The sequence below is a fragment of the Camelina sativa genome, chromosome 6 (genome assembly GCF_000633955.1).
Source record: "Camelina sativa cultivar DH55 chromosome 6, Cs, whole genome shotgun sequence".
Classification (NCBI taxonomy): domain Eukaryota; kingdom Viridiplantae; phylum Streptophyta; class Magnoliopsida; order Brassicales; family Brassicaceae; genus Camelina; species Camelina sativa.
In genome coordinates, this window is record NC_025690.1 from 4,666,201 (window position 1) to 4,732,100 (window position 65,900).

At 37.4% G+C, this 65,900-nt stretch overlaps 6 protein-coding genes, 1 long non-coding RNA gene and 1 pseudogene across 9 annotated transcripts; 3 read left to right on the forward strand and 5 right to left on the reverse strand.

The window, feature by feature from the left end:
• LOC104790402 lies at positions 30,645 to 33,721 on the forward strand. The gene is made up of 13 exons (XM_010516151.2): positions 30,645 to 30,972; positions 31,074 to 31,238; positions 31,346 to 31,450; positions 31,536 to 31,619; positions 31,699 to 31,814; positions 31,895 to 31,996; positions 32,070 to 32,183; positions 32,299 to 32,355; positions 32,453 to 32,519; positions 32,614 to 32,667; positions 32,770 to 32,844; positions 33,195 to 33,230; positions 33,364 to 33,721. Exons 1-13 carry the CDS (start codon positions 30,868 to 30,870, stop codon positions 33,478 to 33,480), a joined length of 1,197 nt encoding a protein of 398 aa, XP_010514453.1. The 5' UTR covers positions 30,645 to 30,867; the 3' UTR covers positions 33,481 to 33,721.
• LOC109133286 lies at positions 33,681 to 35,113 on the reverse strand (annotated as a pseudogene).
• On the reverse strand, positions 35,285 to 36,658 carry LOC104698695 (zinc finger BED domain-containing protein RICESLEEPER 2-like). The gene is made up of 2 exons (XM_010414104.1): positions 35,389 to 36,658; positions 35,285 to 35,304 (listed from the first exon to the last, which is right to left on the reverse strand). The coding sequence occupies exons 1-2, from the start codon at positions 36,656 to 36,658 to the stop codon at positions 35,285 to 35,287; spliced, it is 1,290 nt and encodes a 429-aa protein (XP_010412406.1).
• On the reverse strand, positions 41,660 to 44,012 carry LOC104790404. Its single transcript, XM_010516152.1, has one exon. It carries the CDS (start codon positions 43,950 to 43,952, stop codon positions 41,952 to 41,954), a length of 2,001 nt encoding a protein of 666 aa, XP_010514454.1. The 5' UTR covers positions 43,953 to 44,012; the 3' UTR covers positions 41,660 to 41,951.
• Positions 45,949 to 48,921, reverse strand: LOC104790405. 2 transcript variants are annotated; one of them, XM_010516154.2, is made up of 11 exons: positions 48,610 to 48,921; positions 48,420 to 48,518; positions 48,247 to 48,331; positions 48,073 to 48,142; positions 47,840 to 47,900; positions 47,528 to 47,738; positions 47,350 to 47,446; positions 47,006 to 47,118; positions 46,688 to 46,794; positions 46,450 to 46,560; positions 45,949 to 46,339 (listed from the first exon to the last, which is right to left on the reverse strand). In XM_010516154.2, the coding sequence occupies exons 1-11, from the start codon at positions 48,697 to 48,699 to the stop codon at positions 46,217 to 46,219; spliced, it is 1,167 nt and encodes a 388-aa protein (XP_010514456.1). In that variant the 5' UTR covers positions 48,700 to 48,921; the 3' UTR covers positions 45,949 to 46,216. The 2 variants fall into 2 exon arrangements, with proteins under 2 accessions (XP_010514456.1, XP_019102200.1); XM_019246655.1 differs by having other exon boundaries at positions 48,420 to 48,496; positions 48,610 to 48,691.
• On the forward strand, positions 59,018 to 60,199 carry LOC109133471. 2 transcript variants are annotated; one of them, XR_002038598.1, is made up of 3 exons: positions 59,018 to 59,231; positions 59,475 to 59,723; positions 60,170 to 60,199. It is a non-coding gene; the product is annotated as an uncharacterized LOC109133471 (long non-coding RNA). The 2 variants fall into 2 exon arrangements; XR_002038599.1 differs by having other exon boundaries at positions 60,099 to 60,193.
• On the forward strand, positions 60,203 to 63,608 carry LOC104698698 (splicing factor 1-like; the record flags this gene model as incomplete). The annotated part of the gene is made up of 8 exons (XM_010414107.2): positions 60,203 to 60,307; positions 60,886 to 60,981; positions 61,067 to 61,112; positions 61,191 to 61,273; positions 61,706 to 61,783; positions 61,952 to 62,002; positions 62,131 to 62,265; positions 62,372 to 63,608. Coding segments are annotated over 8 exons (1,710 nt in total), but the record flags the coding sequence as incomplete, so codon positions are not given.
• On the reverse strand, positions 64,037 to 65,426 carry LOC104790406. Its single transcript, XM_010516155.2, has 4 exons — positions 65,072 to 65,426; positions 64,875 to 64,964; positions 64,493 to 64,665; positions 64,037 to 64,394 (listed from the first exon to the last, which is right to left on the reverse strand). Exons 1-4 carry the CDS (start codon positions 65,370 to 65,372, stop codon positions 64,200 to 64,202), a joined length of 759 nt encoding a protein of 252 aa, XP_010514457.1. The 5' UTR covers positions 65,373 to 65,426; the 3' UTR covers positions 64,037 to 64,199.

Consider the following 65,900-nt stretch of genomic DNA (forward strand, 5'->3'; position numbering starts at 1 on the left):
AATAGTTTTATTTTCGGATATACCATAAGTTGAATTTTTAAAAACAAGAAATGATTCAATCTCTAAAATATTCAGTTTTTATTAATATTATTCTTTAAAAATAATATGAATTGAATTAAAAATTTTACTGAGTAACGGATCAAAATTTGAATATTTAAATTCAATTTTATACTTTTTGTTGAATTTTATAATTTTATATAATATAATAAACTTTAAATAATTTATTTTGAAATATTTATAAAATATTGAAACTTGATATTAACATTAGAAACTATAAACACTCTAAATTGGTTTGTTATAGCAATGTCAATAATATGTACTCACTATAATATGAAAGAATTTCAAAAAACAAAGTATATTAAAACAAAAAGTATAACAATATATTAAATTACTTATAATATAATAACTCACTTTTTAAAAACCAAATTCACAAAATTATGTCTTATAATGACATTCAATTCATGAGGTAGATATATACATTGTTGAAATAACTTCACGTACATAACTAATACAATATATTAAAATTTTATTTTAAAATATAAAATATACAAAATTTTGTATAAAATAAAATTTAACCAGTGTTATAGCACATGTACTTATCTAGAACTATTAACAATATAAAACTTACAAAATAAGTGTCCTTTTCAAGTCATCATATTTAGCATATGATTTTATTGCATAATATTTTATTCAAAAAAACTTTTAAAAACAATCACATAAATTTTATTTTATAATAAAAATTACAATATAAATAAAACGAATTTCAACCCGTGCTCTAGCACGGGTCTTAATCTAGTTCATAGACTATTATCATAGTTATAGAAAGTAATTATCATAATTTAATTTACCTGTCTAATTAGAAGAGTGTTATAAACTTTCTTACCCCTTCTGCCATTTGTATATGAATGAAATGTCCAATTTAGATAAACTATGCCTTTAACGGGTCTTGGTTGATTAAAAAGTAAACTAATTCAACTTATTTTGTTCACGAAAGACAATTTGAGTTTTTTCTTTGTTTGAGTTAGCTGTCTATGTTGCCATTTCAAGTAGTAATTGCGGTAAGTGTGAACAAATTATTGATTCCAAAACTGGAGACGTTTTGAAGGTAGCATTCGTTTATGAATAATGATCGAACACTTTCTGATTTACGTGTTTATTGGAATATGAAAATTTTGGTATTGTCGTCTCTAATTAGTAGACATGACTGAAATCCTTGTTCTTTTTTCTTCCTATTCTAATATATGATTGCATTCGCATGCTGCTCTTCTACTATTGTTTTGTAGTTTTTTTTGTTTGTCAAACAACTTAATTTTCCATTCAAGAGATCAAGGGGATTACATACTGTAAGGATTGATCCCAAATAAGACTTAGTACAACAAGATTTGAAACATTAAAAGCATAAGATACTTAGACCAAAAATCCATAACTCGGAGACAAGAATGATAAGGCACATTGCCACAAGCCAGAAGATGGTGAGTCGTAACCTCATCCACGAGCAAGTCAGGGAGATGGTAAATAGTCATAGTCGATTGAAAATCTAATTTTAAAAAGGTATCCAAGACCTCAAGCTCACCAGCATGAGACATATTACTTCTTCTGCAAAAGATAGTAAAAAGGTTAGTATTGGTGAGCTGTTTCGCAGCTGAAAAACCGGAGACCAAAGGAGGGTAGGAACCATAATTTTTTCTCCATAAAGGAGGAAGGTTGCAGCAATAGTTTCCCCATAGATGGGAGATTTGCATACCGGGGACCCTTTAGGTCATGTAGGAGTCGAGTTGTGTAGGCAACATATCATAGACTTGCCGAAGGCATTCCCAATTTTTCAGAAGATTAGAAGGCCAAGTCTGGAACTGAACAGATCTCACTAGATGTATCTGGATAAGGGCGACGAAGATCTGCGGTAGTTTGCAAATGTTGAAGGTAAAATACGATAGATGAACAAACTGGGGTAATCGTTTCTTTCATTGACGGAGCAAGTTCAGAGACGAAAAATCAGAACTATTTAACAGAAATTGTTCTTCAGATGAAAACCGAGAAGATTCAATCAATGGAACTTTGATCCATCGAAGATTAAACTACACTAGTACCATTGTCGACAGAAGCTTAGCGCCTGGTGTATAAATATTGAGAGAGTATCGTAACAATAGGGTTAGTGGGCTCGTAAAAGGGTTTGAAATAACATACCTGGACCTATTTGTAGAAACAAGTGAACCAACTTGCTTATAGATGGGCTTCAAGAGTGTATCAATTTGGCTAAGCCCCTAAGGCCCATAAAAAGATGTCATCAGTAGAACTAGGTCAAATCCTTCTGCTGTTAGCTTCTTCATCGGCTCAGGCGATGATCTCGATCTCTACAACACTAGAGAATAGGGAGCTGTAAGAGACATTTGTGGACACCGGATTGGTAGTTCTTCGACGAGTATTGCAAAGCTTTTAAGATTCGTAGATCTAAAAATGATTAAGAGGCTAGTCTCTGATTTAACATAAAACCAACCTTTAGATGCAAGTTTTGTGGTTATGTTTGAAAGTTTATTGTGTTTAGGTTAATGAGTTTGATTTATAATGGATTAGTTGAGAACGAATTGATTTTGGTATAATTTAATTAATGTGGACTCATAATGTTTGGAATTGTTGTCAAGAACTAAAATGGTGCAACTAAAATTTGTGATTATATTGTGACTTCGTTAAGGATTTTGTGACTGTTCACAATATTAAGTTTAGATTTTTCAAATCTCATTTTAGGTTTAGGAGTTTGATTTAGAATGTATTTGTTGGAAACAAAGTGATTTTGATGTAATTTAATTAATTTAGATTCATAATGTTTGAAATTGTTGTCAAGAAATAGAATGGTGCAACTGAAATTTGTGATTCTATTGTGACTTTGTTAAGGATTTTGTGATTGTTCACATTATTAAGTGTAAGCTTTTTTAAAACTCATTTTTCGTTTAGGAGTTTGCTTTAGAATGGGTTTTTTTGGGAACAAAGTGATTTTGAAGTAACTTAATTAAATTGAATTCATACCGTTTAGAATTGTTGTCAAAACTAAAATGGTGCATATGAAATTTTTTATTCCATTGTGACTTTGTTACGGATTTTGTGATTGTTTACATTACTAATTGTAGGCTTTTTCGAAACTTGTTTTAGGTTTACGAGTTTGATTTAGAATAGATTTGTTGGGTAGAAAAATATTTTATGTAATTTAATTAATATAGATTGATAATGTTTGTAATTGTTGTCAATAACTAAAATGGTGCAACTGAAAGTTGTGATTTTATTCACATTATGAAGTGTACGCTTTTTCAAAGCTCATTTAGGTTTCGGAGTTTGATTTAGAATGAATTTGTTGTGAACAATGTGGTTTGGTGTAATTTCATTAATTTGGATTCAGAATGTTTGAAATTGTTGTCAAAAACTAGATGCTGCAACTAAAATTTGTGATTTTGTTAATGATTTTGTGATTGTGCACATTATTAAGTATAAGTTTTAGGAGTTTAATTTAAAATGGATTTGTTGGGAATCAAGTGGTTTTGGTGTGATTTAATTAATTTATATTCATAATGTTTGAAATTGTTGTCAAAAACTAGAATGCTGCAACTGAAAATTTTGATTATATTGTGACTTTGTTAAAGATTTTTTAATTGTTCACATTATTAAGTTTAATATTTTTCAAATTTAGTTTTAGGTTTAGGAGTTTGATGTAGAATGGATTTGTTGGGAACAAATTGATTTTGATATATTTTAATTAATGTGGATTCATAATCTTTGAAAATTTTGTCAAAAACTAGAACGGTGAAACTAAAATTTATGATTATATTTTGACTTTGTTAAAGATGTTGTGACTGTTCATAATATTAAGTGTAGGTTTTTTCTAATCTCTTTTTAGGTTAAAGAGTTTGATATAGAATGTATTTGTTAGGAACAAAGTGATTTTGGCATAATTTAATTTATTTGGATTCATTATGATTGGAACTGTTTTCAAGGACTAGAACAGTGCAAATGAATTTTTTGATTCTATTATGATTTTGTTGAGGATCTTTACATAATTAATTGTAGGCTTTTTCGAAGCTCATTTGAGGTTGTGGAGTTTGATTTTGAAAAGGTTTGTTGGAAACAAAGTGATTTTGGTGTAACTTAATTAATTTGGATTCATAATATTTGGAATTGTTGTCAACAACTAAAATGGTGCAACTGAAATTTGTGATTTATTGTGACTTTATTAATTATTTTGAGATTATTTACATGATTAATTTTAGGCTGTTTCAAAGCTTGTTTTAGGTTTAAGAGTTTGAAATAGAATGAATTTGTTGGGAACAAAACTATTTGGGTGATTTTATTAATTTGGATTCATAATTTTTAGTATTGTTGACAAGAACTAGAATGGTGCAACCAAATTTTTTTGATTCTATTCTGATTTTGTTAATTATTTTGTGATTTTTCACATTATTAAATTTAGGCTTTAGGAATTTAATTTAAAACAGATTTGTTGGGAACAAAGTTATTTTGGTGTAATTTAATTAATTTTGATTCATAACGTTTAGACTTGTTGTCAAGAACAAAAATGGTGCAGCCAAAATTTGTGATTCTATTGCGATTTTGTTAATGATTTTGTGATTGTTCAAATTATTAAGTGTAGGCTTTTTCAAAAATCATTTTTGGTTTAGGTGTTCGATTTAGAATTAATTTGTTGCGAACAAAGTGATTTTGGTGTAATTTAATTAATTTGGGTTCATAATGTTTGGAATTGTTGTCAAAAACTAGAATGGTGCAACTAAAATTTTTGATTATATTGTGACTTGGTTAAGGATTTTTTAATTGTTCACATTATCTAGTTTAAGCTTTTTCAAAGTTTGTTTTAGGTTTAGGTTTTTCATTTACAATGGATTTGTTGGGAACAAATTGATTTTGATATAATTCAATTAATGTGAATTCATCATGTTTGGAATTGTTGTCAAAAACTAGAATGGTGTAACTGAAATTTTAGATTCTATTGTGACTTTGTTAAATAAATTGTGATTGTTCACATTATTAAGTTTATGCTTTTTCAAAAAAAAATTTAGGTTTAGGAGTTTGATTTATAATGTATTTGTTGGGAATGAATTGATTTTGGAATAATTTAATTATTGTGGATTCATAATGTTTGGAATTGTTGTCAAAAACTAGGAATGGCGCAACTAAAACAAAAGTTGACAGCAAAGATAAAACAAAAGTTGAAAGCTTCCGCTTTAATAGCAGAGGAAAACCAACGTAAGAAAACCCTAGAAGCACAACAAAAAAACCGTAACTTTAACATCAAAATGGGGCGGGAAAAATAAAACAGAGTTTGAAAAAACAAGTTTTATGAGCAGTTTTGAGAGAGAAAGAAGAACCTTGCTAACAAAATCCTTGAATTTCTCAGTTTGCAAGGAGGAAGGAGGAAGGAGGAAGATATAACACCTATTTTTGTTCTTTTCAGACATTCTACGCAATTTATTTTCTAAGAGCTATCTTGGTTTCAAATCTTTTGTTCTAAAATTTTGGGGTATTAAAAGTGATTAAAGTAATCAAAAAGAGCAGAAAATAAATATAACCATTTTGGAAACCTTTAGACGTGTCGACACATGACTGGTTAACAAAAGAAAACTAAATCCGTCGATTGAAGGAGAATTGAGTCTCAAGATTGTGTTTTTTTGAGTGTCTGTTATGGGTTTCATCATCCCCACCGGCGGTGGTCACCATCGGTGAAAATGGTTCATCAAATCCAAGAGTTGAAGCTCAAAATAGGAGAGTTTTCATTCAAGAAGCTCTGATAACAAGGTCTATATTTCTCAATAAGCAAGGTGTTTAATTTAGAATAGATTTGTTAGGAACAAAGTGATTTTTGGTGTAATTTAATTAATATGGATTCATAATTTTTAGGATTGTTCTAAAAAAATATAATGGTACAACTGAAATTTGTAATTGTATTGTGATTTAGTTAAGGATTTTACGATTGTTCACATTATTAGGTGTATGCTTTTTCAAAGCTTATTTTTGGTTTATGAGTTTGATTTACAATAGATTTTTTACGAACAAAGTGATTTTGGTGTAACTTAATTAATTTGCATTAATAATATTTGAAATTGTTATCAAAAACTAGAATGGTGCAACTGAAATTTGTGAATCTATTGTGACTTTGTTATAAATTTTGTCATTGTTTATATTATTATGTGTAAACGTTTTGAAAACTCATTTTAGGTTTAGGAATTTGATTTAGAATGAATTTGTTGAGAACAAAGTGATTTTGGTGTACCTTAATTGATTTGGATTTATAATGTTAGAAATTTTTTGTCAAAAACTAGAATAGTGCAACTCAAATTTTTTCTATTGTGACTTTGTAAAGGATTTTGTGATTGCTCACATTATTATGTTTATGCTTTTTCAAAGTTAGTTTTATGTTTAGGATTTTGATTTTTTTTTTTTTGTGCACCAAGATTTTTATATCAAACTAAGCATCCTCCAAGGAGGGAAATGTTACAAAGGGAGGAGCCAAAGCTAACAAACTCCCTAATGCAAACGCAAGGCCAACGCCAAAATAAAAGCAAACAGATTGATAGAACAAAGTACTCTTAACACTTTGGCAATAACTAAGATCGCAAAATTCTCGATCCTTGATAACAGCAGAGCGGAAAAGTGAGAGGTTACTTTGGACAACACCCAAACCACAAGGGAAGATGTTGCACGAGATTGAAGCTTCCACAGAGGGAAGTAAGACAATCCTAAATTGGGCGGCAGAGACAAAGGTGACAGGGCACCAAACTGATAAGCCGTTGAAAACATCAGAGAAAGAAATCTCTGGAAAGCATCCTTCAAGAACAGAGGCTGGCTGCGCAACACAATAGCAGCAGCTTAGACACCTTGGAAGCAAGGATGACAGGTGAATGCTTTTCTTCAATAACCTGGACAAGGAAGCAAAACAAGGATGAATGATAGAAGTATATTCAATCCAACAGAAGTGGTGGATAGAAGTATATCCAAACCACAAAGATCTTCGACCATAGGCGAATCTTACGCAAACTGGTAACTCCCATAGCAGAAGAAGCACACCCCAAACGGCCTCACAAATAGAAGACAAAGGCAGTCAATCCAGACTCTTTTAGGGGACCATAAACACAAGGAGAAAGCAGCAGCACATATCAAAGAAATATTGGACCAAGCCCACCAAGAATTCAACCGTAGGGATCTCCGCACAAGATCTAGCATAACCGAGAAACCAACACGGCGATGACACGAAAGGGGGGGAGCAAAGGGCGGACCGAAGGACACCACCAGAAGCTGGTACTTTGGTTTGACGAACGAGGCGGAAAAGAGACAGATGGAGAATAAGAAGGGAGGGTGAGCCAGTAACAAAACCGGCCGTGACATCGCCTGACGGAGACTATCAACAGAGTCTGATAGAATGGTTCGCCAAAACAACATTAAAAGAGAACCCGACCAAGATCCGGGAAGAGATACGTCAATACCTGGACAAAAACTAGAGAAGCATCCGGTACACTGAGTGACTCTAGAGGGCCCGGTAAGACAAACTCAGAGAGCGAACAGAGAAGACAGCTCATGGCGGGAGTAGTGCCTGAACAGAAACCAGAAATGCGGTTTAAGAGAGAGCCTGAGACGAGACGAGCTTGGATTTGACGGGAGAAAAGCAGAGCAACGATACAGAGGCAGGGTCCGATGCCAGCAAGCCAGAGCTACACCAGCGCCGGAGAACGGGAGCTCTCTTGACGACTCAAGAATTGCTGGCGGCTAGGGCAAACTGTCTCTCAGATCCCACTCTTTTATTATTGTTATATTGTGACTTATCGTGGGATACTTAATGGGAAAAATGTTGAGTTGTGGTTTCGGTTGTTGCCTTAAATGGCCGAGATATAACTCCGTTACTTTTTCTGTTCACTGATTTAATGTCATGCCTTAAATGGCCGAGTCAACAAAACTTTGCTAATTTATTGAAAGTCAACAAAAACTTAAAGATTTAAATGACATTTTCAAAGTTCGGGATTTTTTTGACATTTTCCCATTAAGTATCCCATACTACTTAATGAAACCAACCCAAACCACAACTCAACATTAAACCAGCAACAATCATTATGCACAGCGGAAACATACCAATAATATAGAAATAATACAACATCAATATTCCTAATCATTCTATCCAACAACCTAACATAACTCTATCCAAGATTCCAACATAAACAATATATCCAACAACACACATACGAGACCCTAGATCACCCTCCTGCTCATCACCATGATTCAACGTCACATACTTGCACACCACAAACAACAATTGAGATGCATAATTATTATCATAAATACTTAATGAGACAATCCTCCCATCTACTTGGCTATACACACAAGCAACTGAGATTCCCATGTTTAACAAACAACAAACAAACACAACAAACCAGGAAAATCACGAATCAGACATGTTGGTGTCGACCGACATTGGCCCAAACATGGTGTCAACCGACATCAACATGGTGTCGATCGACACCGACTCCGCATACACGTTCTGCTCGAAACCGATCATCGAATCTCTGTTTCCAACCACATCCAATCCGTTCCAAACTCACCCAAAAGCTTCAAGAACCTATAAGAACCATAACACAACAACCACAAGAGAGACAACACCACAAACACAACCAATCAAGCAAACAAAGGATCCTCAGGCTTAGATAAACCATGGTCATGCACTCACCTCTTTTGCAGGAAGATTCTGACCCAACAACGACGAATCTAACCCTTAGAAGCCTTTTCCTTTGTTCCTAGCACAAGATCTCCACTCCACAGGGACAGATCTCACCAAAACAGCTTAGAATCTCCAAATCCCCTCAAGAACACTCTCTCTTCTCTCTTTTCTATTTAGAACGGCCAAGACAACTACTCCCACGACCTAGGTCGAGTTTTTTCTTATATACATCAGTTAGGAACTCTCAATTAAGCCAAACCAAACCAAAACGACAATTAAAAACAACCTGGTCAAACCAAACATTGATGGTGTCTATCGACACTCTTCTTGGTGTTGATCGACCCCCCTTCCCAATAACCAGAAATTGGTTCGCGGGTGTTACAATTCTCCCCCTCTAACAAAGGATTCGTCCTCGAATCTGAACAGACCGCCACTCATCCGCAAAACTCATCAAACCATCATCACAACAATTTGTACCATCCAACCATCTGGTCTGCTGCAACCATGACACCACTGGTCCACACAATCCTGACCCCGCCAGGCAACAAAGTCCTGCTCCCACTGGTCAATCCAAACCATGCTCTCCCAATCATCACAACTCTGGTCCCCCTAACCAGTATACACCTGACCCTCCCGGTCAACACACATAAATCCTGAGATTGAACCCCCATCTACCCCGAGACACGCATCCGATCTCAATCGGACACCTGAGATTGAGTCACCATCAATCTCATATATCCACATCTGGTTACCATGCTTATCCCCACGTCCTTGACACTTTTACCACCAACTTATCTTCTCTTAGGCCGCAACCTTCAAGCAATACTGATCACACTCTCAGACCCCCCGTCTTTGAGCCATACCATCTCACCCTCGGTTCGTTACCCTCGAGATCTCGGTACCAGGAGAATCCCCATCTCCTCAAGAGAACCCCATCTCCTCTACCACCCTCAGGACCGCAATCCCTCGAGCTATCGGTATCTAGGGAACCCCCGTCCCCTCAGGAGAACCCCCATTTTCTCATGAGTTGTTCAGGACCCCCCGTCCCTATAGCAAATTGTCATAACGTCTATAAGCATTTATCCAATCATGACCACCCTTTGTGATCCACGTAGAACATCTCAATGTCCTACCAACACCATATTCTCTCCAAGAATATCACCACTTCCATGGCCATCCCCAGGCCTCACTACTAACATCTCAAACACTTTGGTGTTTACAAACACCCTTTCCACTAATATACAAGTTCTAACTATTCATAGAACTTTCCATTTTTAGAAACATTCCATGTATGGCAACTTTCCATTTATAGAACTCATGAGCGATTTCCTTTTTCACAAGACCCACAATTGCAAAAACCAAATAACTCCATTTTATTAAAACCTCAAGTGCAATTAACGTTTACAACTCTAAACGAAAAATACTTAGCTGAAATAAAAAGAAAGAGTAGCCAAACTAAACTCTGGGTTGAGCACCCGGTCCTCCCTTTGGTTGTGTCGCACCCTCCATCATCTTCCTCCACTTAGGACAGAAAGGCCTGATGTGCCCCTCATCCCCACAGTGGTAACACGATCGACGATATTACTGTGGATCACCTTTCTTGGGACAGTGTGCCAACCTGTGGTTCTTGCTTCCACATCCGAAGCACCCTCGCCCACCTTGCTGCATACCAGACATGTCTTCCTGCTTCCTCTTATGCCTTTGCTCCGACTTGTTACTATTGCTCGGATTGTTCTTCTCCAAAGTCTCCTCTGTCTGAACCGCTGGACTAACCACCACTACCTGTGACCTCAAGTCATCCTCTATCTTCGCTGCAGTCTCCACCAGCTCCGCCCTCATAGCGTAACTCCTCCCTTTGTAGTGGACCTNACCGCAATCCCTCGAGCTATCGGTATCTAGGGAACCCCCGTCCCCTCAGGAGAACCCCCATTTTCTCATGAGTTGTTCAGGACCCCCCGTCCCTATAGCAAATTGTCATAACGTCTATAAGCATTTATCCAATCATGACCACCCTTTGTGATCCACGTAGAACATCTCAATGTCCTACCAACACCATATTCTCTCCAAGAATATCACCACTTCCATGGCCATCCCCAGGCCTCACTACTAACATCTCAAACACTTTGGTGTTTACAAACACCCTTTCCACTAATATACAAGTTCTAACTATTCATAGAACTTTCCATTTTTAGAAACATTCCATGTATGGCAACTTTCCATTTATAGAACTCATGAGCGATTTCCTTTTTCACAAGACCCACAATTGCAAAAACCAAATAACTCCATTTTATTAAAACCTCAAGTGCAATTAACGTTTACAACTCTAAACGAAAAATACTTAGCTGAAATAAAAAGAAAGAGTAGCCAAACTAAACTCTGGGTTGAGCACCCGGTCCTCCCTTTGGTTGTGTCGCACCCTCCATCATCTTCCTCCACTTAGGACAGAAAGGCCTGATGTGCCCCTCATCCCCACAGTGGTAACACGATCGACGATATTACTGTGGATCACCTTTCTTGGGACAGTGTGCCAACCTGTGGTTCTTGCTTCCACATCCGAAGCACCCTCGCCCACCTTGCTGCATACCAGACATGTCTTCCTGCTTCCTCTTATGCCTTTGCTCCGACTTGTTACTATTGCTCGGATTGTTCTTCTCCAAAGTCTCCTCTGTCTGAACCGCTGGACTAACCACCACTACCTGTGACCTCAAGTCATCCTCTATCTTCGCTGCAGTCTCCACCAGCTCCGCCCTCATAGCGTAACTCCTCCCTTTGTAGTGGACCTTCAAGTCCTCACGAAGCGCCCTCATGAACCTCCTGATCTGAGCCACCTCGGACTCCATCGCCTGACCCCCATAAGACAGAAGTCGACTGAACTCTAAGTCCAGCTCCCGCACTGACCGAGTCCCCTAAGATAGCTGAAGAAACTGCACCTCCAATCTGTCTAACTCCTCTCTCGGGAAATACTTGCGGTTGAAGTATTTCCACACTCGTCCCCTTAGTCCCCTGGAACTTACGTTCCACACTTGTCCTCCATGCATCTGCAGCAGTAGAATCTGTACCACTCGAAAACCACACAGTATCCAGGTTATGCATCTTCGTCACCATAGACAAATAACGAGCATGAGATCTCACATCCGGAGCCAATAGTTGTGTCAACAAACCCGCTAGGTCCACACCTCCTACAGAGGCAGCACCTGCTGGAATTCCCACACCCAGAACCTTAGCACCACCGGTCACTCGAGCACCGACACCACTCACGAGCCCCTCCGCGCCTATGGTCTTATCAGTACCACCACCGGCCACACTTATGGACCCCCCCTGGAAGTCCTGCGACTCGCCGACACCCTCAGCTGTCACACTCTGTTTAACAAACTCACTCACTACAGGGACTATGCCCCTACCACGAAAACGATCGCGTCCGCGAACACGTCCGCGTCCACGACCAGCAACAGCTCCACCTTTAACCATCTGCACTACCCAGAACAAAAAGCTAAGTACACAATTCAAAAGTTTACTCAAACACACATCTTACCGTGGAATCTCATTGAAGGCTCGAAGAGGATGATACTAGGACTCGATACCACAAACAAATTGACTAACTACTCATAATCAATTTCATCACACAACATCATAAATCGAGCAACATGAAAAATAATTCACCCAATTAAATTCCTAGCCGCTCTAACTGTAACATACGTTTTCCGAGAATAAAATTTGAGATATGTTGAGTAACCAAAAGAGTAGATTTTAATTAATTTTGGTTTAATTAAATCCTGGTTTAATCTAATTAAACCAAAAACCCCTAATCTCTTTCTCAAAGTCATGCCTCCTCTCCTGTTTTTTTCTATTGTCGACATTGTTATGAGAGAGAGAGGGATAGAAAGGGATAGAAATCTTAGTTGTTTAGTGTAAAAGAGGAAGAGAAGAAGATGAAGCTTTTTCTTTAGAGTAATGAGAGAAACAAAACTGTCAGGGTTTGGGAGAAGGAAAATCCGATTACTCAAAACGTTTTGAAATATATTGATTTTTGGTAGGGTTGTATCTAAGAGATTTTCGTACACTCTTCTTTTTAGAGAAGTGAATTTGGGTTAATATTCTAGGAGTTATTAGCGGTTTAGTGGGGCGTTTTGTCTCAGTCGCGGATTGAGACCAGCGCGTGTTTCTGGATCGATTGCGGTTTCACCTGAGATCGGATCGTCCCGAACTTTTGTGGGACGCTTTTGGACGTGTTGACCTTGCTTTTAACTGAAGGGGTTAGAAAGTTAACGGTTCGTTTCGATTTCGTGGTTTCACTTGTGAGGTTGTTCTTTTCTGATTTTCTGGCAGTTTGTTTTAAATGTTTGTTTATTGGTGTGATTGGTTGTAGGAGCGAGTTTGGTTTTTGTTGGATATTGGAGAGCCTCTTATTTGGTTTATGTTATTTTCGTGAATCACTTGTTAAGGTGAGTGCATGACCATTGCTAATCTAAGCTTTTAATTTCCTTGTTCTTGCTTGTTTGTTGTTGTTTTGTGTGTTTTTCTTGCTGGGACTGGTTGCTACAGGTTCCTATGGACGTATATGGCTTGGGCTTTGAGTATTGGGCGATTTGGAGGAGGTTGGGAGCGAGATTCGACTCTCGGCTTCGAGTAGATCGCGATTGCAGAGGGAGTGTCGATCGACACCACTTGGTGTCGGTCAAGACCAGCAAAACGGCATAGATCGACACTGTGGGGTAGTGTCGGTCGACACCAATGCCATTGTCGGTCGACACTAGGCTGGTGTCAGTCGACACCTCCCTTCCAGCGAGATGATGTTTGTTTTCCTGGTTTGTATGTTTTGTTTGTTGTTTGTTTGGAACATTGGAATCAATGTTGCTTGTGTGTATAGCCCAGTAGATGGGAGGATTGCCTCACTGAGTGTTTATCAAATACTCATGCATCTCAATTTGTGTTTGTGGTGCAGGTAAACGCAAAGTGTGATCGTGTAATCAAGGCAATGAAGAGGAGGATGTTTTAGGGACTTGTTTGGTTGTTGTCTGGCCTTTCTAGTTTGCTAGAATTGTTTCATTAGAGCATTGTTAGAATTGCTGGTTCGATGTTTCCATGTTGTTTGGTTATCGGAATTGATATACTTGATTATTGGTTATTAATGATGGGATAATTTGTTGGTTATTGGTATTGGTATTATTTCCGCTGGTTGGTTTAATTGTGGTTAGGAGACTAGTGGGTATTAGACCACTAGCTATATAGTATTTACTTATATTATATATTATTATTATTATCATTTAAAAAAAATGGGTCGTGTTGTTTTAGTTTGATATCAGAGCCCTTACGGTTCTAGGTTTGGGTTCACTAGGCTTTGTGCTGTAGATGTTTGGGGATTGCATGTCCTGATTGATTATGTGAGTTAGTCATTTGTTTGTTGCATGGAGTCCTAGAGCATCCTCTTCGTGCCTACAGGGGCAGATATGACATTCTTGTAGATGAACGTTACGACATTCTTCTAGAGAGGTATCGAGCCTAGAGGGGCAGATATGTGTTCATATGCTGTTGGATCAGAAACTTCTATGTTTGATGGATAATCCAGGTTGATATGAGAAGTTGAGTGGGAAGATGTAACATTGTAATGTTATACTCGGACCACAGGAGGTACTTTTGTTCTTGAGATGTTTATAGTCGTTAAGGATTGTTGCTCCTGAGGGGATGGTGATTCCCCTGAATACCGATAGCTCGAGGGGCTGGGGGCTCCGAGAGTGGCAGAGGGGATTATGTTCCCCTGAGGGGATGAGTATTTCCCCTGATACCGAGATCTTGAGGATTGTGGTCCAAGAGTGAGACGATATAACTCGAAGACGCTCGTCTGAGAGTGAGATTGGTATGGCTCAAAGGTTTCGACCTAAGGGTGGAGGAGTTGGGAGCAAGCAATGCCTAGGACGTGAGTATAAACATAACGATTGAATGTAGACCTTGAGAGATTGACAGTGGTTTAATCTTGGGTGTTGGATATGTTGACCAATGGGTCAGGGTCTTATGACCAGAGCGGTTATGAAGGTGTGGCGGTTGCGCCAGGATTATAAGGTCGGTGGTGCTGGAGGCTCGGGAAGGGGAGTTGTAGCAGGTTTGAGCCGGGAAAGGCATGTTTGCCAGATACATAAGTTCACGAGAAGCCTTCATGGCAGGATAATATATTGTTGCGACGATGTTGGATTACGTTCATTGGAGATGGACATGGTTGCTAGATTCAAGGTTTTGGTAAGCTTGCTGAGGGAAACAAGGCAAATGGTTTGAGTTGGCGGCTTGCAAAGCATTTGATGCGGTGAATCAGAATGTGCGGACGTATGGTACTTGTTTGTTTTATTACACTCGTATTGATGATTTGTTGTGGAGAATTGCTAAGCGAAAAGCTAACTTTGTAATACGCTATCTTATGGAAGTTTCCCTAAGAGACAAATTACTAAAGGTTCTTGGATGGACAAGAGGTGTTGATATCCGGGTGGTGGTGAGTTGATGTCAGCATACTTGATTATTAGTCTAGTAGAGCTGTGGAAGAAAATAGGGGATTCTTACATCTGATCACTTCACCGTGGGGAGCGTTGGTGTTGTTCGTCAAGTAGAAGGACGAGGTATGGGTTTAGGAGTTCGTGGCGATGTTGTTTGGATTAATAAATGCGTCAGCAGCGTGTATGAGGTTAATGAACAGCGGGTTTCAGGAGTTTCTGGACGTGTTTGTCATCATCTTCATCGACAACATCCTAGTTTATTCTAAGAGTCCTGAGGAGCATGCAGTGCATTTGAGAGCAGTTCTGGAGAAGCAGCATGGGCAGAAGTTGTTCGCTAAGTTGAGCAAGTGCAGTTTCTAGCAGCGTGAGATGGGTTTTCGGTGTCATATTGTGTGTGCAGATGGGGTTTCTATAGATCCGGAGAAGATTCAGGCTATTAGAGATTGGCCTAGACCGCAGAATGCCACAGAGAACAGGAGTTTCCTTGGGTTGGCAGGCTATTACAGGAGGTGTGTGCAGGGGTTCGCGACCAGAGCACGTCATATGACTAAATTGACAGGGGAGGATGTTGCTTTTGTCTGGTCACAGGAGTGCGAGGAGGGCTTTACAAGCCTGAAGGAGATGTTGACTACTGCTCTAGTGTTGGCATTGCCTGAGCAGGGAGAACCATATGTGGTGTATAGAGATGCATCCAGAGTTGGTTTGGGATGTGTGTTGATGCAGCATGGGAAGGTGATTGCCTATGCTTTGCGGCAGTTGCGGTAGCATGAGGACAACTATCCTACTCATGATTTAGAGATGGGTGCTGTAGTTTTTGCCCTGAAATTTGGATATCTTATCTTTATGGTGCAAAGGTACAGGTGTTTACAGATCTTAAGAGCCTAAAGTATATCTTCACTTAGTCCGAGCTGAATTTGAGGCTGAGGTGGTGGCGGATTATGATTTGGAGATAACCTATCACCGTGGTAAGGCTAACTTGGTTGAAGATGCCTTGAGACGGAAGCGGGCGGCTTCGGCTCAAGAGCGGGATATGGAGTCTCTGGTAGGAGAGATCAGTGCGTTGAGCTTTTGTGCGGTTTCTCAGGAGCCGTTGGGTTTGATTGCAGCTGATATAGCAGATCTGTTGAGCAGAGTGTGGTTGGATCAGGAGAAGGATTTGGGGCTGGTGAATGCCTCAAAGGATGTTGATTCAGAGTATCAGGTTTTGGCTAATGGTACTATTCTGGTGCACGGGCGGATTTGTGTGCCTAAGGATGAGGAGTTGAGGCAGGAGATCCTGAGAGAGGCTCATGCGAGCATGTTCTCTATTCATCCATGAACGACTAAGATGTACCGTGATCTCAAGAGGTACTATCACTAGGTCGGGATGAAGTAGGACGTGGCTAGTTGGGTTGCGAGGTGCGATGTGTGTTAGCTGGTGAAGGTTGAGCATCATGTACCAGGGGGATTGCTGAAGAGTCTTCCCATTCCAGAGTAGAAGTGGGATATGATTACTATGGATTTCGTGGTAGGTTTACCAGTGTCCAGGACGTTTGATGCTATTTGGGTCGTGGTGGACCGGTTGACTAAGTCGGCACATTTTCTGGCCATTAAGAAGATTGATGGAGCAGCGGTCTTGGGTAAGAAATATGTGAAGGAGATAGCCAGGTTGCATGGGGTGCCCGTGAGCATTGTGTCTGATAGGGATTCCAAGTTTACTTCGGTGTTCTGGAGGGCATTTTAGGCAAAGATGGGCACTAAGGTGCATATGAGTACAACTTATCATCCCCAGACAAATGGACAGTCAGAGAGGACGATCTAGACGCTGGAGGATTTGCTGAAGATGTGTGTGTTGGATTGGGGGTGGCCATTGGGCAGATCACCTGAGATTGGTAGAGTTTGCTTAAAACAACAGTTACCAGGCGAGCATTAGCATGGCTTCTTATGAGGCTTTGTATGGGAGGTTGTGTCATACACCGTTATGCTGGACTCAGGTGGGGGAGAGGAGCATGTACGGGGCAGATTTTGCTCAGGAGACCTCGGAGAAGATTCAGGTTCTCAAGCTGAACATGAAGGACGCTCAAGATCGGCAGAGGAGTTATGCCGACAAGAGGAGGAGAGATCTTGAGTTTCAGGTTGGAGATAATGTGTATTGAGGAAAGTTTCCAGAAGTGGAAAGTTCTAAAAATGGGAAGTTTTATGTGAGTTAGAATTTGTCCATTTTTTTGTGGTTGTGAGCCTTGGAGAGGCTAGTGTGGCCTTAGTGGCGGACCATGGGGTCATTGTGTGTTCTGTGTGGTGGGCTAATTAACCATGTGTGGCCTTTGTGGCGGGCTGTTTAGCCGTGTGTGGCCTTTGTAGCAGGCTTTTTACAGTGTGTGCTCTTTGTGGCGAGCTATTTAGCCATTATGTGGACTTTCTGGAGGGCTGTTTAGCCATGTGTGGCCTTTGTGGCTGGCTTTTTAGCCGTGTGTGGCCTTTGTAGCGCGCTGTTTAGCCGTGTGTGGCCTATATGGCGGGCTGTTTAGCCAATTGTGTGGCCTTTGTGGCGGGCTGTTTAGCCAGAGTGCCGGCGGTCCTTCGGGACAGATGGTCTTTGTGACGGTCCTTCGGGACATATGGTCTTTGTGACGGTCCTTTGAGACAGATGGTCTTTGTGATGGTCCTTCGAGACAGATGGTCTTTGTGACGGTCCTTCGGGACAAATGACTTTTGTGGCGGTCCTGTTTAGGACATTTGTTTGGCCTTTGTGGCGTCCTGTTTAGGACATTTGTTTGGCCTTTGTAGCAGTCCTGTTTAGGACATTTGTTTGGCCTTGGTGGCGGTCCTGTTTGGGACATTTGTTTGGCCTTTGTGGCGGCCCGTTGGGCAGAGAGATGATCCTTGTGTGGTCATGAGGTATTCTAGTGAGGGAATATGTGGTTGGTAGGACATTGTGTTGTCTTACGCGAGCCACAAGAAGGAAACCTGGATAGGGATAGGACTCAGACATGTTCAGAATTGTTTGCTCGCGACTCTTGGGGGACTTTGATTCTCCTAGTACCGCCATATTCTAAGACTTTGTGGCTTGGGAGTGTGGTTGGTATATCGACTTCGGATGACGATTCGGGGGCACGCTGTAGGGTGGCAATCCGAGAAACGAGTATTGGACTTCCTTATATATATTATGGCATGCGGGCTTAGGCCCGATGAGGAGTCAATATTGTGGCATGCAGGCTTCGACTTGATGAGGAGCCAATAAAAACTCAAGGTTTAGGCTTGTGAGTAAAGGAAAGTCCAAAAGTCGAGAGCAAATAATGCCTGGAACGTGAGTCTATCGCCTGGAGGTGACCTTTCGTAGATCGGTCAGAGGAGTGCGGACCGTGGAGTCGGTTGCACGGGAGTCCTTAACTGATGGTTGTTCGAGATTCGAGGACGAATCTATGTTGGTGGGGGAGAATCGTAACATCCGTGTTCCGAGAATAGAATTTGAGATATGTTGAGTAAACCAAAAGAGTGGATTTTATTTAATTTTGGTTTAATTAAATTATGGTTTAATCTAATTAAACAAAACCCCTAATCTCTTTTCTCAAAGTCACGCCTCCTCTCCTGTTTTTGTTTTTTTCGACATTGTTATGAAAGAGAGACGGAGAGAAAGGGACAGAACTCTTAGTTGTTTAGTGTAAAGGAGGAAGAGAAGAAGATGAAGCTTTTTCTTTAGAGTAATGAGAGAAACAGAACTGTCAGGGTTTGGGAGAAGGAAGATCCGATTACTCAAAACGTTTCGAAAGGTATTGATTTTTGGTAGGGTTGTATCTAAGAGATTTTCGTACACTCTTCTTTTTATAGAAGTGAATATAGGTTAATATTCTAGGAGTTATTGGCGGTTTAGTGGGGCATTTTGTCTCAGTCGCGGATTGAGACCAGCGGGGGTTTCAGGATCGATTGCGGTTTCACCTGAGATCTGATCGTTCCGAAATTTTATGGGAAACTTTTGGACGTGTCGACCTTGCTTTTCAACAAAGGGATTAGAAAGTTAATGGTTCGTTTTGATTTCGTGGTTTCACTTGTGAGGTTGTTCTGATTTTTCTGCCAGTTTGTTTTCAATGTTTGTTTATTGGTGTGATTGGTTGTAGGAGCGAGTTTGGCTTTTCTTGGAAATTGGAGAGCCTCTCATTTGGTTGTTGTTATTTTCGTGAATCACTTGTTAAGGTGAGTGCATGACCATGGCTAATATAAGCCTTTGATTTCCTTGTTCTTGCTTGTTTGTTGTTGTTTTGTGTGTTTTTCTTGTTGGGATTGGTTGCTACAGATTCCTATGGATGTATATGGCTTGGGTTTTGAGTATTGGGCGATTTGGAGGAGGTTGGGAGCAAGATTCGACTCTCGGCTTCGAGTAGATCGCGATTGCAGAGGGAGTGTCGATCGACACCACTTGGTGTCGGTCGACACCAGCAAAACGGCACCGATCAACACTGTGGGGTAGTGTCGGTCGAAACCAATGCTAGTGTTGGTTGACACTAGGCTGGTGTCGGTCGACACCTCCCTTCCAACGAGATGATGTTTGTTTTCCTGGTTTGTATGTTTTGTTTGTTGTTTGTTTGGAACATTGGAATCCATGTTGCTTGTGTGTATAGCCCAGTAGATGGGAAGATTGCTTCACTGAGTGTTTATCAAATACTCATGCATCTCAATTTTTGTTTGTGGTGCAGGTAAACGCAAAGTGTGATCGTGAAATCAAGGCAATGAAGAGGAGGATGTTCTTGGGACTTGATTGGTTGTTGTCTAGCCTTGCTAGATTGCTAGAATTGGGTCATTAGATCATTGTTAGAATTGTTGGTTCTATGTTTCCATGTTGTTTGGTTATTGCAATTGATATACTTGATTATTGGTTATTAATGATTGGATAATTTGTTGGTTATTGGTATTGGTATTATTTCCGTTGGTTGGTTTAATTGTGGTTAGGAGACTAGTAGGTATTAGACCACTAGTTATAGAGTATTTACCTATATTATATATTATTATTATTATCATTTAAAAAAAACGGGTCGGGTCGTTTCACTAACCATCCACTTAACCATCCTAGAACCGTAAGGGCTCTGATACCAAACTGAAACAACCCGATTCTTTTTTTAATAATAAATAATAGTAATAAATACATTATATAATTAAGTATCTCATACTACTTAATGAAACCAACCCAAATCACAACTCAACATTGAACCATCAACAATCATTATGCAGAGCGGAAACATACCAATAATATAGAAACAATATAACATCAATACAATAACATTTCTAACCATTCTATCCAACAGCCTAACATAACTCTATCCAAGGTTCCAACATAAAAAATATATCTAACAACACACATATGAGACCCTAGATCACCCGCCTCCTCATCGCCATGATTCCACGTTACATACCTGCACACCACAAACAACAATTGAGATGCGTAAGTATTATCATAAATACTTAGTGAGACAATCCTCCCATCTACTAGGCTATACACACAAGCAACTGAGATTCCCATGTTTAACAAACAACAAACAAACACAACAAAACCGGAAAATCACGAAACAGACAAGTTGGTGTCGATCGACACTGGCCCAAACATGGTGTCGACTAACACCAACATGGTGTTGATCGACATCGACTCCGCATACGCTTTTCGCTCGAAGCCGATCATCGAATCTCTGTTTCCAACCACATCCAATCCATTCCAAACTCACCCAAAAGCTTCTGGAACCTATAAGAACCATAATACAACCACCACAAGAGAGAACAACACCACAAACACAACCAATCAAGCAAACAAAGGATCCTCAGGCTTAGATAAACCATGGTCACGCACTCACCTCTTTTTCAGGAAGATTTTGACCCAACAACAATAAATCCAACCCTCGGAAGCCTTCTCCTTTGTTCCTAGCACAAGATCTCCACCCCACTGGGACAGATCTCACCAAAACAGCTTAGAATCTCCAAATCCCCTCAAGAATACTCTCTCTTCTCTCTTTTCTCTTTAGAACGGCCAAAACAACTACTCCCACGACCTAGGTCGAGTTTTCTCTTATATACATCGGTTAGGAACTCTCAATTAAGCCAAACAAAACCAAAACAACAATTAAAAACAACCTGGTCGAACCAAACATTGATGGTGTCGATCAACACTCTTCTTGGTGTCGATCAACACTCTTCTTGGTGTCGATCGAAACCCCTTCCCAATAACCAGAAATTGGTTCGCGGGTGTTACACTCTCCAAATTTGATGTGGAATAAATAGGAAAAGAAATTCATCATTATTTATAAAAATTAATTCAACCTAATTATAAGAGGTACATGATAACGTCAAAACTCTTCTAAACAACTTTGTCTTTTGATTCAACCAGCTCTACAATTTATATTTTAAACAATTCGTACATGGTCAATATCAAATTCAAACTCATCTTGATATAACTTATATTTATCTCATTAATTGTTTAATAATATAATTCTTATAAAATACAACTATAAATAGTCTTCGGTACAAGCAGCTATCGACCATATAAAAAATTCTCTAGAATCCAGAGACAAAGGTTAAAAATAAAATTATATGCTTTTTATGTTTTGCTTATGGTCTTGTGTTTGGTTTTGATCTTTAGGAAAATAATTAGATTATGGTAATTTACCAGCGTGGAGGTCTTTCAAGAAACAAAGGAAAATCGACCACTGCATCAGGGATTGACACTGAAAGATAGGTATATATGTTTTGTATATAATTATTTATTGAATTTCAATGCATATACGATGAACAGTATTAAAACGAAACATGATTACTGAATACTGAGTATGTATATATTATAGTATGTTTGAAAGAAAAAACATTGTAAAATTATGCTTGAAATCGTTATTACAGAGTTTATATGAATTTTTTTCGAGATCAAATTCTTGAGCAAAAATGGTCTGTAAAGAGATGTGGTTCTCAACGTCTATAGTTGCTTATATTTTATAATGATCATATTAGTATCACATATTTGTAGTGGTTACTGAAATTTCCAAAAAACTATGTTCATGTATTCATGTTCGTATGTTGGTATCATGGGTTGAAGATGCTTGTTTTTAATTAAAAAGATATAATTATTTTTCTATTAATACTTTTTCTATGTTATTGCTTACTCTATTTTTTTTGTTTGTTACCATTTACCATACTATTTGTTCTGTTTTTCCTCTGCACTCATTCCTCTTCATTCATTTTTTATTATTTTTCCCTTTCTTATTTGTTCCTTTTTATTCTTGTTCTTTCTCATTGTTTTTATTCCTTAATGGATTATTAGTCGGAGCCTAAATGCAGGTTTTTTTAAAGCTCATTTTAGGTTTGGAGTTTGATTTAGAATGGACTTATAGGAATAAAGTGATTTTGATTTAATTTAATTAATTTAGATTCATAATGTTTGGAAATGTTGTTAATTGCTGGAATGGTGCTAGTGAAATTTGTGATTATGTTGTAACTTTGTTAATGATTCTGTAATTGTTCATGATATATCATGGTTTTTACGGTTTTTAACCATGATTAAAGGAGTATTTTAGAATCTTTTGATGTGTTTTTAAATTTTTTTGTGGTTCTTTACAGGTTTTATAGGATTTTGGTATGGATGAAGCAGAATAGAGCAATTTGGAACGGTTTGGAGCAATGATGCTGAAAGAGATCAACTTGGAGGCGATCTAGGATGATGGTGTCGATCGACACCTTTTGCGGCACATGAAGAACACAAGTTTTGAAGATTTACAAAGTTACCCCGAAGTCTTCTCTAATTGTAACATTAGTCCCCGACGTGTTGTAGGACACACATATATATATATATATATATATATATGATTTTTAGGTTTAAGAAGCCCTTAACTTTTTTTTTCTACAAATTTTTGAGAGAGAGACCTAGAGTGCTTTTGGAACTCAGCTTTGTTGAGAGAAGATTCTACACTCCTTTGTTTTCTCTTTTGATTTTTTATGATATCTATTTTATTCATGATGATTGTTTCTTTCAGTATGTCTGAGTATATTTCTTGTTAGGTTTACGATTTTCGTAGGGTTTTAATGGTTTATTCGATCTGTTGATTCTTTAAGATTCATTATTTTCTGTGATCTTTATCTTTGGTTGTTTTTAATATTAATTCTTGATTTAATCACTTAAAATTAATAACCTATGAAAGTAAATTGATATGAGAATATAATTGATTTTATTGATAAAACCTTTGATGAGCAAAATTACTTTTTGCAAAAGAATTGAATTAGTGATTTTGTGAACAAATCTAAACTAGATTTGAAAGCTGGGTTTTAACTTGAATTTTACAAAAATATTTGGATTTTTCGGGTTTTAAACTTAGATAATATTTGCATTGAGAACTGATTTATTTTACAATAGGGTTTAGAGTTCAAGATTTGATTTTAAATGATTGAATCCTGATTTATCAATTGATTTGATATCCTATTAATTTCTTGAGAATTTCCCTAGGCCTAGCGTTTTTAATCCCTTGAATTTACACACTTTGACTTAATATTTTATACTGCTATTTTCTATTTGAATTATTTTGTTTGGCGTAATCATAAATTTCTGCAATTTATTGTGTGATCTTGAGTCTCTGTAGATTCGACCCCCAAGTACTACAACTGCAAAACTGTTAGTACCTCTAGGGTATTATAATTTGAGCTTATCAGTTCACATTATTAAGTTTAGACTTTTCAAAGTTAGTTTTAGGTTTATGAATTTGAGTTAGAATGGATTTGTTGGGAACAAAGTGATTTTAGTGTAACTTAATCAATTTGGATTCATAAAGTTTGAAATTGTTGTTGTCAAAAATTAGAATGGTGCAACTGAACTTTGTGATTCTAATTGTGTCTTTGTTAAGGATTTTGTGATTATTCACATTATTAGCTGTAGGCTTTATCAAAGCTCATTTTAGGTTTAGGAGTTTGATTTAGAATGAATTTGTGAGGAGCAAAGTGATTTTGGTGTAAATTAATTATTTTGGGTTTATAGGCCCTGATTGGTAAGAGACTTTTAAACTTTTAAAATTATTTACAGCTATTTTTTGCCAATCAGACATTTTCTGTTTTTATTTTTTTCTAAAATTTGAAAGCCACTTTTTTTTTTCCTTCCTTGTTTTCTTATTTTTTTTGTTTCCTTGTTTTAAGATCCATTTCAATAATAATTTTTTTTTTCATCATCATCATTAACAGTTGTGTAAAACAATTTATAAGATTCATCATTAGTAAGAGAGTAACATTCAAAACAATGCATTGTTCAATGGATTTTTGACAACTCATATAACTACTCAATTTAAAAAAAGCATACAAAACAATTAAAAATCAATCAAAAATCAATCACCAAAAAAAAAAATTTCAAACAAAATCACATATTTGATTGACTTTCATTTTAATTTTTTTTTATTTATTATTATTAATAATTATTCTTGTTATTAAATTGCTATATAAATTAAATTCGGACATAATTATTCTTTATTAAAATTATATTATTAATACATAATAATAATAAGAATAATAATAAAAAACAGTTACAGCTTTAATTTTTTTTGGTAAACAATCACATTTTAATAGTTAAAGTTTTTACAGTCAAAGCATCTAAAGTCAAATTCTCTACGGCTAAAATTTTAAAGTCAAAGTCTCTACAGCCAAAAGTAACAACCGTAACCAATCAAGACCATAATATTTAGAATTATTGTCCAAAATTAGAATGATGCAATTGAAATTTGTGATTCTATTGTGTCTCTGGTAAGGACTTTGTGATTGTTCACATTATTAAGTATAGGCTTTTTCAAAACTTATTTATTTCATTTTTTTTGGGTAAAAAATCATTTTTGGTTAAGGAGTTTGATTTATAATGAATTTGTTGGAAACAACGTGAATATGGTGTATTTTAATTAATTTGGATTTATATTGTTTGGAATTATTGTCAAAAACTATAATGATGCAACTGAAATTTGTGATTCTACTATGACTTTGTAAATGATATTATGATTGTTCACATTATTAATTACGTACGCTTTTTCAAAGCTCATTTATTTAAAAATCATGGAGAGTTGTTAGAAGCATCCAATGATGCAAATGTGATGCAGGTGAAGGAATGAAAGTGTTCAATTCTTCGCACCACAACTTAAGTATGTTTTAACAAAAAAAAAAATATATATATATATATCAGATAAAAACCTGTAGGTATCAGTTGCTGCAACCTGGCATACAAGCTCATCTCCAAAATTCTGGCAAATCGCCTAAAACCAGTTCTGCTCCATTGTATCTCGCCTAATCAGGCGGCTTTCCTAACGGTAGAAGCATTGGCGAGAATGTCCTGTTAGCAACAGAGCTTATCTGGAATTATGAGAAGGATTCGTGCCCTCAAAGCTCTCTACTCAAGGTGGATATAAGAAAGGCTTTTGATACGGTGTTGGGATTTCATTCTTAAGATCTTAGAAGCACAAAGCTTTCCACGTCAATTCATCACATGGATCAAGGAATGTATTTCTACCCCACGCTTCTATGTTGCTATAAATGGTGAGCTTGCTGGTTTCTTCAAGGGGGCAAAAGGTCTTAGGCAAGGTGACTGCATTTCCCCATACCTATTCATTATGGCTATGGAGGTCCTATCTAAAATATTAGACATGGGACAAGCTCAAGACAGGTTTTTAGCGCACCCTTTGTGCATCTCTCCTCTTCTGACCCATCTAGCATTTGCAAATGACCTGTTGGTCTTCTCAGATGGTTCTCTTCAGTCCATACAGGGTATCTCAGTGATTCTTCACCAGTTTCACTCTTTCTCGGGGCTTGAAATGAAACCTGCAAAATCAGAGCTGTTTCTCGGAGGAACCAATGACTCTGATGTTGCAGATCTTTCAAGACTAGTGGGGATTCGGTTAGGGTCATTTCAAACCCGGTATCTTGGTCTCCCGCTAAGTCCAACTAAGCTAACCCTGGCTACTATGCAACCTTTCACCCAACAGTTAACGAATCAGCTTCACTCCTAGACGGTTAAGTACTTGTCATATGCGGGTAAGATACGTCTAATAGTCTCAGTTATCTATGGAAAAGTGAATTTCTGGTTGGTTCCAATGGAGGCAAGCCTCGGGTTCTTATACTGAGTGTTTCTCTTCAAAAGGTACGTGGCAACAAATCAGACAATCTTCTCCCTCGGTGTTGTGGTACAAGGCAGTCTGGTTCAAAGAGTCAGTCCCTCGGTTTTCGTTCATCCACTAGCTGGCTGTTCTTGGCAAAAATAGCACGAGGGATCGTCTTCAACATTGGGGAATGACTGTACCTGCGGAATGTGTACTTTGTTCTTCTGATACTGACTGACACGATCACCTTTTTTTGAGTGTGAATTCTCCAGGTCTCTATGGGTGGCTTTCCACCAAAGTTGTTGCCTTGAAAGCGGTTAGCTTAGTGAGGATAATTCTGATCTTGGGGATTCTCCACATTTGGGTTCCTATAAGAAAGGTTAGAAGTATTTCTAAAATTGTTGTTGAAGTTTTTGTTGTACCCTCGGTTTTGGTAGTATCCTTGAGTACCAACATAGTTGACTTCTTCTTCTTGGTCATAAGAATCTTCTTGGAAAGGCTCCATGTTTACAAGCGTTTACTTCACGTTGTTGGTTCCTTAGAAGTTGGTTCATCATGTTCTTAAGATCGGCAATCTCCTTAGTGTCGGAATTTCTAGAACAGATGGTTCTATCAAAATTGGTGCAAGTATTGCTACTACTTGCGGCAAGGTTGTCGATGAGAGCTCGTCCTTCTTGAACAGTATTCGAAGTAAAATATCCATTGCTGGCCGTGTCGAGTGAAAGTTGATACTTAGGGTGTAGTCCTCTATATAAGGTACTTAAAAGGTTACCTTGAGCAAAACCATGATGGGGGCATTCACGTTCATAGTCCTTGAAGCGTTCCCATGCTTCATAAAAATATTCGACTGGTCCCTGTTGAAAACTTTGCAGCTTGTTGCAAAGAGAGTTGGATCTCGACTTTGTGTAGAAGTGGTTGAGAAAGGCTGACTTGCATCCTTCCCAACTAGTGATCGATCCAGGAGGTAGAGACTTTAACCATCTATGGGCCTTGTTGGCTAGAGAGAAAGGAAAAAGCTTACACTTCAAGTAATCTTCAGGAATTCCATTGGCTCTTGTTGTATAGCAGATTTCTTCAAAAATATCAATGTGGTCCATCAGATGTTCAGTAGAAAGGCCGTGGAACTGATTTGGTTTAACCAAACCAATAATTTGAGGTTTAATCTCGTAATCAAGTCGTGGAGGATGAGTGATACGGATAGCAGCAAGGTCTTGAACGAATTGGTTAGGAGCATCATAATCGTCTATGGTACGGTTAGGAGTGGCACGTCTTAGAGGGTGCACATAAGCAGGTTGTCTTCCGCCATCTTGAGGTAGTTGTGGATTAGCGACTAGATCAGTCTGGTGAGGAGGAACATCGAGGTTGTCTCCCACGCCTAGAGGAGTAGCATCACGAGGAGCTTGTAGGTTTTCTCGGCCACCTAGAGGGTCGTTGTAGATCAGCGGCTTCAAGGTTCGGGTTGCCACCTTGTGCGAGAATTGGTTCTCCTTGCTCGTTTAGGGCAGGAGGTATCAGCGGTTGGTAGAGGTTAATGGGACCTTGGTCCTGGTTCCTTTCTTCGGTCATGAGTTGTTGTTTTCGAAGTTTCCTAAGCTCACATTCTAGTTCAATGTCTTGAATTGGAGATACGGTTCCGGAAGGTTGACTCCTAGTCATGCACTACAAAATTCAAAAACAGAAACTAAAAGGGAAAATTGAGGTTATCGAAAAACAAGAAAATTAAAACTAAAATTGAAAAATTCAAAAGAAAAAATTCAAAGTATCTTAGACGAAAGTTCTTATCAAATTCAATGGGCAACTAGTTACTCCCCGGCAACGGCGTCAAAAAGCTTTGATGTGTGTAAAATTTCACTCCAAATCTTTTACCTAAAAAGACTACACAACGACTGAAAATGCACAGTTAATCAGTGTAGTATTTTAGGATTGATCCTACAGAGAGTAATAGCTAACACAAATTGAATTAAAAGATAAAGAACTATGGCTAAGACTAAACCAAATATTGGGGTTTTGGTTTTCCTAATATCTATTGCAAATAAATAAAAAAACGGTTTAAAACTATTAGACTGAGGCGTTGGGCGTTTTGGGAGTCATCTCAGGGTTTTCATGGTTCTAAGCAATATTAAGTGTAAGATCTAATAAGTAAATACTAATTTCGGTCTAGGTTCTCAACTACGAAACACTAATGAACTAATAAGCTACTATCATAGAATGAAAGGCTAAATTCTTCATACTCCGTTACTCAACTTTCGCAGGCAACGACGTATGTCAACCAGCTAGTAAAACAATTTCGATACATTCACCAAACCCCGCAACTCAACTTATGCAGGTTACGACGCGAGGTTTTGGTATAACACTAGTTCGGAGAAGTAGGATAACGCGGTTAGCGCTCCCGTTCTCTAGATCAGCACTTGGTGATCAATCCAAGCACATGCATTAAGATAAAGATGTCCCAAAAGAACTCTAATATAAACCAAAAATGAGATCTAACAACATAATTGAAGCGAACCTATGAATTCCCCTTGAATCACCCCATAAAACCCAACAAAGTAAACTACTCGCTCATGATGCAAAGAAACTACATTTATATTATTAAGAATAGCATCAAAAATGAATCAAAAAACAAAAGGGGTTCAAAGGACACTTCTCTATTTGTCACAAAAGTAACTTGATCCCAAAAGCAATGATAGTATGAAATAAGAAGGGGTAGAAAGAGAGAGCTGGTGGATCTTCAAGCTTCTCTGGTCGTCCATGGTTGCACGACAGGGGCGGTTTAGAGGCAATGAAGAGCACACACTGAAAACCCTAGGTCTTAAAAGTATTTATAGGGTTTTGTCTAGGTTTAGGGTTTTGTAAGGGTAGAAACATCTTTTCTTCTTGAGTGCAGGACGTGGTGATGGTCGCTGGTCAGGCCTTGGATAAAAGCCCATCGGCTGGTTGGTTCTCCTTACGTCGGTCTATAACACGTCTTGGTAAAATGGGCACAACTTCCGGATGGCTGGATGGATTGAGATGATTCCACTTTAAGGAGAAATATAACTCTTCCAGCTTTGCATAGATACCAAGCATGTCGAAATGTGAGTTGTAGAATTTCTTCAAAAGTTGTCCGTACTGTAAAGCTCTGAATCTGTCCTAAAACATGTTTTCCTTGTCTTTTGGTCCAAATTACTATAAAACCTGTAAAACCTTCTTGAAACCTGAAATACTTGATAATAGACCTTTTATACCTGAAATCTCATCAAGCTAGTCCTAAATGCATATGAAAACTATAGCTAATATGGGTAAAATAATAATGTTTTCAAAATCCCCCCACCACGCTTCCCTTAGCAGCCTCTTGGGTTCAAACTGTGCAATCCGTGCCACCGCGATATGCCTGTAAAATCCTCAAGCTACTTCTCCAAACGGTCCTTTACATAATATGGAAAGAGCGCAACAACAGAATTTTCTCTGCAACTTCGCTTCCTATTACCACGATCAAGGTTACTATCGACCGCATCATGCGTAACCGTCTCATATCCTTTTTGTCGGAGGATATGGATACTTCTATTACTCTCCTTGGATATTATTTTGGTTGTATTCTCAGCCCACTTTAAGTGAGGCTAAGCTCCTTGTAAAATCTATCAATGTTCCATATGCTCTCTCTATAAAGAGCTCGGTTTGTTTTTTTGTCTGCATTGTACTATGTAAACATTTTTTATTGGTATAAAATTTAACATTTAACCCAAAAAAAAAAAAAAACCTATAGGTAAGTACAATGCAAACTTACCTACAGGTGCTTGATGACCGTCTAACGACTAAGCAGGGACTAATCGTTCGTAAAACTGTTTTTGTAATTAACGAATTGTATTTTCGTTTGAATAATTATTGTGCGTATGTTTTGTTTTTTTTGGTGAATAATTATTGTGCTTATGTTTGATTAAGCCTAAAATCATCAATAACTTAACTGAAAAGGTGATTTTTTTACAGTTTTAATTATCAAACCCGAATCTTTTTCTTTATTTTATGAGTTGTTTAACATTTTTTCATTGCTGTAAAAATGAAACCAAAAAAAATACTTTTTGAGTTTTGACATTAAACAGTTTAGAGATTTGCAGATTTATTAAAGACAACGAGACGTTTGGGATTATTTGAAGGATGTTTTGATCTGTTAGAAGGGGGGCAACTTGGCTTAGCGTTTCTCACGGTGGCTCCAGTCATCCGGTGGATTTGGAGCTCCTTCGGGTTGACAACCAGATCGGTTATAACTGACATCAACGTGTCTACGACGTATCTTCACGATTCCATCTTCCCCCCCACCCCATGAGTCACGACTTGGTTTGCTTATTGGGCTTTCTATCTTTGGGCCTTACCCTTAATTTTCAAAATACTGTAACTTGAACTTCTTTCTGATCAAGGATTATCTTCTTCCTTGAGCTTTTTGTCTCTTTGAATATTTTGCATTTTCCAACATTCTTTCTCTCTTCTTCTTGGTTTTTCAATCTTCCCTCCGATTCAAGCAAAATCCCTATCGACCCACAACAAATTCTAAGGTTTTAATTCGGCGATTTTGGCCGAATTAAATTTATCTATATGAATTTCGTCTACGAAACTTTTCAAATCGTATACAATTCTCTTAGTACAGTGGAAAAATATGAGAAGACCCAATCACATGATGAGGCTTCTACTAACATCCCTTTTCGGGGTTATTGTTGGTTTCCTTATGGGTATTACTTTTCCTACCTTGACCTTAACTAAGGTAACAACATTCATATACAATTACAAATCTTCACCTTTGCTTGATTATTATGTCATTATTGTGATCTTTCTTAATTTTTTTTTTTTTGATAATTGTGTTAGATGAATCTTCCATCAACATTGTTCCCTTCGATTGATCTTGCATACATTGAGGATAAATACTCTGACATATCAAGACAAAGACTATTTGGTTCTTGGTCTTCTACAAAAGGCTTAAAAATCAATAAGGACATCCCTGACCCTCCCTTTAACTATAATGACACTAAGGTTTTGTGTGATTCTTTCTCTCTGTTTCACTGCTTGTTTTTTTTTAATATAATGTTTTTAAAATAAATAAACTTGATGATAATTAGAACATTTTCGAGTTATTGTAGATATGGGTTCCTACTAACCCCCGTGGTGCTGAGAGGCTACCTCCAGATATAGTTACACCTGAATCAGATTTATACCTTCGTCGGTTGTGGGGTGACCCTAGTGAGGTAATCTACTGGCTTTTTCTTTATTAGAGAATGAATGGTTTCAAAATCATGTCACATTTTTGTTTGTATGTCATGATGATGCTAGGATTTAACAACCAAGCAGAGGTATCTAGTTACATTTACAGTTGGTTATGATCAAAGGAAAAATATAGACACTGTGTTGAAGAAGGTATTTTGCCTCCTTTTAGTTGTTGTTCTTGTTCTTTCCTTCTTCTATTTTTCTCATTTCTTGACTTTACTTTTCTCAGTTCTCAGATAACTTCTCTATAATGCTGTTTCACTATGATGGCCGGGCTAGTGAATGGGAAGTGTTTGAATGGTCCAAACGAGCTATTCATGTGAGCATTCGGAAACAAACTAAATGGTTAGTGGCTACTTCGCTAAGTAGGAGTGTCTATGTAATGAAAGATTTACTTAAAAAATATCTATGAATTTTCGCTGAAGGTGGTACGCCAAGCGGTTTCTTCATCCGGACGTAGTTGCCCCCTATGAGTATATCTTCATATGGGACGAGGATCTTGGCGTGGAACACTTTAATTCAGAAAAGTATGTTTTTTTTCAAGCTTGGACTTCCTTTAAATAGCCATTTAAGGTTATGAAGACTAAATAGCTTTGACAGATATTTGGCAGTGGTGAAGAAACATGGTTTGGAAATCTCACAGCCTGGGTTAGAGCCATATGAAGGGCTTACATGGGAGATGACAAAGAAAAGAGACGACACTGAAGTCCACATGTTAGAATGATATAATGAAGTTTCTAAATTGTTTCCTTGCCACTGCTTTGGTTATATCATATAGAGTGGTCGACACTTACTCCATATCTCCCTCTCATATCATATGTTCTTGCAGGCATGCTGAGGAGAGGAATGGTTGGTGCTCTGATCCAAATTTACCTCCTTGTGCAGCGTATGCTACTTAACTTATCTAAATGATCTTAACAAAATGGATTTGCATGGAAATCAAATATTTCTCATCATCGTCTTGCTATAAAAACCAAAATCAGATTCGTCGAGATTATGACTCCTGTTTTCTCCCGCAAGGCTTGGCGCTGTGTGTGGCATATGATTCAGGTATGTAAATGAAAGAAAATCTCAGTGCTTCTCTCTTTAAGTGAAAAGAAAAAATAATAATCAATGTCTTCAAAATGTTACCTTGTAACTGCAGAACGATTTGGTTCATGGATGGGGTCTAGACTTTGCGGTTCGAAAATGTGTTCAGGTCTGAAACTTCACTTCCTTTGGACACATACATTTATGTACCTCTTTTGAATACTATACACACTCTGTTTTATATGCTCATTAGTCCTACTTGCCTTAACAGAACGCGCACGAGAGAATTGGAGTTGTAGATGCACAATGGATTATTCATCAAGGTGTTCCATCACTCGGAAATCAAGTATGCTTTCAAATCCCTCTTTTATTTGTTTTGATGGTAACAAAACTAAGATTTTGCATTTTGTGGACTGCCTTTGGAAACTATGAAACAGAATTTCTCTGTTGAATAAAGAAACCAGTACCCTGCATTTCAAAACTGTAGAGAGTCATATTTCTTAAGATCAAGGTCTATATACATAAGACATTCAAAAAAAGTTCTTGATGCGGTAATGTAGGGTACAAGTCACACCCGTTCATGTTAATAGAAATATCTAGTAATTGTATATATACGACATTAGCGTGTAATGTTATATGCATTGAACAGGGTTGCTAATGCTCCCTTTTTTTCTCTGTGTATAAAAAATCTGACAGGGACAACCAGAGAGAGGGAAACAACCATGGGAAGGGGTAAATACCGATGCAAGAATGAATAATACAACCAATCAATCCCCTAGTCCTTTTTCATCCTTGTTATTTTCGGTTATAGATTAGGATCCTCTTGTAACTCTTATCTGACTTGTATCTTTATTCGAGTTTTCAGGTGAGAGAAAGATGCAGGAGAGAGTGGACAATGTTTCAAGACAGATTGGATGATGCAGAAAAGACTTATTTTGAAGCATCTGCTCACAACAATGCTTCTTCACGGCCTCACCGGTAAAATCATTATCGAAGAAAAAAGGTCTCTCACCCTAACTTGGAGCTATGCTTTTTATTTAGTGTTTCTGGAAGAGAACAGTTTGGTAAAAAGAACAATTTTTTAAGCACATTTATTAACATCTTCTTTTTACCAACTCATTTAACCATATGAGAATTCCGGAGGAGTATAGAGGTATTTTGCTTTCACTTATATCAGTCTTTTCAGTGAGCAAGTAAAATTCTGTTTAATCGTACGTTGTTTACATCGAGCTGTACAAAAATGGAGATAGCTAATGTTAGAAAAGTTAGTTTAATCCTTCTCACGTCGTACTACTGTTTATTTACGAGTGTCAACTTACTTAAGGTGTAATAATTGTGAGTTTCATTACAAATAATTAAAAGATTGAAGTTGTAGCTAACATCATATAGAGAAATTATGAAAGATGTAATACGATGAACATGCCAGAACCAATGCAGCATGAGGGACAGAAATATACACACGGATCGCCGTTTTGTCTTAGGAAGATCAGCACACGTTTCATGGAGAATGAAACTGGAATCTGACTCTGAACACTTGTAGAATGTGGAAGAACCAATGGGACTAACACATGCTTGACACAAGCTACTTTCTTCACCGTCTTTGCTGACTCTCATGATCAGGTTATGTTCATGAGCAAAATGAGTGATTGTGTTGTCATCATTCCTCTTGAATGGCTCGATATCTTCGATTTCTTTTGGTACTCCATCGAGCTCTTTTTCATCCCACATGTCACGCCTTGTTGCACATAGTGCATGAAGAGCATAGTTAGGACATAAGGAACAAGAATAAGCCCCATATGACCGATCAATCTCTTCCCAACAAACTCCGCATAGCCGTTCTCCAAGACCAAGAGGATACTTATACGAAACGCGGTGGTCATGGTGATTGACATGAATTACACGTGGTAATTGAGCACACTCTTGATGGAATATCATGAAATCACATTGAAGACATACATCAGGAGAACGGTCACCTTTCGTCCCACACGCATCACAAGCGAAAGAGATTAATCTTGGCATGAGAGTGAGTGTATGCTCATGGACCTTCATATTTGAAAGAGCAACTAGTGGTGGATTTTTAATTGCAAAAGGATATCCAAGTTGAACTTACATATATCACAATGATAAAGTAAATTCCCAATGTCGTCTCCACATTGATGACAGCTTCGGTGTGTGTAATCTGGAGCACCATCGGTGAGAAGCTTAAGAGGGTGTCTAGCATGAGAATGGCGAATGATCTCTTGTGAGTCAAATAGGAAGACACAACTCTCTTAAACTACCAACCTACAACGAGGGCATAGATAGCCATGTATGTAGTAATCTCCACAAAAGTCTCACCACATTCGAGATTTAAAGTCAACCATGAGTAGAGGATGGGGATGCCACGGCATATTCAAATGGGCTCGTGCACACAGGGCATCAACTAGGCAACCAATGTCAAAATTTAGTTTACAATCAAAGCAATGATAAAGAAGGCGCTTGGTGATTTTACCGCATAGATGACATATTGGGTCGTCAGGAGCTCCAGTTGTGAGAAGCTTAAGACAATGTCCATCATTAGTACATTCACGGAAATAATATTTCTGTCTATCATTCCATGGTACTTTACATGACATGGCTTTTATAGACTACAATAGAATCTTATAATATCTAATTACAATCAATGTAATATACTATGACAATCGTATCTCAATTACAATCGTATCAGACAAATGCATGTCTTAATAAACCAAGTACTAAACGAGACAAAGGAACAAAACACCTTGTAGCTTCAAGTAGTCAAGACCTTAAACTTCAATGCAGAACTCTGAAAACAAAAGAATTGGATGAGCTAACATAAACTATAAGAGAGGCGAAAACAAAAAATAACAAAATCTAGTGATATACAAACCTTTTTCAAGTTGATCTTCATATTGTACTTCTGCCAGAATTTGAGCATTGGTAAGAACTCTTGATTCAATTGCAATGTCTTGTTTCATCCACTGCTCAGTACACATCAAAACCTCAACCATATAGGGAGTTAGACAACTTCTACATGGTTTTATTATCCTACCACTTGTGCTAAAAGCACTTTCAGATGCTATAGATGACACTTGCATAGCAAAGACATCACGAGCCATTTGTGATAGAATAGGGTACTTACCACAATTGACTTTCCACCAAGATAGAACATCACACTCAGTCCCCATCATCACATCTGGATTCTCAACAGCCTCTTTCAGGTATGTAGTCAACTCATCTTTTGTTACTTGAACTCCAATCTCATTTAACGCTGCTTTGTACCTTTTATCAATTGTGAAAAGACGAGGAACACTATCTGCTTCACTCACATCTGGCTGAGATGACTGAAAAGGCTGAGACTGAGATGACGGAGATGACTGAGAAGACTGAGAAGGCTGAGATTTAGCATACCGATCACTATACTCCTTGAACATATCAATCCGAAGATTATAAACCTTGTCATACATCTCTTTATATGTTGGAGTCTCTGCACCATACAACTCAGCAAAACAAATCTTAGCAAAATGAAGCTTCTTACTAGGATCAAATATTGTCGCTATTATCAACATCAGCTTGATATTACTAATCCCATCCCAGTACTTATCAAACTTCTTATACATTTCCTCAGCCTTTATCTTCAACTCAGAATCATAACTAGAACACAGCAGGTCAAGATTGGTTGATATGTTGACAATCTCTCCATAACACTTATGAGAATTCAGTTTAGTAGAAGCCGAGACAATCAATATTGAGTTGTAAAAAATCTCTAAAAACTTGTCTAACCTTTCAACTGCACGCCAATCATTGAAGCTACGAGGTCCAACTCTCTTTTTTCCATTATCAATCTCCAAGAAATGATCATTGTATAGCTTGTCTTCTGTCTCCATCTTATCAAATGCTACCTTGTACTTAATTGCCCTCTGCAACATCAAATAAGTCGAATTCCACCTAGTCTTAACATCCAAAGGCAAACGACCCCTTGTCATCCTAACAGAATCTATCTTCTGGTCAAATGCGTTTTGCCTATTTGAGTGGGATCTAAAATAAGATATAGCATTCCTGATTGCAAGTAAATTCTCAGAAACTTCAGTCAACCCGTCTCTCACTATCAAATTAATGATATGACCAGCACATCTCACATGCATAAACTCTCCTTTCATAACTAAAGACTCATCAGAAACGAGAGAGAAAGCAGTCTCAAACTTACTCAAAGCATTTGTATTTGCCGTTGCATTGTCCACTGTAATAGAGAAAACCTTCTCTATACCCCAATCAGCTAAACAATCAAGAAGAGTAGCTGCAATTGTCTTCCCTTTGTGGTCTGTCTAATACTTGAATCCTATTATAAGCTTCTTTAGTCGCCAATACTGATCAATGTAATGTGCTGTTATGACCATATAACTTGCACCTGTGATTAGCAATCGAATTAAAGATAAGATTAGAAGAGAAAGGTGAACTCAAAAACGAAAGATTTGTGAGTAAAAAGAAGGAGAAATTACATTACTTGTGACATCACTAACCCATATATCTGTTGTGAGTGAGACTCTTTGTTTGTTAGCAATGAACCACTTTCTCATTGTCGATTTTCTCTGAATAAGCATCTCAGCAATGTCCCTTGTGGCAGTCCTTCTAGAGTGTGGTTTATATAGATTCATCTGCATCCATGAACATATAGAAACATATTACTATCATTACAATAAAATCCAGGAAAAAAAAAGGAAAAAAAAAAGAACACTATACCTTGCTACAAAAGTGTCTCCAAGCCATAGATTCAATGAAAGATAATGGCAACTCCCCTATCACAAGTATCTCATTAGATGCTTTTCTGAAAACACTCTCTGGAACTTAAGCATTTTGCAGATTTTCATCCTTATTAATGACATGTTGACTGAACATTGGATCTTTTCCTTCTTGCCACGCCTTGTGCTACTTACAGACTTCAAGATGATTCCACAAATTTTTAGTCCCTGACTTTGATGGACACTTGTATTCTCTCTTGCAATATTGGCAGGTACATATATTGCGGTTATTTGGTAGCCTTGTGAAATGAACCCATACACCTGAGCTTGGAGTGACTTGCCTCAGATGGTTGTTCATCTCCATCTTTATGATTCTATTTTCTTTTTCCCCATTGATTTGCTTCTGGAGTCTGAAACCCTTCTCCTTGGTCATCAAACTCAAGTCCATCTGCATCATTATCTCGATCATGTTGATGTGGAGATGATGAATCCATCTGCTAATTGTAAAAAAAAAATAAGTTAGTGAAAGAAAACACCATGTCACCATCGATCATTGATCACACAAAACAAATGCTCACACAATGTCACGCTTATAATTGATTATCCCAAATGTAAGCTATTCTAATTCAAAGATCCACATGGACATGGATCGTAATCTTACACATGATCATATATATCCTAAACGAACACTTGTTGTGTGTTGTGTGACTTTGGTTTTCTTTATCTATGTACTGCAATTCAAAAACAGAACCCATCGATCAGACATGAAACATGAAGCTAGACTAAAACAGAACCCAATCAAATGATCAAACTAAAACAATACAAGACATGAAGCTAAACTAAAACAGAACCCAATCATGCTTTACTCAAAAACCCACAGAAATTGATACAAGATACAACATAAATTGAAACAGAGTAGAACTCGCAAACAAAAATGATACACGATACAACAAAAACAATCACCTGTGAATGTCTCCGTGAAGACTCAGACGAAGGAGATGAGTAGCAGTTTAGGTTTTCCAGCTTGAAGAATGGGGATTTAATCCGAATAAATAGTGTTTATAGAAAGAGTAACTGGAAAACGAACCGATGGTGAGAGGTAAAAGCAACAAATCAAAAGGGTTAGAGTTAGAGATAATCAGCTATGATCATTCATAGGTTTATATCTGTGGGTTCGTATAACATCAGGTTTGGATCGGATTTGTTTCGGATGTCGGATAAAACCCGATAGGGATCGGGTATCCGAATTTCAGAAATCCAAAATCCATTCAGGTTTTTTCTTCTTTCGGATCGGGTTCAGGTTCGGGTTTTTTGGGTTGGGTTCGATGATCGGGTTTCGGGTTCGGGTATTTTGCCCAGGGCTAAAGAATAACATACATGTACGGTTAAGTTTTTTTATTAGGAAGTACGAACAATAGAAGACGAGGAAGACAAACAGGGACATAGGGAAATAGCTCTTGTATATTTTCGTATACTTCCTAAGACGTGAGAAATCTCTAAAGACTCCCAACTATAAAACTTTCAATATAAATGTAATAAGGGACATTTACTCAAATGATATACATTTTAGGTAATATCACCAGAATCTACAAAAAAAGATTTTATTACTAGAATATTTTGTGTATTTTCAAAATACCCAGCATGCTCTTGTTTTATGTTACCGGAAAAAACGTTATTACAAAAATGCCATTTCCACGTCAGACGCAACGTCAAAAATCGCTGACGTGTATTAAATAACTCAGCCATAAAGCGTAATAGAGGTAATGACGGCTGAGTTATAGGTATGTTGCGGCTGATTTAAGGAAAAACATTTGAGTAAGATCGGACGGCTGACTAAGAGCATAACTCAGTCGCACGTTACTGCTGAGTTTTCACCGGATGGTTGAGTTGTCAAAATTTTGGCTGAGTTAGACTATAACTCAACCATCCTTACGGCTGAATTATTATCCGGTGGTTGAGTTGTCAAAATTTCGGCTGAGTTATCAATACGACACGGCTGAGTTATCGTATTTCCGGCTAGCTGAGTTATGAAAAACGGTTGACTTATGAGATGTAGTTACGGCTGAGTTATGGTTAAAAACTATAACTCAGCCGTGAAAGGCTGACTTATCGTACAACTCGGTCATTTGACGGCTGACTTAGAAGCAAAAGATTAATTACTAGAATGTTTTTCAATTACGGCTGACTTATGAAATGATACGCTTGAGTTACATATTTTCAGTTGACGCAGCGGTTGAATTTGGCAGCCATTTTTCTGGTTTTTAATTACTGTAATGTTATTCATGTTTTGACTGAGTAATTTATTTTATGGCTGAGTTATATTAAGGCTGAGTTATTATTTATTTAATGGCTGACTTGCCACGTCGGGCGCATCATCCATGTCATCATCTTTCTTCTCTGGAAATATAGAATAAAATAACACTATATTCAAAAAAATTAGGGAATCATGATACGGATAGAGAAAAATTACCATTTTAGAATTTTGTGTGGTGGAGGGAGTGGTGGCTGTTGGTCAGAAGCGGTGGCCGGCGGCCGGAGAAGGTGGCCGAAGGTCTGCGGCGGAGGTCGGTGGACGGAGGTCGGCGGCGGAGGTCGGTGACCGGAGGTAGGTGGTGGAGGTCGGTGACCGGAGGTAGGTGGTGGAGGTCGGTGGCCGGAGATCGGCGACGGAGGTCGGTGGCCGGAGGTCGGCGACGGAGGTCAGTGGCCGGAAGTCGATGGCCGGAGGTTGGTGGCCGGAAGTCGGCGGCCGGAAGTCGGCGGAGGAGTTGGCCGAAGGTCGGTGGCTGGAGTAGGTGGTCGGAGGTTGACGGCAGAGGAGATGGTCGGAAGAGGTGTTAGTGGTGGATGGAGATTAGGTGGTGGAGGGGTAGATAATGTCATTAATACATATTATATGGAGTATATAACAGATATATGGTTACTATAGTTAATTTTTAAATTATAGAATTATTTTTGGTTATACGGCCCAATTTTCCAAAAAATAACTGTTGATCTGAAAAAAAAACTGTTGATCTGAAAAAAAAAACTGTTTAATGACATGTTAAATCATTTCTTATGTGTATTTTAATTTGCTGATGTGTATTTTTTTATTATTTTTTTGACCAAAATCAAAAAACTAGTTACAAAGGGTAAATTGTAATTACACATAAGGCAATAAACATTTTAGCAATTTTAAGAAAATTGTTACATATCAGAAATAAAATTGTTTCATGTAATAATACAAGAAAAACAAATTATGAAGTTATGAACCATTAAAAAATAAACACAAATGTCATATGAACCACGAGAAGTCGAGAAGACATGTGTTGATAAAATTGTTTAGCCATTCACGCTATAAAGAAAATTTGGAGAAGAATCGTTTGACAAGTCGGACTTGCTAGACACTTTTCAAGTGGATATTGGAAAGATCGGAGAAAAACTTAGTTTCCCAATCTAGCAAAAAAAAATGTGAGACTACTATGTGCAGCTTGAAGTTTTTAATTTCTCTCTAGCAGTGAAAATTTGAAGGCATTTCTGGCTGAGATCACACGAAAAATAGAGCAGAAAGAAAAAGCGTCACGACCAAAAAAGAGAGAGAAAGAAACAACGGCTGCACCACACCACGAAAGAGGCACATAAGGCATGAGAGTTAGAAAAAGGGGTAGATTTTCTTTGTTTTGGACTAAACCGGTTGTTTGCATAGAATGTAGTGGAACTGATATAAGACAAGATTTGTACATGTTTATTTTTATTTTGTATCCGCACTTGAACCTGAATGTAGATCAACAATATATGGAACATTTTGAGTTGCAAAATTGATAACCACTGGGGTTGGGCATATGCAGGATAGGCTTTCTTGGCACCAACAACATTATTACAATAAGCAAGAGTGGATGACATAGTGATTCCTTTGGGGAAACAATTAGTAATGTTGTTGTTTTCGGGTATATGCATTTTTTTCTTTAATTACCTAAAATAACATTATTATCTATAGGTCTTCATCTAACGAGTTTGGTGCAATTAATATAGAATGTGTTGTTTGTTCAAAAGGGTAAAAACAAACTGAAGATAAATGTGCACATAGGTAAATAAACTTCTTTTACATTAGATCATTCGAAGTTGAGTTATTAGCAACTGCGTAGCTGTTTGAGAAGTTTTTAAGACAAAATCAAAATTCTAAGCAAATGCAAAAGAAAGAAAGAATAAAATTGTCAATTTAGTTAGCCATCACCGACAAGTTAAATATTATTCTAAGTTTATCTCTTTGACACAGAGGTTTAGAGTACCAGATAGGTAATCAACCAAGAGATCGAATGAAAATTTGGGATTGGAAACCGAACAATGAGAGGGAAATTATACTATATACCCACTCGAAATAGTTAAGTTGAACCCAAAAGTACAAAAACTGTAAAGCATAGTTGAAACTTCCCCTTATTTTCAAGTCCTACATGGAAATTTTCTTTCACGTCCATAACAACCAAAACAAAAAATAAAAGTATACAAGTTAAAAAGATTATAAGTAAATTAAGGCATTGACCGGTTGTTTAACAACTTAAAACATTAGAGTAAAATGCTTTACACAACCACTAGCTACGGTCTAATACCCAAATGGCTCATAACACAAACAAGAACCAAACTTAAATCATTGTGCCCAATTTATTATTAGCAAAAGAGTCCCACAGAAGAAGCCACAATAGAAGTGATGTGTTTCTTTGGTTTCATCGACACCTTATTAAGTATTGGTTTTTGCCCATGGAGGGTGTATGACTTTAATCGCCTTCCTTAGAGTTCTCCAGAAGTTGAAACGGCTGAAACAGCAATAAGAACAAAATAACTTGTCTTCGAAAGAATCCTTAAGAATGAATGGACCTGGACAACGAGTATAGCAATTGTTACAGAAAGGTCGTGAAGATCTATTGTTAGGTAGTAACTCAACGTCGTCTTCGATCTTTCCTCCGGCTTTGGCGTACCTAATATCCCCAAGTACACACAGAACATGCAAAGTGACTCTACAATGTTTACACGTGTAAAACCAAGTCTTTGGGTTTGTTTCTCTTTCACATATATCACACCAATACTTCCCGCTTGCCTTTTCTCCAAAACAAAGAGTGAGTGGATGATCGTCATACCTAGGAAGTTTCACCATTAATGGTAGAGTAGCACAGCGAAAATCCAAATAATAATTGCATCTTATACAACCTAGGACGACTCCTTTTTCATTAATGCCGCAGCTCTGGCATGTTTTCAAGTGACCATATTGTAGTTTGAGGTAGAGTAAAGGATGAGGATGACTTCCATGGATAAATGGCACTGTGATTGAACAGCACACTAAGTCAAACCTTTGAGCTCTATCAATATACATAAACCCTTCGCAGCAAATTTGAAGACAAGCATCACACTTTTCTTTGGTATAAGGATGAAGAGAAAGAGGTCTTGGGTTTAGAAAATGTCTTTTCTTCTGGGGAAGATTAGCACATGTTTCATGGAAAACTAAACTACAATCTGAACAGTTGTAGAATGTGTTAGAACCGATGGGTCGAACACATGCTCCACACAAGATGCTTTCATCCAGAGCTATACCATCTTTGTTGAGGAGGTGCATGTCATGTTCATGTGCGAAATAAGTGATTGTGTTGTCATCATTCAACTTGAATGGCCTAATATCTTCAATTTCTTCAGGTACTCCATCAAGCTCTTTCCCATCCCACACGTCTTTCCTTATTGCACATCTTGAGTGAAGAGCGTAGTTAGGACATAAGGAACATGAATATGCTCCATATGACCAATCAATTTCTTCCCAACAAACTCCACATTTCCATTCTCCAGGACCAAGAGGATACTTGTACAAGACACGATGATCATGGTGATTGACATGAATGACGCGTGGTAAATGAGCACAATCTTGATGGAAGATCATGTAATCGCACTGATTACATACATAAGGAGAACGGTCGCCTTTTTCCCCACAAGCATCACAAACAAAAGAGATCAATCTTGGCATGAGTGTGAGTGTATGCTCATGGACCTTCAGATTTGAAAGAGCAACTGGTGGTTTTTTTTCAATCACACAACTCAGATCCAAGTTGAACTTACACATATCACAATGGTAAAGTAAGTTCTCAGTGTCTTTACCACATATATGACATTCTGGATCTGTGTAATGTGGAGCTCCGTGGGTGAGAAGCTTAAGAGGGTGTCTGACATGAGAAGGGTGAGTGATCTCTAGTGAGTTAAATACAGAGACACATCCATCATGAACCACCAACCTGCAACGAGGGCAAAAGTAGCCATATCCATGGCGTGTAAGACAAACATCGCACCGCATGGTAAGTCCAAAATCAACCATGAGTAGAGGATGGTGGTGCCACGGCATAATAAGATGGGCTCGGGCACACATAGCATCAACCATGCAATCAACGTCCAAACTGAGCTTACAAATGGAGCAATGATAATGAAGACGCTTAGTGTTTTTGTCGCAAATATGACATTTCGGGTCGGTGTGATCAAGAGTCCCCGTTGTGAGAAGCTGAAGGCGATGCCCAACATGAGAAGGATGCTCGAACGTCTCTTGTCTCTTGAACACAAATGCACATTTCCTGTGAATCGTAAACTTGCATATATTGCAAGAGTAGCCCTCACGAAACGATAGATCGCAAGCATCGCACTCCAAACCTTCACTGTTGTAAACAACAGATAGAGAATGGTCGTGGCCTTGTAAAATCTCGGAATCCATGGCTGTTGTGCTTATCAGAAGTTGAAAAAATATGCAAATTAGTTTTTCGCCGTAATTGGACTTTTGTTTCGTGTGAAAAAAGTTGATTAATATTGTCTCAGTCAGCTATATATATCATTGTCAATGCTACTTGTTATATTATATGTATTAACTAGATAATCAACGTATTGTAAAATAAAATATACATTTTTTCAAAAACTAGTAGTAAATTTCTTCGATATTGCATCATACAGTATTACGCTTTATGGTAAAATATCAAAAATATGAAATAGAATCGTCTATAACTTGGATACTTTTTTAATTAATTAATCGAGATATGGACATTAAGATCTATAATAGAACCTAAGTATTTTTCTAAGTCAAAAGTAGTGGGCACGTAATGTGTTTAATGTATCTATAAAAATAACTAGTGGACGTAATTATTAGTCCAACAAGTGCTGGCTCATCTTATCGTATCGGAGGCTGTCTATTTGACTGGTCGCAAGTACTGAATATAGTATGTTTGAGGAAAAAAACAAAATTAGTCCAGTTCAATTTTTGTCTCATATGTTAGAAGCTAATATAGATTATCCCTGCTCAAACGCTTATATCAAGTCTCATATTTTGTCTGCCATGTGATTTGAGTTTTAAATTTCAACGTTAAAACTATTCGGTGCCCTCCCAATGTTACTTACTTTTATGTTTTTGCGCAACTTCAGTAAGTTTGTTTTCAACAAAATATTTTATTTTCTTATATTTTGCATTTATAACCTAAGCTTGTTTTGTTTTTCTAAACATCAACCATTAAAATATCGTTACGTCAGAAAACCAAAAAAAAATTTGTGAAGTGACTTTGGTCAAATAGTTACAGTCAAACAGAATTCTACTGGAGTTCGAATCTTTTAAATCGTGTTAGCCCATATAATATGAACTGACTATAAATCAGACATGGTCGATTCAACAATGAAAAAAAAAATTTGGTTCCCTTTTTTCGCTTTTTTATAAATCAATTATAAAACATTATTATATCGGACAACCATACATTGAACCGACGATGATACTTCTTATTTCCCGTGATTTTGGGGAATGGTATAGTTCATATATTATACTACTTAACTAGATAGAAAACATGCCCTACACCATGGAGATATTTTAGTTGATTTATTTGTGTAATATATTTTCAATTTAAAATATTTTTGTTTTATATTATTACAAATGATTAATTTTTATAATAAAGGTTTTCAACCTATTTTTGAAACTTTCATTTTTAAGACTTTAGAACAACCATAAAAATTTATAAGAAATTCTAAAGAGTAACTAAAGACTATTATCCTCGAAGTGTTAAAGAAAAAAAAACTAAGATTATTAATTTATTATCCTCGTAAAATCGTAGATCATAGCTCCAACTAAGCTAAATATTAAAAATTGCAACACAGTCTTGAATATCTCAATATATAGTAGTTGGATCTAGACAATATCACAAGTTCACAACATTATGCAACATGAGATAAAAACATTTTCGTCATTTTATCTCATTCAGTATCAGTACCTTAACAATATATGATACCTCAACAATCAATCTTACATATGTTACAATATCATTGTACCAAATATTTGGCCATTGGTGTTATTTCTATCAAAGTGCGGCATTCAAGATCTTTTCTGAAGTACAGGAGATGACGGAAGAATCATAGTTTTAAATCTTCAATATTTTTTTTTTAAATATCTATATTATTAATTATGAAAAATTACATATGGATATTTCTAATTATATAATAATGATATAAAATTTGTTTTTGATTATATAGATAGTAATAAATTAGTTATGAGGGTTTTTTACATATGTACATCAGTACATATAGATAAGTATTTCTTTATTTCATATTTACCTTTAAAGAACTTCCTAATTTAAAACAATGACATTCTTACTTCACACTGATACCCAAAAAAAAAAAAACAGTGACATTCTTTGTAAGGTCACAAACTAAAAATGTCTATTAAAAATGTACTTCAAGAATAAAAATATAGATTACTTTGAAAATCAAACTTGGGTTCTAGTGAAAGTTGAGACAACTGCAATACATTAAGGTGCCAATACAAAAAAAAAAGTATAAAACAAGCAAACAACATTGGTAATCAAACATGGTAAGAACAAAGAAAATATCATTATACTACCAAGCTGATGAAGGTTGATTATATAATGAAGCACTCCGTAATAAAATAGAACGAAACAATATGAGAAACTGTCTTGTCTTACAAGCAAAGGCTTCATGCAGGTTGAAAAGTCATTGTTTAATTCTTTGGTGTTTTCTTATCTCTGTAGAGGATATATCCATCTTGAACATTTCTTCTGGAATCGAGATAAACATGTCGATTATCTCCTCTGCGATATCAAGATCTTCAAGAACCTGCAGAGGAGAAATTAAGGATAAAGGCAAATGGGAAACAATCTCATAGACAATGCTCAAGAGAGCAAAAAAAAATTATATTGCTCGAGTCTCTAGTGGTTATGTCCAACCTTAAATACACCAGCTACTGTACGGCCACCAACAAGGAAATTGCAACCTGTCTGTTTGCAACCACCAAGTATTTCCAACATCCTTTTTTTGCTTCCATCATAGTACTTTGGCTGCAAGAAATAAAGTCCTTAGTACTCTTCTTTGATAGTCTCGAATTTGCGAGAGTGTAGCATATATGAATTTAAGTGTAGGATTCAGAAAAGAAACAAATAGAGGAACATGAAGTATTTAACATACATTAACAAGTCTTGCTGCGGTGTCAGCGCCAATTACAAAACTGCTTCCTGGAAAGAGCTCAGCTTTCTGGTAGAAGTAAGGCTGATTTGAAAGTATTACCGTCTTTCCTGCCAACCGGATCCCAAACCAATCTCATACGATGGCACAAGTAATTAAATAAACGTACGTAAACTTTAATTGGTAGAAATTATACTCGTATTATGGATCACAAAAATTGATTAGTGTTCCTCTTGTTGTGTAACTCAAGAAGCCAAGAAAGTATATATAAAAAGAAAGAATACTTAGTGAGTCAAAAAAATTAAGATTGCACGTACGTACCAACTGCTTCAAATTGCTTGACACGATCTTTAATCTGTGAAATTGAAAGTGGTGGTTTGTCTGCATTGACTGCTGATATTTCAAAACATGGGTACCCACGGCCCTGACAAAGACTGCATTAACAAATCTAATTCTTGTGAGATAATATTGTTTACATTTTTGTTATCCAATTTGTTGTTTAATTTGGAGATTATAAAAAACGTTGAAAAGCCAGAGGCCTCTCCGCAATCCAACAATGGAAGCAATTAATATAACACAAACGAAAGAACACTAAACGATTGCATTCCTTTTAAAACATGCATGTTCACCCTAACATAATGATAGAGACATATATACTCGCTTACCTCTTTGCAGCTTCCAACAAGCTGAGATGACCCTCATGTAATGGGTTAAAAGAACCAGACAGTATAATCTTTCTATCTTGATCCAACCCGTATGTTTCTGCCATAAAGATGTAATAGTTACAAATTTAACGGCAACATAACAAATGCAAGATTCAGTTAACACTGGTCAAAATCTCACCCCTAGAAAATGGATAAATCTTAGAGCACAGTTGTCCAGCTATAAACTGCTCTAGTTGTTGCTCTTCACTAAACCGAGTTTCCGACTCATCAAGCACATCAGACTTGGTTAAGCCACAGTCAATTGTCCCAGAAACTTTGCATGCCTTAGCCATAGCCTGGATCAGAACACAACTTGCCACCTTATCTTCTTCCTCTCGGCTTCGAAGGTTCTAAAATGCTCTCCACCATCAGATAAGAAATGCATGAGAACGTAATTGATGTTATATATAATTAGAGCAAATCAAAACACGAGAAAGAATGTTACAATCACCTTTGTTAGAGTAACTGAAGTTTCCAAGCTCTGATCAGATGCTCTAATCGACAAGAAAAACCTACTCGCATAACAAACAGAACTTTGAGTAATAGAAAGCATAATGTTAAGTTTCATGGGCTTCCCATCCAAAACCAATCGACAATGAACAGTTTGGAAAAATATTAACTCGCTTTCGATTAGGATACAGTGAGAACATAGATCCCCTGCTATGGTTAATTGATTAAAATTACCTGTGATCACCACGCTTTGGACGAGAACTTGCCAATGCTCCCGTTAAACCCACACCAAGAACAGGATAGCCTATCCATCACTTTAGCAAGTTAGACCAATCCAAGATTTCTATTTCTTGCTGACAAAATCAAGAACTGTAGTTGAAGAAAGAGACTAGTAACGTTATAGGGAACCTGGTTTAGAAAGCTTAAGCGCCCGATTATAGGCTAACAAAGCCATCTTATTAGCCATTGCTTGGTTACAGTGTTGGCTCGGAACCTGAGAGAGCGATGATAAAAAAAAAATATGCTCATAGCCGAGGAGAACCAAAGACGACTTACCATTATTTAAGGTTTTGAAGACAAACCCTGCCGAGTAATTGGACCATAGAAATCATGGAATATGGAACCACAGCTTCAAGAAGTGTGTTTGAAGCTCCTGGAACTGACATCAACCAACCTAAAGCCTGAGAATTAATAGTTTCTGATGACTTAAAGCACGCAAGAATCACATATAAAGTTATATACACAAAGAGAGAGAGAGAGAGTAAAAAAAACCTGAGAGGCACCACCGGTTACATAGACAACGGCCTGCGTCGGTGATGAGTGAATCGCTTCCACGATGGTTTGGATCGCAGCCTCTCCCATTGTTTCTCTCGTCTCTGAACGCAGACGAGAAGAGTTAAAACGTTGACTTAAAATTTCAGTTTCATTCTCGATTAAATAAATAAATACTCATAAGATTAGATCAGCAACATGTATTGTGTCATTAACATTGACTCTCGTAATTTTTGCCTCCAGTTTCAAATTGTTTTTTCAAGTAATATAACAAAATTGTTTATAAAAAAAAAAAAAAAAAACACAAAAGTTCAGACTAATTCTATCTCTCTGTATACATAATATGTATTGTAAATGACTATATTCGATTTTCTCTATATTTAAACTATACTTTTAAGTTTTAACCTAAATATATAACAGTATAATATACATTAGGGGTGATCATTGTTCGTGCCTTTCCATAAAGCAATGTCTGATGATTCATGGTCAGCCTTTGCTTTCTCACTTCCTCCTCGACAAGATTTAAGAAAGCTTGTGTAGACTTAAGAATTATTTTCTCACCCATAGCAAGCCTTTTGCCAGATGTAATACGCCAAATCAACTTAAAAAAATGTTCACTTTGTAATTGGTTAGACTATGTACAATGGTTTGAAAATTAAACATACACCTCACTTTTTTGTTTAAAACTCCACTTCCATTTCGTTATTCAACACCTATATTAATTTTAACTTTTACAATAATTTTGTTTAATAAAATTCAATACTTTACTTTACCAATTTTATTTTAAAATTCTTTTTTATTTTTTTCTAATTTTGTACCTACAAAAGAATAAAAATTAATGATTTACTTTTAATTATAATTGGAAAATTACATAAACTGTTGTTAACAATTTTATTTTATATTTTATTTTCAGTAAATTATTGTTATGTCCAAATAAAACAAAACTAGTCTTTATATATAGATATCAAAAGATGATGAATTTCGATATAAATTTCTTTTTTTAAAAAAATTGATTACTATAAAATAATAGAGTACAAATAATTGGAAAGAGATGAAAAAACACAAAAATCTGAATAATTAATAGAAAAATAATAAATATCTTTAACAAAAAGTTTCTCTCAACAAAAAAAACATCCCTCACTCTTCCCATCACAATGTGCCACTTAACATCGATTGAAGGCTCCATTCCTTTTGCATTCAACACAATTAATCCATCTAGATTTTTTATAATATTCAACACCTCCACTATAGGCATCAAAATTCAACTCACTCATTGTACATAATCCTAGTCTTTTCTATTGATGGCAAGCCAAAACCTCCTTCACTTTTTGGAGTACATATCTCAGAACAAGCCACTTTAGTTTTTTCTAGAGTTCAAAGATGGTCCCAGTCGACATGAGAAAACTGGAGTCGTAGATGCTCAATGGATTATTCATCAAGGTATTAAATAATCAGTCACTTGGTATACCAAGTATGCTATCTACAATCCTCTGTTACATAATATCTAGGAACGACTTTAAATTTAATATAAAAATTAAGATAAATGGGAAAATTGTATAAGGAAATGATCGAACTTGTAACTCAAATGATTAAGCCAACTAAACTACTAAAGAACTCCGAGGAAAAAAACAAAAATGATCAAATTAGAAATTTTCAAGTTTAATCTTTTGGCAATATGTTGCATTTATTGTAAAATAGGTGACCCTCCCTATTTCGCGGTTGCTGCCACCACACCACTACCGCCGCAGATCCAAGCTATCCGGTGAGACCACCACGTCGACGGTGCCACCTTGCCCGTTCAGAGAGCGAGAGTCCAGACGATTCCGACGCCTGAGCACGGTTACACACACCATCATTGTCCTATCCGCCTTGTTTTCTTTTCATTTTTGTTGTTATCTTTATTTTTCTTCTTGTCTAGGTCTCTCTTTGGCTTATTTTCACACCGGAGACGGTGTGAAGTAAGTCCGGGGGAGGGTCACCTATGACCTTTGTTTTCTTTATTTTTCTTTTTATTGAGTCAGTTTGTCATGTGAGTCGAACCAAAACTTGTGGGAATTAGGACCGAAATCTGTGATGTTTTTAACCATTTGTGAGTTTGACCGTTTCCTAGTGACCATTGTTGCAGAACTAAGAGTACAGAGACGAGCTAATACCTCTTCACATTCGGACCCTTCTCCTGGCCAGAAAAGCTTCATCCCATTAAGGTTTCACCGGAAAGACTTAGACTCTACTTTATTGGAACCTAACCGGATTTAAATTCTTCTCGTTTTGGGCATTAGGATAGGGAACGTGTCACATATTCAGGACTTCTTATTCATTTTGCCAATCTTGCTGATCCTGAATAGCTAGCTCATTTTAAGTTAGTACCCACCCCGAGCCTAACCTCCTTTCAAACCACTTGCACTTGTATTTTTGTTTTCTCATTCTGTGCAGCTATGTGCAAAACGGTCGGGGAGAGCAGGACTGACACAATCTCTAACTCGCTCTTGCTGGAGAACCAAAGAGGAAAAAGCCGGACGGACAGAGCACGTGCTCCAACCCAGCGAGCACCTGCTCCGAAATTATATACATCCGAGTCCGCGAGTTGTTTTGAGCAGAGAGAGAGCCTAGGATACGGTCCACATGCTCCAGGGGCAATATCAGAAGAAGATCCCCCATCATCCTTCATATGTCTAAAAAAAAAAAAAAAGCGTTTAAGGATGATGGAAAGGGACCAGAGCTAGTGTTACACACCCCCGAGCATGCGTTGTACCCTGAGGAGAAAAGAGAGGCTGAGTTTGAGAAGATAAGAAGAGGAGAGTGATTAGAGGTTGTGGACATCAATGAGTCCACTCTCCCTTACCATTTTGTGCGATATCCTGCATCTCTTTCGAAGTAATGGTAACCCCTAAACACTCTATAGCTCCACCATTAAAACAGCCTTTTATCTACCAAGCCTCGATTTCACTAGCTTAATGCCCTTAATGAGAAGCTCACGCCAATTTTAATTGAATGTAAAGAGTCTTTGTCTGGAAAGTGATCTTTTTCTGGGTTTGATTGCCAATTATGGTTCTGGTTTTGGAGATGTTTGCTGGAGAAGTTTTTGGTATAGCTTGTTCTAACACATGTGGTCTGCAGGTCATGGTCTACTCACGGTTTCTGAGATTTTTGCGAGTTCCCACCTTGGCTCTCTTGGCGCTTGGTTTGAGTTTGTTTGAGGACAAACAAAGATCTAAGTCCGGGGGAGTTGATATGTTACGGTTTTGACTCACTTTGACCCCGTTTATTTGATAGTTTTGTAGTTGTTTGAGTCCTTTTCAGGTTATAATAAGAGGCTAGGAAGCTAAAAGCAAGGATTGGAACAGCAGGAGCAATCGGAGCAGAAAGGAGTTGAATTGGAGCAGAAAAGCTGATTTTAGACCCAGGAGCACATGCTCCTGATTTCCGAGCACATGCTCCCAACTCTACGGTTTCATGACGACACGTGGCAAGCATCTAGGCGCCGATTCCCTGCCTAATTCCCCTTATTTTAGGCGATCCTTTGTGAGAGAAAGAAGGCTGAGATCGCTTTTTAATAGGGAGATTTGAATTTGGAATCTTTCCTTATTTTTCTCTACTTGTATGCTATTTAACCTAGGGTTTTTAGGAGAGAAAATATACCTTTTCTTTTGTTTTTGGAGCGACGTTTTTGTGAGAAGAAGAAGAGCGGCTACCTTGTGAAGCATTCTCTGAACCCTTTTTATTTTTATGTCATTGAATTTCTCATCTTTTGCTATGATTCATTTCTCTATGTCTGAGTAGTTTTCTTTGCTAGATTAGGGGTTTCAAAAGGGGTTTCATGGGTTAGCAACAGAACACAAATAGGGCTTTTTATAATCGATTGTCTTCACTATTGTTAGACTTAATGCTTAGGTTGATTTGATCACCCAATCTATGATTCTAGGTTTATCTATTCATCAAAAGTGTAATAGGTTGCTAGAAAAGACATTAGTGGGCAAATTATCCTAGACCTGCGAAAGTTGATGTGTAGGTGATTTGTGAACTTATCATTCATGTTCTTTAATGCTTGTCTGCGATTCTGGGCTCAAACGACAGTTTAGGATTTATGGATCGCCGAGCATGTGCTCCGGATGTCTGAGCACGTGCTCCGCGTTTCCGCACAGAATCGATCAGATAGAGTTATTGATACCACGACAGTGGATCAGTTTATATTTATGTTTGAGTTCTAGACTGGTACTTAATCTATGCCCTGAATAGTTGTTTGGTTGCTATCTATGAAATTCCCGAGAATCACTCCTGATCTAGTGTTTTGTTTATTGCCTTTTTATACCGTTTTTAATCACTTAATTGTTACCAAAAACCAACTTTGAATTGTCTTAGCTTGAAATTGAACCAATAGAACCATAGAGTAAAACTTGGTCTTCGTGGGATTCGACCCCTAAGTACTACTTCTTTGCTGTGCACTTGCAGTAGGAAAATAGGGTTTAAAACTCTGTGTATCAGCGTTTCAGCGAACGAGAGGTGTAGATGAGATGCGTGAATTAGCCAATGCTAGAGGTTTACTTGACTCTGAGTAAGGGATTAGTGAGTTTGAGTTTACTGACAATAATGAATCGTTCTTAGTGCCTGCTTTTTCATATTGTTAGTGCTGAGAGTGGTAAGTGATCAAGGTTGATTGTTGCTAGTGTGAGAGTGTAGTGACAAGGTTTTAGAGATTCATTGTCTAGGAAATAATTGCTTGAGGCATGTAAGGCATTTGTACTGGTCTAGAATACTTAGGATTCGATTACCCCATCCTTAGGAGCTTTCGTATTTTATTTGTTTACATTTTCTTTACTTACTCGACCACTTACCCGATCAGGTACATGATAACCTGCATCGAGTAATACCTCGAGCTGTTCATATCTCATTTGCTTACTCGATCACCCACTCGATCCTGTACTTGACTGCTTGCATCGAGTACTTAGTCGTGTGGTTTCTTTGTTTATATTCCTTTCTTTTATATATTTTAGGACTGTTAGAACAAAAACCCTATCTTCTTGGCTTGACTTGTATTGTCCTGATCATATCCTTCCTGCTAGCAACAAACAACCATTTGGATTGATAACCCTTTGTACTACAACTGCATAGGGAATTGATACCCTGGGTGAAAACTCAACTATCAGTTACGCCTGATATAAATGCCTTTCTAACTCGTTCTCCTTTGAATGGGGAGATAAGGAAGGTTGTGTTTAGCATAAATCCAGATAAAGCGCCTGATCTAGACGGGATGACAAGCCTCTTTTTCCAGCGGTTTTGGAAATCCATCTGTAAGGACATCATTAAAATGGCCAAAGACCTTTTCGAGACGGGTTCTTTTGATCCAAGACTAAATGAGACAAATATTTGTATGATCCTCAAGAACGAGAGGCCTAGAGAAATGGGGGAGTTCAGACCCATCAGTTTATGCAATGTAAGCTACAAAATTATCTCGAAAGTCCTCTCCAACAGATTGCGGAAAGCCCTCCCGAAGCTGATTTCAGAGACCCAATCAGCCTTTGTGGCTAGAAGTCTGATCACATATAATATCTTGCTAGCACAGGAGAACTTCCATGCCTTACGAACGAACCCAATATGCAGGTCCAAGTTTCTTGCTATCAAGACGAACATGAGTAAGGCGTATGACCGTGTGGAATGGTCATTCTTAGAAAAATTATGTGTAATTGGGGTTTGATAATAAATGGATCTCGATGATGATGTGTTGTATATCATCAGCCTCTTATAAAGTGCTCATCAATGGGGAAGCAAAAGGAAATATAATCCCTACAAGAGGATTACGCCAAGGCAACCCGCTCTCTCCATTTTTGTTCATCTTATGTACAGAGGCTCTGATAGCCCAACTACACGGTGCATAAGTCGAAGGTCGTATTACAGGCCTAAAAATAGCCCAACGAAGTCCACCAGTGTCGCACTTACTCTTCGCAGATGACCGACTCTTCTTCTATAGAGCCGATATCCAGCAATGTGCTGAGCTTCTTACGATTATAAATAGCTATGGGGCAGCTTTGGGACAGCAACTGAACAAGCAAAAGTCGGCTATCCTTTTTGGCAATAAAGTGTCCAATGCCTTTACAGCGGATTTAAAAGGGGAGATTGGAATCTCAAAAGAAGGAGGAATGGAGACGTATTTGGGGCTACCTGAGACAATATGTGGTTCCAAGCAACATGTTTTTGCCTTTGTACAGGACAGGTTATATGCTAGGATTAATTCCTGGTCGGCGAAATTCCTATCAAAGGGTAGCAGAGAAGTCCTGATTAAGTCTGTTGCACAGGCTTTACCAACGTATGTTATGTCCTGCTTCCTCCTACCGTAACAAATCGTTAACAAACTTAGAGGAGCAATTGCTAGATTCTGGTGGAGTACAAAAAACAACAATAAAGGTCTGCACTGGGTGGCGTGGGATAAAATCAGTGTTCCCTTGGAGCATGGGGGGCTTGGTTTTCGGATCTAAAGGAGTTCAATCTGGCTCTACTTGCTAAACAGCTCTGGAGACTTCTGCGTTACCCTAACTCTCTCCTCTCTCGAGTCCTAAAGGGGTGTTACTTTAGGTATTCAAATCCCATGGATGTAAAGAAATCAAATTCCCCATCATTTGGGTGGCGAAGCATGATGTCGGCTAAACCTTTACTCCAGCTTGGTCTGAGGAAAAACATCCGTTCGGGTTTTATTACGCGAGTATGGTTGGATAGTTGGATCCCTACAATACCAGGGAGACCAGCGAAAGATCGAGGCACTGGTTGGGACCCGAACCTTTATGTGAACCACCTGATTGATTTTGAGTCAAAGACTTGGAAAATGGACAAGATAACCGACCTGGTGGACCCGTTCGATATTCCTCTCATAACTGGACTCCAGCCTAGTAGGAGGTTTATGGTTGATGATGATGTTTGGTGTTACACAAAGTCAGGACAATATACAGTCAGATTGGGATATGCTATTGCTACACAATCTAGCCTCGAGGTTTTAGAACCTAGCACTACCAAGCTAAAGAGTCAGGTATGGAAAATGAATACGTTGAGAAAAATTAAACATTTTATGTGGCAGACTCTTTCTGGATGTGTGGCTGCTAACTGTCGACTAGTAGAGTGTCACTGTGGCACAGAAAAGGCTTGTCCTAGATGTGGAGACGAGGATGAATCAATTAATACAAGATCTTGTTCACATGTCCGCCAGCTTTGCAGGTGTGGGCTTTGTCCAACATTGCAACCGTTCCGGGAGAGTTCCCATGTGGCTCTATTTTTGTTAACTTTGATTATCTGCTATGGCGAGCCAAGGAACAGGGAGCGAAGGAGGAGGAACTTGCGATTTTCCCCTGGATTTTATGGTATTTATGGAAGTCAAGGAACAAAAAAAATTTTCAGCAATAAGGATATTTCCCAGATGGATACGCTGGATCTTGCTTCTTCAGAAGCCTTAGCATGGAGATTGGCTCAGATAGTTGATTCCTATGAGGAGTCTGAAGACAGTCATCAAGAGGAAGTGGAGGAAGAAGAGGAGGCTATAGGAGAAGTTAGGTGCCAACTAGATGCATCTTAGGAGACTAAGGATCAGTTTGCTGGTTTAGGTTTTGTGCTATTGAGTCCTATCTCATATTACGGTCTGAAAGACACAAAGAAACAGCTCATGGTTCTTCACTATGAGTTGTAGGGTTTAATCTGGGCAATGGAATCAACATTACAACAAGGATTGACATCAATACATTTTGAGACAGACTGCGCGACCATTATCAAAGTCATAGAGAAGATTGATGAGTGGCCCATTCTTTCCACGAAGTTAGATTCTTTTTCTGTTTTAAGAGCAAAGTTTTTGGTTTTTTCTATCTCTCATATTCCTCGAACGATTAAATGTCCGTGCCGATCACCTTGCAAAAAGTGCACAAGGTTTTCTTTTTTCCCATGTAGACTTGTAGGTTCCGGAGCAGTTAACTCTATAAACCAACCTTTTCGAACTTGATTAATAAAGTATGGTGTTTTTGAGGTAAAAAAAAATATATTACTCTAATATATATTAATTATATTTTTCTATGTAATTCCTTTAATTATATTATTTTATTATGGTATGTGATTATATATAAGTTGTATCATTCCATTTGATAATACAATAATAATAATACGATCCTATTCTCTCTATTTATATCACGAGCCTGTTGCCAGGGTCGGATCTGCATATGCACAAATCTAAACCTTAGGAACAAGGTTTTTTAAAATATACATATTCAAATTCAACTTAAACTCCAAAAAATAATTTTAAAAAGAGCAATGGACACGAAAATATGAAGGAAATCAACTATCTGAACAGCTGAACTCTCATTAAACGTGTCAAAATCTGCATTGTTAAAAAACACCATCATCTCTCTCCTCCGCTAAGTTACTCCAGTAGATGACTTCTACAAGTGGTGCGAAGATCTCAATGTTTGGTGGTGCCAAGTCTGGATTTGTTATCTATATCATTGATCTCAATTTTTCAACGTGGCACTACTAATAAAACCCTAGAAGGTGCTGATAAAGATAGTGGACTTCACTCGAAGTCTGTTCATTAACTCACTGTCTCAAGTTCGAACTATATTGTTGCAGGTTTTAGCATTTTTTTTTTTTTATGTTTTGTTAGTCGGTCGTCCAATTTTTTTTTTGCTTTAAGGCATATAAAACACGTGCGCCGGCTCTCTGCCATGTGATGTGATGTGAGTTTAATTTTCAATGCTAAACGACATGCTTTGTGACGAGGTGATATTATTTAAAAACGTCGTGTAGTTTTGTGTCGAGGTGACATTATCTCAACACGGCGTAGTTTTGTTGCTTAGAATTTAATAATTTAAAAAGGTGTGTGGCATTTTAGTATATTTTAATAATTACATAGGCAAAATAATTTATTTTATCCAAAATTAGAAAACCTTACCATGTTAGATAGAAAATACATAGACATATTAAAATTGTTGACGAGGCATGGCATGGGATGATGAAACACAACGTTAAAATTATAATTACGAAAATTACCTCACAAAATAAATATTAATTTTGTAATCGAATCATATTATTTTGCATAAAATGTTTTCAACAAAACATTTCTTAAATCACGAATTCCATAATTTTATCAAACTATTGCTTAATTAATTTTTCTTAAAAAAACATTACAACAATGGCTCTTATTACATCATAATTTTTAAAAAATATATTCAAAAAGTTCTTAATTAGTTGATAAATGATATAAAACATAATGAAATGATTTTGATAATACTTTTGGTTATTGTTTTGGTAAGATTCATATCAAATACCCGCAGATCTTGGATTCACTAATAGGATGATCCATTTTTTTTTTTTTATCAATACCAAATAACTCTTATTAATTTTTTTTTTTAAATAATAACTAGATGGTAATTGATATAACAAGTAATACAACTTTACGTATATAGATTATATCGAAATAGGAAAAATGTGGGTAAGCTATCGTTATCATGAGATATACATTCTCATGGTAGCTGATTATCACCCGAACATTCTCAGAAATTGAGGAGAACCATTTTTACTATTGTTTAGAACAATGGTTGTTCACCTTGTCATATTTGGTCAAGTTTTTTAAGAATAAAGAACTATCATCATACAAACTTTGTAAGAATAAAGAAGGATCATCACACAATCATATACGTTCACATGATATTGGTTCTTAAAACCCCATATTGTGGACAACAACCATAGCTCCATAACCGTCCTCATAGACCTCATCAAGATAGATTTGATTTAGACTTTATACTTTTCTAATTTACATTTTGATTAATTTAGTACTTACATTGTTCGAACTGTTTTTTTTATGAATTAGAGATGTTGTTTTAGGTCCTCAGCATTTACATAGATTAAGGAACTGTTTGTTTAGTGAACCAAACGCAGTAACTGTACGCATATATAAAATTGGTTCATGATTCTTTTGATCAAGATTTTATTCTTAAATACAATTGATTTTGTTATTTTTTAATTGTATATTTGAAATAAAATTATTTCCTTAGCAGATCTAAAATTTTTATAAAATAATATTTTATAACTATCATCCGTTATATATAATTTTATCTAAATGTACTATGTGGGTTCAAAACGTGTAATACTCAAACGATTAGATCAGCAACATATATTATTGTCACTTTAGTTTGAAATTGCTTTCAAGTAATATAACAAAATTGTTTAAAAAGAGAAAAACAATAAAAACACAAAAGTTTAGAATTACTTTTGTAAAATTTTCTTAAATTTTCCTTACCTCTTAAATTTATGAAAAACTTGCACTAGTTTATTATAAAAGTTTTAGAATTTTTCTCTCTAGAAATACACTTAGTCATATTTGTTAACCGTACGTTAATATATTTGTATTTTTTTCTTCTGAATTTTCTAAGTGAAACAACGGCGTTTAAGGGTTGTCGCTAAAGAAAGGAGAAAACAGTCAAACACACATTTGCGAAGCGTTCTGAGTATTTTTGGTAAAGACCTAAAAGAGATATCCGACGAAGCTCCGGCGAACCCCAGCTTTTACTCCGAGCGACCCTTCTTCCGAATCCTCTTACGCCGCCCCTGGATCTCACCCCTCGTTTCTCAAGCTCCAACAATCTCCACCATTACTCAAGGTAACAGATTCAAGTTTCAGACTTTTCGTTTCTTGCAGATTTGGATTTGTGGGTTTTCATTTCGTTTTTTAATTTGTGAGTTGTTTTTTGTAGTTTTGTTGAATTGGGATTTGTGGGTTTTGTTGAATTCAAGTTTTTGTAGTTGTGTTGAATTCAAGTTTCAGACTTTCGTATGTTGTATGCTTTCGTTACTCGTTACCGTTGTTAACACCATCATCTCTCTCCACCGCTAATTTACTCCAGGAGATGACTTCTACAAGCGGTGCGAAGATCTCAATGTTTGGTGGTGCCAAGACTGGATTTGTTATCCCTAAGAACAAATTATCTGGATCATTGATCCCGATTTTTCAACGTGGCACTACTAATAAGACCCTAGAAGGTGCTGATAAAGATAGTGGACTTCACTCGAAGCTGGGGAAGAGAAAGACTAAATGGGGTCCTGACTTGTCACAAGATATTGGAGTCAAGAAAGCTCGAGTTTTAGCTTACCAGGTATAAAATTGAATGAAATGTTATTGTGTACAACTGATTGTTACTAAGATGCTATATTGTGAACAGTTGATTGATTTGGAGATTAAGCATTGGAATATGATCTGAGTTGAACCCCATATATAAAGATGTGGTAGCTTTATGTATGGAATTTGAACATTTTGCTTGGACTGGTTTAATGTTTGAATATAGTTTGGGTGTTTTTGCACAAATTTTCACAGGTTTTGCAATTGAAATGTTAGATAATAGATTCCTTTTACAACGTGGTGCTATATTGTAGATAATATCTCGTATTTGGCCCACATTATATGTTGAAGCTCAATGTTCGACTTTTTAGTCTTTATTCTGTTGGCAAGAGGACTAATAATGTCATGTTAGTTTTGCCTGTTGGTACTAAACACGCATCGGCGTCTTCTGTGAATTGTCCAAAATGGAAAAATCCATGTCAGGTACCACTATGTGATAAACTGCGTGTTTGGNATAAAGATAGTGGACTTCACTTGAAGCTGGGGAAGAGAAAGACTAAATGGGGTCCTGACTTGTCACAAGACATTGGAGTCAAGAAAGCTCGAGTTTTAGCTTACCAGGTAAAAAATTGAATGAAATGTTATTGTGTACAACTGACTGTTACTTAGATGCTATATTTTGAACAATTTCTTATAAAATGACAAGTTAGCTTTATGTGTCTTTGATAGTCAATTAATTGATTTGGAGATTAATCATTGGAATATGATATGATTAGAACCCCTTACATAAAGTTATGGTAGCTTTATGTCCTTGATTTGGAGATTTAGGATTGGAATTTGAACATTTTTGCTAGGACTGGTTTAATGTTTGAATATAGTTTGGGTGCTTTTGCACAAATTTGCTGTGAAGTCAGAGTGTTCACAGGTTTTGCAATTGAAATGTTAGATAATAGATTCTTTTTACAACGTGGTGCTATATTGTAGATAATATCTCGTATTTGGCCCACATTATATGTTGAAGCTCAATGTTCGACTTTTAGGCTTTATTCTGTTGCCAAGAGGACTAATAATGTCATGTTAGTTTTGCCTGTTGGTACTAAACACGCATCGGCGTCTTCTGTGAATTGTCCAAAATGGAAAAATCCATGTCAGGTACCACTATGTGATAAACTGCGTGTTTGGTGACCAATTTTGAGCAGAAACGCCTGGATCAGATTACACAGCGACTGGCTTCGGGAACTCTTGAAGTGGAGACTAATAGAGAATCAGCTTTAGCTTCACAGAACACCAATGATGTAAGTGATTTTCAGTACTTTTTTTTTCTTCTCCATTTATGATTCTTTAGCAATGTAAACTCATCTGCCGTTTATATGTTCATAGATCAGTATTGCTGAACAGCTGGAGTTTGAGAAGCGCGAAGCAATCGGTATGTAACACTAAATATTCCTCATTCCATCTGGACATTCGCTTTCCCTCAAGTAATATATAGTTTCTTTACTTCTAGGGGAGATACTCGAGCTGAACCCGAGGTACAAGGCTCCACGTGATTATAAGCCATTGCTAAAAGAAGCTAGATTGCCAATTGATGTAAGTTCTTGCTTGGTTAGATGGTTTAACCTTTATCGAATCATGCATTTGTTCTCTCATGTGGAGTGTTGCCTTACTACCTACCTCACCGAATCTAGAAAGTCTTGTACATTTGTTTGAGAGATGGATCATGTCGTATCTTGGGAGAGTATTGAGAATGTATTGAGTTTAAAGAAAGGATAGGTCTTATTTCGGAGTATGTTTCTCTTTTCTCATTCTAGTCCTGTTTAAAGTCATGTCAAAAGTGGAATATAATTATGTATCCTTTTGATGACTTTTATCTATTAGTCCACCATATTTTATGTATCAGTTGAGGGTGTAATATATCAAGCTGTTTAAACCTATACAACATCCTTTGGATTCTGCTTTCTAAGTTATGTGATAACTCAGCTGTTCACAGCTTATATTGTATATGGACCTATGCTTTTGCAGGTTAAAGATCATTCTGATTTCAGCTTCCTAAGTATCATATTTGGTTCCCAAGGTGATACTCAAACGCGGCTCGAAAAAGTAAGTCACCTATGAATGCCATTGCTGCTATTCAAAACTATAGGTTCCTTACCTGCCTTGAGTCAACATCCTTCTGTGTGACTGTGTCTTTTTCTAACATTTCTTTCTTACTGTTATCATTCCATTTTTACTCTGCATACGAGCTAAGTATTTTCATTATGGGAACAAGAGACGGGAGCCAAAGTACAAATTTTTGGTACTAAAACAGGAGGAGAGAAGGTAAATATTGGAATACAATATCATCGAGTTAACCATAATAGACTTTCATTTTTGTTCTGCTTCTCCATGTTGGTCCCTAAAACTTCTCAAAATTCTTAATGCGAAGGTTTATGAATTGGATCGTGCAGGTTGAACTCTCTCCTTCACATGAAAATGAGATCCAGACGCCCTGGCAAACCTTGTATTTTCAGATATCATCTGACACTTACGAAAAAGTGGATGCAGCAATTGCTGTAATTGAGCTACTTATGTCTTCAGTTTCTGTGAGTTCCTAAATCTTCTATAAGAGAGTTAGAAGTATGATATAGCATTCTGTTATTTAAAGTCTCAATCAAATAATACTCAAAAGTATATTGTTTTCCTTTGTAGGGAAATACGGGAGCTGATGCTGCTCCTTCATCTTCCAGATCTGAAGATATTTCAACTAATCCAGCCCTGACCTCCGAACAACCAACTGATAGCTCTTTACAACCTCCTGAAAGCCAACTCCAACAGCATGGTTCTTCCTTTCCTTGGGCTTCAAATCAAGCTCCATTTCATCCACCTCTTATACCCTCTGCTTCAGGTCATGGTTATAGTATCCAGGAGCAAGCTCCATTTCATCCACACATGCCTCGACCACCAGATTCGTTCGCTTTTAACCTTTCCAACACACCAAGGGCCTATTCTGTGACTGCGACTCCATATGCTGGCAGTCAGATACAACCAATAGGACCACATTCTACTATGAGGCCTTCAACCCTATTTACTTTCCAACCTGTACATAGACCAACTTTGTTGCCAGACGTAGTCTCAAGCAACATGGCCCAGTCAGTACGGCCTCTGGCTCCTAACTTTAGTCCACATCCGGTAGCTCATCAGCAAGGTACTGAACCACCATCAATTCCCTTTCCCACAAGTATAAATCTGAAACATCTAGCAGAATATGGTTCTGGTGGTTCTATGCGTCCTATGTCTGTGTCAGCACATATTACTGGCAGGCATGCTGGTCTTGCTCCTCCCCCAGATCGTCCCATAAATACAGCTCCTAGGCCATTTTCCGGAGATTTTGGTTTCCTAACACAGCAGCCAAACGTTGTTTCCACACCACATATATCTCCTAGACCCAACTCTCAATCAGCTCATCTCCCTCATCTGTCATTTCAAGCCCCATCCGTCACTCTAAACCCTCGACATCTTGGGCAAAATTTCACAAGATTACAGCACTTCGACAGGCAGATGGAACAACCCTTGAGCCATCCATCTACGCCATTTCATGGTAACGCGAGATCTTCCAACTTGCAGAACTTTGGACCACCATCGTCTCATCAGATGAGGCCGAGGAACTTCCCTGGAGCTCAATTCCTGCAGCATTCTACTCATTTCCCTCCAAGACCAGTCTTTCATCATGATAATTTGGTACCGCGTGGCCAGCCACAGATTCGCCACCGGTTCAACTCTGGAGTCCATCAAGTGTATGACCCGTTTTCACCCGGTGATGTTTAATTTAGTAGTGTATTTTCAGTTGTATGTGAAGGATAGGCCATTGTATGTTATTTTCCGAACAGAAATTCCGAAACGTACGTTCACGTTCATACTTAAGTTCAGGAGACACATGATTTTCTTTTGTTGTTGACTTGTTGTATTGAATGTAAAATTCGTTCGAAGTCCTCTGAACAAACCTTTCCGGAAAATCCAAAGCCTCTAAAATGTTGTTAAAAAAACAAAATCCCATTGAACTGAACCAAAAGCTTGGCAATATCAATTTTCATGGCCCAATAGAGATCACTTTATAATTTATATATAATCCTAGCTTCTCTTTCCCTAACGCTTGTAGAACTGGTTTCAATCCTTTCAATCCTAACGCTTTAGGGACTGCTGAACCTTAGTATGAACTGTCCCTTTTCGCCACAAGTGGCAAATGAGTTACATTGAAAGGTTACTTGAGAAAGTCTTTGACTATCGTATTCTTATCCAATCTTCAATATATAAATCCTTGCATGCGTAAAATTTTGAAATTTCAAATCAAATGCAAAGGAGTCATCTGCAACTCCATACCTCAGAACGATTTTTTAACTTCACAAGAAAAGAAACTAAGACTTTCATAGAGTCGAAACATTTGAACGTCAGCAAAATAAGACGACATCGTAGAGTATGTACAAATTCTAGATTTTTGACACATTGTAAGTAGAACACTATCTCTTGAGTACCAGAAGGTTCAGATGTTGGGGCCTGACCTAAGAATCCTTTCAAGCTTCTCGGCCTTGAGGTAATCATTCTCTGTAAGGGGTCCAGCAGGAAAAGGTGTGATCTCCACCACCAAATGAGGAGTAGGTAACTCATCAAACAGAGCTCTCACATTGTTGCAACACACGCTTTGACCATGCGCACTCTCCCTCCGTATTTGACAACCCTGCAATAATAGTAGTATCTCCGTTTACCGAAACATAGAATAATAAAAAACAAGAGTGTGTGGGTAATTATATGATAAGATGTGCTTTTTGTTGTTACCTTGTGAGATGTAGCATCTCTAAAATGATCATCATCTGAGAGAAGCGACGCAATGGCTTTAAGCAGACGGTTCCCTTCACCTTTGGAAGGCACCCTGTAGTTCCTTCTAAGTGTTCCCTTTGTTGTCGGGTGCCATTTGCTCACTAGCTTCCTCTTATCAGCTGCATCCTTTTCTGAAACATATATACAAATATAAAAAGATTGTCTCATACTCCTAAACATTTGAAACTAGATAACAATCAAGCAATCTCATTCTTGTTCATGGAAACTATAGCTGAATCTCAAACATACCACAAAAGAGAATGTGTGAAATTGGATAAAAAAATTTAGACTTGAACACAAATCCTATAGACAAATGAGTCTTTAAGTGTTGAAACAAAACCTGGTTTGTTGCCCTTAATGTTCTGAAGCCATTTTGAAAAACCAAGATCAGCGCCATCATCTTCAACATCAACACCACCGCTGTCCAAACCTAAAAGATTATGCAAATAAAACAAAAAGAAACTCAAAACAAAGAACCATTGAAAAAGAAGAACCCTAGAGAGTAAGTAAAAGTAATTGATTAAAAACCACACAAACCAGAAACGATAGGGTTAGACTTGGATCCAGCAAAACCAGCTTTCACGAGAGCGTAGAAGACACAAATTCGACCAGCCCATAAGACAGGGGTCTCAAGCAAGGAAGCACGAGGAGGAGACCCATTTGAGGTTTTCTTCTTCCGATAACGAAAAATTAGATGGCGGGTTAACTTGGTTCCAGGAAAGATGGACTTCTGAAGAAGTGAACAAGACGGGTTGGAGTTGGAGAGAGTAGGGATCGTTGAGTAGTGAGATCTCAAGTAGAAGGACACTGAAGGGACTTGAACCAGTGAGAGTTGCATTGTTTCTTGATCTTGGAGCGGCTGAGTTTGGGAGACTTTTGTTGAGTGGAAGTAGATAAGTCGCAACGGCGTCGTTCTCAGTTTTTTGTTAAATAGGCTTTCAAATTAAGTCGCAAAAACAAAAAATATACAAGCCCAGACAGACCATTATGTTTTTTTGGGACTAATAATAAAAAGAAACTAGTTAAAATTAGCCGAACATCAATTTTGTCCATTAAAAAATCTCACTCACACTCGCACTCGCACTAATGCAACAGTTGATCGATTGAGGAAGTCTGATAATTGGTCAGGGAAGAGCGTATGCTGTTGAGAACAAGCTCTAGAGTATTACATGAGAAAGACTCTTTCATCACAGTGAGAGATGGAGATGGTCTTAGCTGCATATAAAAAGAAATGCCAGAATAAGAGTAGTTTTTGGTTCTCATGCAATGTAAGAGATATTGAAACGATCCCCATAGCAAGAGAGGTTCAAATATTAGGGTCAACAACTTAGGGAGGTTAAAAAAAAAAAAAAAAAAAAAAAAAAAA

Coding starts and splice junctions, on each gene's coding strand:
- LOC104790402 (XM_010516151.2), top strand. CDS start 30,868: ATGAGAAGACCCAATCACATGATGAGGCTTCTACTAACATCCCTTTTC. Junction 31,239..31,345: donor TTAACTATAATGACACTAAG/GTTTTGTGTGAT, acceptor GAGTTATTGTAG/ATATGGGTTCCTACTAACCC. Junction 31,997..32,069: donor GAACACTTTAATTCAGAAAA/GTATGTTTTTTT, acceptor TAGCTTTGACAG/ATATTTGGCAGTGGTGAAGA.
- LOC104698695 (XM_010414104.1), bottom strand. CDS start 36,658: ATGAAAGGAGAGTTTATGCATGTGAGATGTGCTGGTCATATCATTAAT. Junction 35,305..35,388: donor TGAAGATCAACTTGAAAAAG/GTTTGTATATCA, acceptor TTTTGTTTTCAG/AGTTCTGCATTGAAGTTTAA.
- LOC104790404 (XM_010516152.1), bottom strand. CDS start 43,952: ATGGATTCCGAGATTTTACAAGGCCACGACCATTCTCTATCTGTTGTT.
- LOC104790406 (XM_010516155.2), bottom strand. CDS start 65,372: ATGCAACTCTCACTGGTTCAAGTCCCTTCAGTGTCCTTCTACTTGAGA. Junction 64,965..65,071: donor GTCTAACCCTATCGTTTCTG/GTTTGTGTGGTT, acceptor ATAATCTTTTAG/GTTTGGACAGCGGTGGTGTT. Junction 64,666..64,874: donor CATTAAGGGCAACAAACCAG/GTTTTGTTTCAA, acceptor TATATGTTTCAG/AAAAGGATGCAGCTGATAAG.
- LOC104790405 (XM_010516154.2), bottom strand. CDS start 48,699: ATGGGAGAGGCTGCGATCCAAACCATCGTGGAAGCGATTCACTCATCA. Junction 47,447..47,527: donor GATTTATCCATTTTCTAGGG/GTGAGATTTTGA, acceptor TCTTTATGGCAG/AAACATACGGGTTGGATCAA. Junction 46,340..46,449: donor CAGTAGCTGGTGTATTTAAG/GTTGGACATAAC, acceptor TCTCCTCTGCAG/GTTCTTGAAGATCTTGATAT.